Raw genomic sequence first — 72,089 nt, 5'->3', positions numbered from 1 at the left:
TTAACAGTACAACACTGACCATGAACCGACTAGAAAAAGAAATAAAGATTTCTTTTTGCAATAATTGGGTATACACATCTACAAAGTAAAATACTTTCAGATACGTATTTATGTATGGATGGATGGATGAATACTTGTATGTGTGTATATATGTGTACATGTTGGAAATGATTATAATAAATATTCTTTTGTAGTCACACTCTGTCATTAGCTCTCTCATCTCTCGCTCCTTACTGGACTGTTGACACATTTGTTTGACTCTTTCTTGTTCTTTTCCCGTAAAGTTTCAAATATCATATTACTTTATAATGCTATGTACTTGTTTTAACAAGTATTCCCTGTCAGATGGAATACAGTAATACCTCGAACATTCGCGAGGTTAGGTTCCAGAACCAGTCGCGGATCAGGAGGAATCGCGAATGTTTGGTACGAGTCACTAAAAATGCTAATAAATGTTTATTTCTAGGGTTTAAACCCTAAATATGACCCAAATCATGCTCCCAAAGCACTTTAATTTCATTTAAAAATTAGCTTAATACATTACCCTTAAAAAGAGAAATAAATGGTTGACGTAAAAATAGAGTACAGTATCGCCTAATGGGTATTTGCCACACTAGCGCATTTACAGTACGGTACATGTATACTAATATTACCCCTATACTAATTCATTGGCTGCCGTTTTCTTTTGCACTCACAGTAAGGTAAAACCAAGTAACGAATGGGACTGTAAACTTAATGACTGACGTTTTCTTTGTCATTGTCAGGAAGGTAAACTAGTTAAACTTCATATGTCACAGAAGTCATATAACGAAGGTACAATTCAATAAAATAAAGAAAACATATACGTAGAGGGTACCAAAGAAAACTTCGCGAATCCATGAATTCGCGAATCCAGAAACGCGAATGCACGAGGTATTACTGTATAATAATACGGGAAAATAAAATGTAATGGGGCTAATGCTATACCTGATTAAGATAATGCATAATCGGCACTCATACGGTGGGACGTTATTTAAGATGAAAAAAGATAGCATTGATATATATATGGATAAAATATAATTTAGATTTGTAAGAAGTAACTCCAAAAAACAACAAATACAATTTTAGAAGGCCACCACTGGCCTTCAATCAAACTGAGGAGGAATTAAAATCACATAGAACTTGATATATTCATCAGATGAATTTAAGTATTTAGAATTCGTTCAAGTTTCGTTAACACAAGCCATTGCAGAAATCCACAAAAATGACCCATGAATGTATTCTGATTATTATCATGAACAATGATAATTCTTGCATAAGTCCTCAGTCACAAAGAATGACCAAAAATAATTAGAATTAGCCGATATTTTGCACACGTATTCGCTAAAGTGAAAAAAAAAACAAACGATACATTCTTTCTAGACACATTGATACAGGAAATGGAAAAGCAACATATCAAAGTAGTGAATATATCGGGGTTCCTGAGCCAAACCCCTAGATTTTACGTGTGCGTAGCATGAGTTTTCCTCCACCCCCACCTCGATCCCTTCATGATTAAGTCTAAACAAATACGAAAACGACTTTGTTAGGTGACAGTGTCCAGTTTCGTAAATTGGCCCCTGGCAATTTTCTTAACTTAAGGCTATGGTGTGACTTTTTCAGGTATGATTGTTTACTATTTAAATATATGGAGATATTTGTGAACTAGGTGTTTCGGGCTTGTGTTGTTCTTGAAATTGATGTCAGGCATATACACCTTCTATAGTTACTCTGCAGTATGTTGATAGTGAAATACCAATAGGAAGAAGAGCTAGCCTCCCATAGCAGTAAACACATGGATTTGGGGCAAGAAGAATATCTCAAAAACGGCTTGGATAACAACTATTCTTAATTGCATCAGCCTGTTTAGTACACACTGTTTTGCAGAACTGTCAGCGAAGAAAAGGGCTTGTGTTTGCACTGTGAGCATCACATGGTGTCAAAAATGACCTTCGGACATGAAAGTGCATGTAGAAATTTGGGATTGGGCTGCAAAAACTTCTTCTGCTATGAACTGACATTTACTTCTCTGGTCAAGTGGATAAGATTCTTATGCTTCTTTTTAATATATGTATCTAAAAATATGGACCTTTTTGACCTCACCTGTGTATTTGATTGTTTATGATTTTTTATACTAGGTGGCTGATTGCGGCATTAAATTTGTACATAAAAACTGGCCCCTGCCCCCTTAAGGCAACAGCGTCGATTTGGTTATCGATTACCTGACTCGAGGACATATCGTGGAGATCATCATGGCGTCAAGAAATATGGCTGGCTCAGAAACCATCCCCTGTATATTCACTACTGCGGCTTTTATTTTATATTCCACACAGTAGTTTACTATTCCTGTAATGGACATTCATACAGAATTTACTATAATAACCAAACTAAAAAAATCTACCTTGCTAAAGTCAACATCGTACATTTAATATCCTAACGCGAATGTATTGATCCCATCAGAGCAATATCACTTATCATCAGAATTACGCAGAGCGGATTCTATGACTACATCAGTCTCAATGTTATGACGATTTTATTTTATTGCCATCATCTCAACATTACCAGAAAATCCGTCTAGCGCAGCCTTATAATTATCGAATCATTCCATCGTACCTACCACATTACTTTTGATTCTTTTGGCTCCTTTTTTTTTAAACTTTATAATCCGATAGTTTTAAACAGTACATCCGATGAACTCGACGATAGGAAAAACATTTGTTTCGTCTTTAAACGTTCCTTTAACATTTTTGTTATTGTCACGGTGAAATCCGCTGGTTTTTTTTTAGGATAATCTGAATGATCAAATAATTCTAGGCTTTTTTAAAACTCATGATAAATATCATTAGATTTTATCTTGTACATTTGAGAGTCAGTGTCTGTAATAACAGCTTTGTATCAGGCCAATTAACCTTAATAAAATCACAGTGGAACCATTACATTAACTTCTTTGATATTTCAGGTACTGCCATACCAATATAAAATGGTTTGTTCAACTTGAAGTTTGTCTTTCTTTGTTTAACGGCTGAGATTTTCATTAATATTTTCATACTAACAAATTCATCAGATACATCAAGTTTATTATGACGTTCCACGTTATTAACGATCTCAGTATTGACTCGCTTTCTGATATTTGTCATGGTCTTGCAAAAAACGCTGTTATCCATCAGCTTGAAAAGAATTTTTTCGTATTCCTTTGTTGTAACTGCTCTTCGGCTAGCATTAACATCGATATAATCTTGCATCCAACGTGACTGACTAAATTTTAGCACACGATGATTTTTTCGTAATATCAGACAATGATCAAGTGCCTTTATCAGATTTTTGTAATCTAAGACTGTGAGGTTCTATGTGACCCACTGTTATGCGTTGGGGTGGGATGCTCCCAATATTTATTTGAATTACTGTGGAATTCCCACCCTGGCTCGTTTTGTAGGAAGTGAAATTAGTAATAGAGAGAGGTAAAGCTCCGAGCTCCCAGTCAGCAATACCGACAATTAAATTATTAAGAACACAAAGGTGAAATTGAAAAGAATAACAATTTAATACAAATTAAACGATATTAAGTTCTCAACCAATCTTCTTCCTCTCGACCATGTAACAACCTATTTCATCACGTGATTATAGTGTGAGATGGCTTTCCCCTGTACTTGGTTTCTACTCATCTGTGTGACTCCACCAATTCCTTTCCTCCTTCCGGCTTTTTCCGTACTCTGATTCTTCCTATCCTCTTCCCCTTTTGTCTCCTTTTCTTCTCCTCCTTCTCTCTCTCTTTCTCCAGCAACAAGGAGTGTTCTGCGCCTACTTCTATCCTGTCTCTCTGAGACTCGGGAGTTGACTATCCGGTAGTTCTGTCCCCAAAAGCTTCCTACGAAAAACACAAGGACGTTAGCATTTGTGTTAGCCATCTCGCCTCGCACTACATCAACAATCAATCATCAGATAAAGGTTATCTACATTTCCGGAAAACCACACACGTTCTTATAGAAAACAATGTTGCAATAAAGAGCGGTAACCTACTTAACATACAGACATCACTAAATTGTGTCACATCGATATTCTTAATCTAATTATTCTCAACAATATCACAACAATCCGACGCATTTTTGTACATTACACTCCCACAAGTGTGCACAAATATTCAAATATCCATATTATTTAAATATACACACTGCAACCGTCTCCAAAGTTACAATTTAATTCAACAATTGCAAAATCTAGAATATTACATAAATAAATACACTAGTTTACCACGAAGTAATCAGATAGCGAATTACAATATTAATTCTGACTACGAGCTAGCAATCTACATAATCATAGCTTATTTCTCAAGTACGCATGTAAATTAAACAATACAAAGGTAATTCTACGTACTAACGATTTCAGTAAGTGAAATATACATACTGCACGTAATTACAATTACAATGCCAAAACATTCTGCAACAATCGAGCAAATAACTCACTGATCTTTACGAAGCTTTCTGTCCTTGAATGTACCAAGGTTTTTCCCGCCAAATCACGAGTGGTTCCCGGAGTTATTGCTACAACTTGTCAGCACGATGCTTCACAATGGCTAACTCGTTCCCAGCCCAAATGACTGCTAAATTCTGGTTCGAATTGATGGCCCACCCTTCCTCAGTTCTGATTGGATATCAATTCTACCCCAGTCGGTCCATCTTAACAGACGGGCCTCAGGCCATCTGTCAAAGCGGGGAGATTTACAACAGCATCGAGGGTCCTTTGTTCAAGAACAAAGCTTCTAACGTCTACATGTTAGTTTTGACACCTAACAAACACGAATCGCCACGCAGTGCAGGGTCGACATACTCATGGCGCTAACCCATTCCTTTGTTCCTGACTTACGTAATCGCGGGGAGGCAAACGTGACAAAGACATATCTCCGTTTGTCAAGCAGATTAGAAACAAGTTCATGAACAACAGAATTCTTTGAGATAAGTTTACCCTGCGAATAATTTCTCTGTTGATCAGATAATAAATTATAATCTACCAACGTCGAATCAGGACAAAACGGAGAGATATTATACCTAGCGTGTACTTCCAACAGGATAGTGAAGATCAACATCAATAAAATAACTAATAACATCTGGTATAGTTTTAACAGTTTTATCAAGAAATGTTTTTGACTGATCTATCTGAAACCACCAACCGGTATAGAGTCGGATATGATATTCCCGTACAGTTTGTTGCTGTCCAGATAGGTTATAAAACTTCATGTATTATCATGAAAATACCTTATTATTAGTCTCGTCATTTTTTGGGTTATGACACTTATTCCGCCTATCATTCCCCCGCTCGATGAAACAGAACATATCTGGGTCTGTTAACAACTCCAATGTTATTTTCATTTGTTTCAGTAATGCATCATTGGTCAGTCCCGGTACATAATAGTACCAAGATGGGTCCAGTCTGTAGTTATCAGCGCTGACATTTCTGAAATTTTCAAATAGATCTGCAAATGACATGTTTGTAAGGGAGATGGTTCGATACGAATTTATGTTGTTGGGATCTTTACCCAGCTTGGGGATTGGTATTACTATGGCCTGTTTCCATTTGGTGGGTAGCTGGAAATTTATCTCGTATACTATTAAAAAATATGATTAAGGTTAATGTTATATTGATAGGTATATATTTTGTTATAGAGAATGTAACCTAACCGATCCTTACCAGGGGATGTTTCGTTTTTGGATCGTAGGGATATCTCCCATTCATGTACTGTGATGTCGCTATTTAAGTAAGATTTTTATAAAGTTATAAAACTTGATGGCGGTGTATTATCATGAAAATACCTTGTTATTAGTCTCGTCATTTTTTGGGGTTATGACATTTATTCCGCCTCTCATTCCCCCGCTCGATGAAACAGAAGATATCTGGGTCTGTTAACAAGAACACAAAAAACTAATGGAGGAAACGCAACCTCAAATGTTTCAAGACCAAGGGGTCTTGAAACATTTGAGGTTGGGTTTCCTCCATTAGTTTTTTGTGTTCTTGAAAGTTTCTGGTGTGGTTATTGTTCCTACTCATGTTCGAAAAATGCTTCTCTAGGAGGTCTGTCTTATCTTTATTTGTTATGGCATTTTTAATTTTTGGGGCTGAGGTAGTTGCTTTCCCTTTCATGGCTTTTATCTTGTCCCATATTTGTTTTGAGTTTGATTTTAGACTCAGTTTAGAGCAAAATGTTTGCCGTTGATTAATTTTAGCAGTTTTTATAGTTTGTTTTAGTGCTTTCTCTATATCTTTATATTGCTAGAAGTAGATAGAATTTTTGGTGCGTTTATATTTATTTAAGGTCTATTTTTTTGTCTTTATGTGCTATAGTGCTCTGTTTAGTCCACCTTGGTACGGGGTTTTTATTTTGGATATTAGTTGTCTTTGGGATGCATCGGTTAGCTGCCTCTATAATTGTGTCTGTTATGTTATCATAATACATGTCAATATTTGGGCTTTCTAAGTTATCTGGATTTACTCTAGCTGGTAATAACTGGAATTGGTCTGCCTGTTGGTACCTCCATTTAGGTGGGGTTTCTTTTGGAATGTGTTGAGGTTTTGTTTGAATATTGATTATGATGGGGAAATGGTCACTTCCTAACGTGTCTTCTTGATCCACCCACCAATTTGTGATTTGAGCCACTTTTGGGGTAGTGATGGTTAGATCTATGGCTGAGAGAGTGCCATCCTCAGGGTTTAATCTAGTGTTTGACCCGTCATTTAAGATGACCAGATTGTTCTCAGTTATCCATTTTTCAACCATTTTCCCTCTTTGATCTTTCTTTTTACCTCCCCATAATTCACTGTGTGCGATGAAGTCGCCACAGATAATTAGATTGTTGTTGTTGTTATTAGTGATTGCCCTTAGCGAGATTAGGTTGGTAGGGCAGAAGGTACCCCCTGGGTCGTATGCATTTATTATTTGAATGTTTGTGGTTCCTATATTTATCATTACTGACATTATTTCGATGCTATTATTGATGTTTAGGTTAGGGGGTACTTTCATTATTTCATAGTAGATTAGTGTATCTATCAAAACAATTGCTAGTCCACCTCCTTTCTGCTCCTTGGGTCTGTTTTTAAAGATTCCCTGTGATTAGCGTTGTAGTTTGGGCAGGCGTTTGTGTCCTTGTGTTATGAGGGTTTCCTGTAGGCAGATTACGTCTGGTTTTAAGGCGGTATTATTCAATTTGTTCTGCAGTTATGATAGGTTTTTAAAGATTCCTCTGCAGTTCCATTACCAGATGGTGATTTTATTAATTTTTTTTGTACTATCCATTTTTGACGTTGTCTTTGTCTGTTAGTCTTGTGGTCCAATCAGCTAGTATGGTGAAAATGGTTTTGAAGGTTCTCATTATGCTATTGAGATCTTGTATTAGGGGTCCTGTTGTTAGGTTCATTACGTCCTGTATTAATTCTGTGTTGGGGTGTGTGTTAGGTTTGTGGATGTTTGGGGTGACAGTTTTGTTTGTATCTGGAGTGTTATCAGGGTGGTCTTGGTTTGTTACAATGTGGGTTGTAGTTTTTGGTTCTTTTGTTTCCTGATTCGCGGGTATTTTTGTGGTGCAATGTTTTCCCTTCTGATTCTGTGTGGAGAGTTTTGGTGCTCATTGATTGTTTCAGAGGTAGATTTTGGTGTGTTGGGTTTGTTTTTACAGATAATGCTTTTGGCAGAATGATAGGTGAGGTGTTTTTCGTTCATTAAGTCCACTATTTGTTTCCCTTTTATTGCAAATCTGCATTCTGCCGATCTAGGATAATGGTTTTCTGTACAGTTAGCACATTTTTGTTTAGTTGTGTGGCATTCTCTTTTGTGTGGACCTCCGCAGTACTTACATTTTGGTTTGAATCTACATCTGAGGGCAGGCATTTGGTGCAAAATATTAGCCTATTTATGTAGATTTCCAGCTTATGGTACACTTCTGTCTGTCATATTTTTATTATTGAGGGTATTGGCTCGGTAGCCTCTATAACTGCTTTGTTTGTTTCTTGTCTCTTGTGATTTTTAAGACGATAGACGTTGGTGGTCTGTATTCCATTTGCTGTGAGTTTATGAAGTAGGAGTTTATTGCTTATGTCCTTGTTGTATCCGTTTAGTGCTATTACTTTTTTAAAGATAGTGGTTTTAGTGGGTTCAGCCAGATTAGTTGTGGTTTCACTGTGTTTGGAGTTCGAAGTGACTCGTTTTTTCCTTTGAGTGCTATGGTGTCTCTCTACTTTGATCTTTATTGGGCCTATAGTTTCAATTCGGATGAATTTTTGCACCTGTTGAAATGTGCTGCATTGGACAATCAGGTAGTTTCGCCTTGGTCTTATCAGTTTGAATTGTCCAGTGTGAATTTTGGTCAGTGCTGTCATAATACTATTGGTACTTAGACTATTAATTCTGTTGCACCTGCTGCTTATGTATATGGTGTGTTCGATGGAATGATAATTGTGAATTTTGTTTGGGGGATTCTGTTGTTGTTTTATTTCCTGTTTTGAGTTAACCTTACTTGTGGGGTGGTGGTGGTTGTTTTGGGGTTTTAGCGGACCCTTGCCTTTACCTAGTTATGTGTTTTGGTAGTTTTGGGTTGTTTTGGGTGTTTGGGTTGCCTTATTAATGATGCTGCTGGGTAGTTTGTAGTGTCTAATTCATTGGATTTCATCCCATAGGTTGGTGGTTCCCTTGGTGTTATTATCCCAGATGGTCCAGGAGTTTGGCTTGAGTGTATAGTTTCTTTCCTAATGTTTTGATGTATTTGTTTTTTGCTTGATTTCCTGTTGTTGGTTTGTTTGCATGTTTCTAGGATTGGTTATTTCATTTTTGGTGAATTTTGGGGTGCTGGTTATGGTTATGTGGTCTAATTGTGTGGAGTTTAAGGTAAGTAGGTTACTGTCAAATTCATTTGTTAGGTTTGGAATGGTGGTGTCTATATCTTCATTTGTGTGTGGTTTTTCTGCTTCCTTGAAGAGGATTGTTGATATTATTGGCATTGTATTTATATTGTTCCCTGGAGGGTAGTTTTGTATTTCTAGTAGTTTCTGTTGGTGGTGGTGGTGGGTGTTAATTATGGCTGCTGGTTTCTTTTTTTGTTTGGTCTGTGTTTGTGACCAGAATTTGGGGTCCCAGTGTGATGTTGGTTGAACTGGAGTTTGCTGTGGTTGGTACGACTTGCGTTAATCTTGCTTGTTTTACATGCTTTATTGTTTTTGTTGGGGCACCAGACAGATGCCCCCCCCCCTTGTCCTAAAAAAGGAAAGTGTTTATATGTATGTGTTTTCCCCAGGTGTGTTGTATGGGGTTTTTTTTAATAAAAGAATTCCGATCAAAAATGTATTTAAAAATAATTTTTGACGGGTATTTATTGGATTTCCTACTGTTTTCTACAGGGTGGTTCTTCTGAGTTGGTTTCTATCACGTTACTCGAAGTCCCATTCCTTATTTTCTAGTTGACCTTGGCTAGAGGTCACCTATATCCCGTGTGAATTAGGTCGAGAGTATATACGAGTAGTTATTTCTTTGTGTTGTACGCCTGAGTTTCCCATTTGGGTATATTTCCAAAACTCTTTCACGGGCCTGTTCACTTCGCGTAGCGCCATGTGACGTAGCCCCGTGACTTCATTATCTCGTACTTCCCCCATTAGGGGTCCCTGTCCCTCCATGTTTTTCTCATTTCCTATACCCACTAAGAATGAGAGAATGATGAAAAGAAAAAAAAATTCATTAGGTTTAGGAAGTTATATGACTGGAAGAATTGAGTCATAATAACAATTTATGCGTTGGATATTTCTACAAATATTTAGTTTTAGGAAGTTATATGACTGGGAGATTTTTATATTTACTTGTTAAATGTTTGAAATTTAAATTGCGATTGAAATTAAAAAATTGAATTTTTATTTTTTTAATATTTTTTTTAAAATTTATTATTTCCCTATCACTATAATCTGGCTACAGGCTTTCATTGTGTCTACACTATAGTCAGTTATTTTATATAGCGTTTCTTTGTCAAATCTCCCATCTAAGTATAGTAAGTTTTCTTTTCTATATCTGTCGTTCTTACTAATTTTCTCTATAACTCTTAGTCTTTCTACTTTTCTTTTCTCGCACTGAGTGATAACATGATGTCTGCTAAAAATAGTTTTTTTTGACACAGTGGACAATTTGGCGGTACTCGGACCATATGCCGTCGCACTGCAACCTCTCCCGTCAACCATGGATCATGCATGTATTTGAAGCAGAGGCTTTGTATTTTAAGGGAGCCTAGTTTAACCCAGTGCCCCCATGCTCTTTCCCAATTAATATATAGCTTATCTTCTGTTATTTTTATTTTTATCCTTTTTTGTAGTTATTTCTCTTATCCATTTGTATGTAAGTTTATCATCTAGTTCCCATAGGTCTTTATTATCTCTGTACATCTGTAGTAGTTCTTTAATATATCTAAATCTTCTGGATACTTCTAGTTTTTTTACAAGTTTATTATTTTGATAGATGTCTCTTCTGTTTCTCATAAAAAATAACAACCAATATACATATATCCCTTCCCACGGGTATTCTGGCTCTGTTTGTATTTTTTAAAATCTATTTAGAATATTAGCATGCTTAATTAACATTGGATTCGGTATTGCTAGTCCTTCTTTTTCCCTTGCTTTATATAAAGTTTCTTTTTTTTACATAATGTGTTTTAAAATCCCAAATATAGTTAATGATGGGTTTATCAATTTTGTGCAATATTGTACTATTAATGTCTTTTGATTTAGTAAATAATTAATATTTGTATATATGTATGTTTTGGCCACTTGGGCCCGTTCCATGAGGCAGAGTGGCGTAAGTGCCCAGATGTTCACATGTTTGTCTATTTTTACTCTCATTTCCTTACAGTTTGCTTGCTCTTCTCCTTTTCCGAAATATATACCTAGTGCTGCTTTGATTTTCTCCTTGATCTGATCGGGGGGGGGGGGGGGCGGGTAATCCAGAGTGATTTCCCCTCCAGTTTCCTATTTTTAGTATTTCTGTTTTTTCATGGTTGACTTTTGACCCCGAGGCTTTTCCAAATTTTTCAAATTCCTGTATCAAGTATTTATAGGAATTAGGGTCTTTTATGAAGTTTGTACAATCATCGGCGTGTTGTAACATCTGTATTTCTTCTTTTATGTTTGGAACTTTTTTGCCTTCAATCCTTGTATTTAGTCTTATTTTTATACTTAGTATTTCTATTGCTATTACATATAATAGCATAGATAGTGGGCATCCTTGCCGCACTGATCTTGGATTTCTCAGTACTAGCTCCGTTGACCTGCACTTTTGAAGTTATTTTGTTGTGCAGGATTTTGGTCCATTTTTGGAAATTGTTTCCAAAACCAAATTTTTCTAGCGCTTTTGTATGTAGTTATGCTCTAATCTGTCGAAAGCTTTATCCTGGTCAAAAAGTACCATGGCACCTTTTTAACCACATTCATTTAAATAATCTATAGATGTTCTTATACTTAAGATATTGTTTTGAATATCTCTACCTTTCGGTCCACAAGACTGATTTTTATTAATTATTTTGTTCATCCCCTTCTTAAGTCTTTCTGCTAGTAGTTTACTTAGTATTTTATAGTCAGTGTTTAGGAGAGAGATGGGTCTCCAATTTTTTAGGTCTTCTCTATCTCCCTTCCCTTTATATATTAATTTGATTACTCCTTCCCTCATACGTTTTGTCATGGTTTCATTTCTTAGTAAAATATTGTTGAAGAACCATTCTAGAATGGGCGACAACTCACAGCTGAATTTTTGATAGAATTCTGCGGCGAGTCCATCTTCACCTGGGGATTTCCTTTTGGTTAGCGTCTTGATTGTATTTAAAATTTCTTCCGTCGAGGTGAGTTCGGCACACAAGTCTTTGTGTTCTGACGATATCACCTCGCATTCAATTTCTTGCAAATAATCATCAATTGATTTATCTTCTATTTCTTCTGTTTTGTATAAGCTAGTGTAGTAGTTTTTAATGTGGTTAAAGATTTTACCTTTGTCTGTTGCTATCTCATTATTATTTATTTTCAAACTTTCACTACACTTTTCTCCCCCTCTTTTTAATTTTTCTCTTCAATAGAGTCCGTCTGCTTTTTTGCATACACTTGTATGCTCTTATCTCTCTACCTTTTCCTTCTTCTTCCAGTATCTCATTTAATCTTTTTTGTAGTTTTTGTAGCACTTCTGCTGTGTTTCTTTTTCGTAGTTGTATATTTATTTCTTCTGTTTCCATTTTAATTTTCTGTTTTCTTATTTTTCCAAATTGTATTGCTTTGTTTTTAAATATGTTTTTAAGTTGGTCCCATTCATTTAAAATATCATAATTTCCCCTGTCTATAAACTTTTTAATTTCTTCTCTTATCTCTTTAATAAAATCTACTTCTTCCAGTATTTTATTATTAAATTTCCAAATTCCTTTCCCCCGTTGATTTCTGGATTTTACTTCTATATCTACGTATATTAATTTATGGTCAGATAATTTAAAGTTCATGATGCTTAATATCTTTACAGATAAGATGATATGTAGAATGTGCTTTATCGCAGAATGTAATCCAAAACGTCAGCCTTGAAATAATTGCTTTGTTAAATTGATTCGCAGTTCTCAAATCATTGTATATGCTAACCCTTCATAATGCTAACTTTAGGATGGAAATCCAAAGCAGCATACACCACATATAGCTGAGGCTAAATAGAAAAGTGTTCTCTTCAAACTGTACAGAAATACTCCAAACCGCAAAATTGTTATCTTCCGTAATGAAATAATGTCTGTTTTCTCTACATATGATTAAAATAGGAAGTAATGATTATCAACCCGGTTATAACATTTAAAGGAACTTTACATTCATTTAGGACGTTCATAGACCTTGATAAGGACTAGTTTGGATTCGCTTCATAATGCTGTAAGTTCTTCTCAAATGTAATGTATAACTTTGGTAATTAAATTGTTTGTAAAGTTTTACTAAACTTTTTGATTTGTTTTTTTTTTCTTTCTTTCTGTTACTTAGTTTGTGACCATAGAGTGGTAACAATTAAAAGAGAATTTCTCATCGATTTGATGGAATCTATATGTTTGAAAAGAAAAATAATTTCTCTTATAGAGTTGATATAACCCATATTTGTGAAAAGAGAGATGCTCTTATAGAATTGATGGAATCATTATGTTTGAATAGATGAGAGTTTCTCTCATAGAGTTGACGGAACCCGTAGTTTTAAATATAAAGTTGCTCTTACAGAATCAATGGAACCATTGTTTGAACAGAAAAAGAGTTTCTCTCATCGAGATAATCTAACCATTATATTTTAGTAGAAAAATTGTTATCGTATATAATTGATGGCACCATTATTTGTAAACAGAAAGAGAGTTGAGTTGTTTGAATGGAAAGAGTGTGTTTCTCATAGAGTTTATGGAATGATTATTTTTTTAACAGAAAAATCTTCTCATTGTCGATGGAAGCATTATGTTTGAATGGAAAAAGGTTTCTTTCAAAAAGTTGATGGAACCGTTATGTTTGAACGGATGGAGAGTTTCTCTCATAGAGTTGATGATGAATAGAAAGAGTGTTTCTCTCACAGAGTGGACGGAAACATTATTTTGAACAGAAAGAAGAGTTTTCTCATTGAGTTGATAGAACCGTTCTGTCTGAATCCATCTTTCTCACTTTTATTACAACTATTGTTTCTTATTTTGTGACCCTTCATGCTGAAATAAGTCTGTAATCTTTACAACAAACTTGAAGGTGTTACGTTTTAATTAAATATTTGACTTCGGGAAATATTTTCGTCTCGTTTAACTGTTCTAGAACATTTGACCCCATCATTGTAACTTATCTGAGAATAAATACAGACGACATTCAAAATTGAAATCACAGCTAGCCAGAGTAGGGGTAAAAAACCCAACATATTTCTATGTTTCTTTCTTTTACACTTGTCAATATATAATTGTGTCAAGGATAGCCAACCAACCACTTCTGAGATCTTGAACACATGTCCTGATACCACGATTGCCCCCATTCTTTGTTATTTATGTATGTCACGTTGCTTGCCCGCGATTACGTAAGTCAAAAACAAAGGAATTGGTTAGAAGCCATGTATATATGTTAGACCCCGCGGCTATAGTGGTCCTGTTCGTAATTGTTGCGAGAGCCAGCTTTGTCGGGTGTCAAAAATCACATGTGGACGTTAAAAGCATTGTTCAAGAACAAAGGACCCTTACTGGTGTCGTAAATCTCATCACATTAACAGACGGCCTGAGCGTTGTCTGCTAAGTTGAATAGAGCAGGGTAGAACCGATATCCATTCGGAATTGAGAGAGGGTGTGGTCACCATTTCAATCCGAATTTAATTGAGTAATTTAGACTAGAAACTTCAGTAATTGTGAAACATCGTGCTGGAAAGTTAAAGCAATAACTCCGGGAAAACTGAGGAAATTCTAAGGAAAGACATAATGGTCAGTGAGTTATTTGCTCGACTGTTGCAGAAAAATTACGGCATTGTAATTGTAATTGTGTGCAGTATGTGTACTTCTTTACTAGAATCGTTATTACGTAGAATTACCTTTGTAGTGTTCAATTTACATGCTAAGCAACTTGCTCTGAAGAAGTAACACAAAAGTATTTGACCAATATTCAGTAAGATGACCTTTTAGAAGTCATTGTGATCATTGCAAAAACGAAACTAAAAAACAATCTTACCCTTTTTTATCAATATTGATTGCAGCATTTAATAACAAGTCGCCTGTGAAATACATAGTTGAACTTGGTTCTAGTTTTGCTGAATATCTTCCTGATTTTGATCACGCTCAAGAAGAGTTATTTGTGGTCTGCGGCCATTTTTGAAATTCCTAAATCACAATCAACATCTTGAAGTTCCTATAGAATATTATAATCTATTTATTGTGCTTTGATCTGAGTTGAAGCACAGTCGAAACAATTTTGAACAGTATAAATAAAGGCAGGAATTTCTACTGTGATAGATTCAACAGTTCTCAGAGATGTGACATAAACATTTTATAAGTTTAATAAGCAATGCAAGAATCTTATTGTTTGGTCACAACCTTGGATGGCATAAACAATTTGACCAAAGCTAGTTGTGCAAAAGAAACCCCATTATAACTGAATACATAGAAGGTATTTTCTTTCCCTACGTTAATACCGGATATATTTCACCCCGTGGTACCAACGTTATATTTTAATGAGTAGTGATGCCACTAATTGAATAAATCGTTTTTGGTACAACACGATGAAATATATCCCGTATAATTTAGGAAAAGAAAATATTCTTTTTATTATATGCAAACATGCTCAAGAAACCAAGTTTAGAAGATTAAACTCAATCTTCGGCAGAACACACTCACATCCACCCCCTTTTCATAAATGCACCTCACTTTCACATAAATATACGTGACATAAGAAGGCGGAAGGATTACATTTTTGTCGTTTTGTAAACTATCTGAAAAAAAGTCCAATTCATCAATGCACCAAATGGGGTTTATCGTTGTCATCAATAAAGTAAGGTGAAATAACTTCAGAGCGATTACTTTTTTGTGTGAAGTGCAAGGCAGTTCCTATATAATTGCTCTTGCTCATAAAGTACTCGATTTTGCTTCTGAAGGTACAACGTTTGTAGGCACACACAATAAAGCGTCGCATGCCATGACGATAAATCTATTTTTTTTTTTACATGTGAAAATATAAGGATATATATTTCACATGTGAAAATATAGGAATAAAAAAATAGGGAAAAACATTTCACCAATAAGTCTTTTTTAATATTTCACACTAAAGTATATAATAAAAATGCTGATTTGTCAGTTACAAATATCGCAAATGATATATTGTGGTGACGTTATGGAATACGAAGATTTGCAAATTACATTTAGTAATTATAACATTCAGAGAAGCATCATCAATCCCGATATAAAAATTGGTAAAGGTATACATTATGTATTTAGTAAGGATGACAATTCATATTTATTTTCGATTAAATTAACAGTACTTATGACATATTTATTCAATCCACAATACACAAATGCTTACCTAAATACTAGACAGAACAGTGCCTAGCAGGAAAAAAGAGAAGATATGCTGAACTTAACAAATGGTGAAACGAAACGGCTACACACATTTTAGTCAGACAAGCTAGAAAATATTTCCCAAAAGGAGGGTTCATATTAGTTTCGTGGATAACATTTGACAGATCATATTCTTGACATGCAACCGTATGACAAATACCACGATATATATATATATATATATATATATATATATATATATATATATATATATATATATATATATATATATATATATATATATATATATATATATATAAAGAGAGAGAGAGAGAGAGAGAGAGAGAGAGAGAGAGAGAGAGAGATTGATTGTGATGCACGTTGGCTCTAAACACGCCGGGGCTAGGACAGCAAAAACAAAAATGGCATACATGAAGCTTTAGTGAAATAGTCAAAGACCGAAAACGTAAGTAACATGTACTTTGATGAATGAAATAGTTTTACAAAAATAAACTGTTAAGAATATGTTCGAAAAGTAAAACATTGCCAACCTTTAAACTTACTCAGAAAAATGTATATGTAGTGGACATTTTGACACACACACACACACACACACTTTTCTGATAGTATCTTATACCCTATCGATACTAAATTCCACGAGCTTTACAAATATTACACGTTCTAGTTGATCGCTCTAAAACGGTATATATAAATACATAAAGGAATATGTTGAAAAAGAAGTATTTAAGGGTACTAGTGTGGTAAAAGCTACTAGTAATGAAAAAAACAGGTAATTTTTTAAAAAATTATTCTTTTAATGGAACAAGGGGTTACTACACCACTTCGATACAGAACAGTTGCAAAATGTCATCGAATTTGGTTAAAAGTATTGTAAATATATTTTGGCGGTTTAGATGCAGGAACATAACGTGCAATAAAATAAGCATGACACAAACATTTGCCTTATTGTTTAGGATCGAGAGATGGCCAAGTCTGTTACCTTTCTTGCTGTGCTGTTTAATCTGTGCGACCAGCGTTATGTGCACATACCCCATAGGTAATTTGTCATCACCATTAGTATCATCATCATAATCATCATCATCATGCACGATTATATATCGATTTGACAAAACTCTTCTTGGCATCCGTCCGTCTACAGGAGACGATGGCGTAGCTCCAAAGTAAGCTTTTGTTTATCCCACTTTCTAGCTCTCTTTTCAGCTTGTTTTATTTTTCTCTCTTCCTCTGTGTTTTGAACTTTCTGCCTGACAGCTAGACGCCAGCTGGAACGGTTGTATGCACAGCTCTCCCAGTCGTTGACATTGATATTTGCCGTCTTCATATCCTTCTTGCAAACATCTTTGTAGCGCAGATGTGGTCGTCCAGTTGGTCGTGCACCTTCTGCTAACTCAACATATAACAGGTCCTTGGGAATGCGCCCTGGGTCCATTCTCTTTACATGGCCAAGCCAGCGAAGGCGCCTCTCGCTGAGAATGGAGAATATGCTGTTCATGTTGGCGCGTTCTAGAACCTCTGTGTTGGGTACTTTGTCCTGCCACTGGATGTGCAGAATGGGCCGCAGACATCTCAGGTGGAAGCTGTTGAGTTTCCTCTCGTGTCTTGCATAGGTGGTCCATGTTTCGCTGCTGTAGAGAAGTGAGCTGAGCACGCAGGCTTGGTAGACACGCAGTTTGGTCTACTCGGTGAGGTTGGGGTTGTTCCAGACTCTCTGGTTAAGTCTGGCCATCACTGCTGCTGCCTTGGCAATCCTGCCGTTCACCTCAGAATCCATGGAGAGTGATCTGGAGATGTTAGACCCGAGGTATGTGAAATTCTCGACAACTTCCAAGTTGTACCCATCGATGGTGACAGAGGGAGGGGAGTCTGCGTCCTGCGCCATGACGTTCGTTTCCTTTAAATTGATGGTCAGTCCAAATTCCTTACAAGCATGGGAGAGGCGGCATACCAGCTTCTGAAGTCTATCTTCTGTGTGTGATGTCAAGGCCTGCATCGTCGGCGAAGAGCAATTCACGGATGAGTACCTCTGTGACTTTAGTCTTAGCACGGAGACAGGCGATGGTGAACAGCTTGCCGACAGCCCTGGTATGGATGTACACTCCATCGCTGCAGTCCTTGAATGCGTACTGGAGAAGCATGGGGAAGAAGATGGCAAAGAGCGTCGGCGCAAGGACACATCCTTGTTTGACTCCGCTGATGACTGGGAATGCTTCAGATGTTGCGCCATTGAAGCACACTGTACTGTGCATGTTCTCGTGGAAAGACATGATGACAGCAAGCAGACGTGGGGGGGGGGCAGCCAATCTTCTTCGAGATAGTGCTCAACCCATCGCTGCAGTTGTTTCCCCTGGTCTGTGATGACTTCGCCCGTCTTGGAATTGAGGGGGGCTGTCTTGTACCTGGGGGGGGGGGGCTGTCGCCTTTTTTATACCCTCGTACATTCCTCTTGCGTCCCCGGTGTCGGCAGCTGTCTGTATACTGTTGCAAAGGTTCAGCCAGTAGGTGTTGGCACAGCGGCTGGCGGTCTTCTGGGCGTTGTTCCTTGCAATCCTGAGGGCTTGTAGTGTTCTGGGGCTAGGTGCAGCCTTGTATGCCAGGAGGGCTTTCCTCTTTGCTTCAGTCATGGGCTCCATCTCCTCCCAGTTTGCGTTATACCAGTCGACATTCTTTCGCTCCCTCTTCCCGTAAGCTGTGATGACTGAATTGTACACAGAGTCACGGATATGGGACCACTTGGAATCAATGGTGTCATCACGTGTCACTTTGGTGAGGGCTTCCTTCAGTTTGCTGATGAACTGCTGTGTTTTCTCTGGGTTGTTTGCACAGCAGGTGTTGATGCGTGGGTGACCATTCTTCTTGGCGTGGTGCAGCTTCTTGGGTAATATTCGCACCTTCTGGGCACAAGGGAATGGTCCGTGTCGCAATCGGCACTGTGGTAGCTCCGGGTGAGGAGGACACTGGCCTGTTCTGCACGCCTGGTGATGACGAGGTCTAGCTGGTGCCAGTGGCGTGAACGTAGGTGTCTCCACGACACCTGGTGGATCTCCTTGCATTTGAAGAAAGTGTTGGTCACACATAGGCTGTGGGAGCAGCACATCTCCAGCTGGCCATTCTCGTTGATCTTGCCCCTTCCGTGAAAGCCGAGACAGGTGGACCAGGCCTCATGGTCAGCTTCCACTCTAGCATTGAAGTCTCCGAGTAAGTAAAGGCTTTCATTGTTGGGGATACTGGATATTGCCTGATCCAGAGCCTCATAAAACTTGTCTTTCTCCTCGTGGGTGGAGCAGAGGGTTGGGGCGTACACGCTACAGATGTTGACCGGGCCTAAGGATGTTGACAGCCGGAGGGCAAGGATTCTTTCAGTACCTGATGATGGAGGTTCAATGAAGGCGATTAGCGTGTTCTTTACAGCAAAGCATACACCATGCTGCCTAGGTTCATCTGAGGGTTTCCCATGCCAAAAAAAAATACGTGTAATTGGCTTCCCTGATGGTGCCGCTGTCTGCTAGTCGGGTCTCCTGGAGGCAGGCAATATCGATGTTCAGTCGGGAGAGTTCTCTGTCAATGACGGAAGTCTTTCGTGCATCGTCGATCTGCTGTAGGTCAGCGGTCAATCCAGGACACATGGTCCTGATGTTCCAGGTTGCAAAACGAAGAGTTGGAGTCTTCTTATTTCTTTTTTAGTCTTTCCTGGTGCGGAGTTTTGTGGCCCACTTGTCGAGATGGTTCTCTAAGCTCCACGCACCAAGTGAAGCAGGCAGGCCATGGCGGGCAGCTCCTTACTGATTGGGGGCTGCCCAGCTTGAGGCGGGTGGTAGCTGTCCAGTGAGACCTGGTGATCTCTCCCACCGTCAGAAGTAACCCCTAGCGCCAAGCTCTACACCAATCGAGCTTTGACTTAGAACCGGTAAACTACTACTTTTCGTGTTGTGCCGACGCCGTACGACGACACTGGAGTGTCCTCTCCAGTGGAGCTATGAAGCCTGGGCAGGGTGGTATGGAGAATCAGTTGTTGTCCATGCAGCAGATCCCCCCTCTCCACGCAGCTGGTGGGCCCAAGGGAACGATGAATGCCGATACAGCTTGGCACCAACGGCGTCGCAGGAGTTGCCGGAATGACGTTAAAGTCAATGTCAGACCGCCTTAGGGACTCCGTCTCCGGATTTTCTGTCGGGGTTTACTCACTTAGCCTTTCCCATCAGTGGGTATAGCCACAAGGCAGCAGAGGTTTGGAATCGGAGTTTTCCTTCTCCTAGATGAGCTACCATCCAAGGTTTACGAGTCCCATCTACCCGAAGCAACTGGTTTTAAGGCGCCAGTGGCCCTCCTTCATCCCTTCTCCTGTTAGTGGAAAACGTGGTCTGCCGGACTTCAAATCTAAGCCACTCGCGAAGGCCAGGAGCTGGATTTTAGTTGACAGAGGCAATCAGAGACGCAAGCCGTATGTGGCATTTTTGGAGGATTGGGGCACTTGTCTCCCACTCCCACCCCGGGCAATGTCAACCTTAGACCACTTTGACAAAACGCGTATGTCTAAAACCTATTAACTAACTAATGAGTCAACAAAACCAGCAAATGCCGTATTCTTTGACATATGTCAGTTACTAAACATAAATTCTAAACTGGATGTTTTGTTGGGGTTTTTTTTGTTCAATAGCAACATGTTGCTTTAGAATGAAACACAGGTCATGGTTTGAAATATTTATTATTTTAAGAATGGTTCTGCATATTCATCCAAAGCCGGGAAAATAAAGTTATTGTCAGCATACGTATGACAAATATTATCGCTACATAACTGTTGACAGGTAAAATCACAAGTGTTATTAAGCCATTTAAAACAAAAAATAAGCAAAACTCCAAGACGAAACATCCACATACATGGAAATTTGAAGAGTAATGTACGTTCACCCATCCTGTTCTCTAGTCGAAAAATAAGATTTTAAGTACCGAACTGGGGACAATCCATCATGCGTAAACTATGAAGTAAGATTAAGACGGTTTATTCGCGTTAATTATGCATCGTTACGAAATTATGGAATGGTTTGATGGGCCTTTAAGACAATTAAAGTTCTATGGAGTGCAAGGTATAAATTATTTGTATCCTGCATATAAATCTACAACTGGTTTATTTTTCGAAAGATTTGTTGCAATAAAGAACCGTAATCGAAGCAAAAACAAAACTTTCTTCAAGGTCTGGTCGTTTAACGTGACCAATATTAAACAAGTATGTAATGGAACAGTTCCCACCATTATTATTACGCATTCAATAAATCAAAATTGTAAATCGCATTTAGCTATGAATTTTCACAGGTTAAAAGTATCTATGGATTGTACTTGTTCATACGTTTGTTAAAACAACGAATTCAATTTTGTGTGTTACTTATATCGCAAACGAATGTACCTACAGCTACATTAATTTTTGTGCATGCAAACATTTCTTGAGAATGAATCTTTGCTTCAGTAATAAACATATCCATAAATTTCTCTGTGGATGTGAAGCGTCCTTATTCTCGCCCATTTAGCGTGTTATTGATTTCTAAGTTCACGATTGTCTCATGTTTCACACAAACTTACACGAGAATTGTATTGTGATAAAGTAACCATGAGAAGCATATCATCGTTCTATCCCCAGAGAAAGGAATATTTGGTTCAATGGATGTCTAATATATCTTTTTGTTTTAATAGCTGACTCTTCTTGGAAATCGTGATCTGTGCCTAAATTGTATTTGCATGTTGTGAAATCTGTTCATATTTTCCTTGCCTTATTTATGGCATCAAGTTAAATTATGGTAAACGTTTCCCCTTTGTAATGGTTTGAAAGCCTGTACGATTAAACGATATCTGAAGTAGATAACAGTCGGACAGGGAGTACTGATAACAAAAATCTGAGATGATTATTGTTCCTTGCGAGACAATTACTGAACAAATTCTTTGCCTCTTACATTTATTTGCGAAAAGAATAACTTTACCTCCTTTTTATAAGTTCGGCTTATGGAGGTTATGGTGGGTATGGTTACGGGTTGGACTTTTATCCTGGCTACAATCCATAATACCTAATCTACGGAGGTTATAAGAGCTACATCAAACCATACTATCGTTTCGGATGGGGCCCTTAAGGTCTGCCGTACTTGGGAATATGAAAAGGAATTTACTACTAAACAGTAGGTTTCATATTTTAACATTCAAATATTTTATTGTCTCTTTTACAACATACATGTATGGCAATGAAATTTATAATAAACTATTTCAACATCAACGACATCATCGAGAGCTCTTTAAATCACGATTATCATACTGTTAGAAATCATATGCAACATGCATATATAGCAACAAAATATTACTTAATACATACAATTCAGTGAATAGAATATTGGTAATTAGGACAGTAGGATATGAGTAGGAGATATAGCATTATATAATTGTATGTTCGTGCCAAAATATATTCGTGATAATTTGGAGATATATCAATCTTCCCTGTCTAGGAATATAATTTTGTTTACTTTGCTAGTATCAAAGGGATCGCTCGGATATCTTGCACACTCCGCTACAAAGGCAGTTTCTTTTCAAAACCATTTTCTCCAAATACCATTCAAATCTCTATAGGTTAGCTTGATAAAGATCATAGTCGAAAGGACTACATCGATACATACCTTTTGTTCAGAGAATATTGTTTTCTCTGCCCTCAGCTTCCATTGTTTGTGTGTGTGTGTGTGTGTGTGTGTGTGTGTCCGCATGTTTGCTTATGACTGCATTAAAAATAATAAAAATAACGAATATTTATGAAATCATAAACAAGCACTTAATAATTTATCTTAGTTGCTAAAACCCTATTATGCCAACCACTATAATTTGAGAAATGTTTCCAACTTTGTTCATTATCATGTATGTACATCCAACACTGAAATTTCAAAAATGTCATCTACACTCAAACATTAGACCAGCCTCACACCAGTAATTAGAAATAGTTTAAAATAAAGACGTAAAAGACATCTAATTTAGGCTTCATCTAATTATCTGATGTGTATGTATCTTCGTCATAAATGAAATGTTTTGAAATACGATATTTTTCTTCGAATTTGAAGATCCCTTTCTTATATGCAGATCTCACTTTGAAAATGATTTCCATGTCTTCTTCGAGTTTTAGTTTTACCACTATCAAAGATTTGAACTATTTCAAAGGCTTAAATTGCTAGACACAACAAGACCGTGTTATTATATGCTCAATTTTGTATCCGTTAACTTGACATTGTCAGAATCATGCAGTATTTTATGATAATGAACACCTCATATTGCACGCACGTGTATTATGTACACTCGTGTAGTAGACGCTTTAGGGTTTGGTTGTTTAAATTTGTTTCTGAATGAACTAAATCAGCTGTTTCGCTAATTTGAAAGTATAGATGATAACGTTAACGATGTGGGCAAACTTTCAAAGAAGCAAACGCATGAATTGTGATATTCAGAATGTCTACAGCAAATGTAAGAGAAGTAGTAATTGAAGATACCGTTTTGATCAGTGAAACAGATATTTAGGAGAATATTCATATCTTTTTGAAAACAGAATGGTTCAAGATATAACAAGTGTTCTTTTCCGTCTAACAAATATAGCATATAAAAGCATATTGAAGCCAAGGGTTATCTCATCTCTATTAGAGACGTAAGTAGTAAATGGGGGCACCCTAGCGTCAAGGGGAATTAGCATTACAAGACCCCTTGGGCAACTCTAGCGTCAAGGGAAAATTAACATGGAGAAAAATCGTGGGTCAGATTAGCGTCAAGGGAAATTAACATGGAGAAAAATCGTGGGTCACTCTAGCGACAAGGGGAATTTAACATGGAACTATAGTGTGGGTCTGTCTAGCGACAAGGGGAAATTAACATGGGAATAGAGTTTGGGTTTGTCTAGGGACAAAGGGAATTGAATATTAATTTAAATTTAAATTTAAATTTAAAAAAAGGGGTAGGCAATGGAAAGGCTATCTCTTTTCGAGAAATATGGCTGGCCCTGAAAAGGGCCTTTGGGTTTGTGTTAATATTAATATTAACATAGATGGCATCTGTCACATCTTCTTCTTCTTCTTCTTAAACTCCTTCTAACTGTCGGTCCATACACAAGTACCCTCTTGAGACATCCTTGTCTTTCTATGTAAACTCTCCTCATCCATTGACTAGTATCTGTCCTATCAACAACAGTCCACTTGGACCTGACATACATGAGCATGTCCGTCCTAAACATCATGGAAGACACAAGGGTGGATGACTCAACTGTGGTCCACATCTTGAAGCGACGAGAATAGGTGAATCAATGCAGTGAACTGCGCTTATTTATAGGTACAGGAAGGATTCAAACGGATTGAATTCATTCACCAATCCGAACACGCGTTACAAAATTCAGTCAGCTCGCATCCAATCCGAAGAGAGCAGTCTGTGACGTCACGTGGTCTATATAGATTCGTTAGCGCTTGTGTGCAGTCAATCTATGCGACAGTGATTCAACATGACGGAAACTCAGAAAACGATCCATTGGGGTGCACCAGCAGGGGAGACTGCCCAAGGGAACCCGGACTTACTTTCAGAAGAGGTACATTGGGATTTTGTGGATTTTCTTACCTCGCAAGAATTTGTTCCGGAACCTTCGTTACCTTCTTCATTACCGCAAGTGGAGAATTTTAGACAGAGACAGAAAGAAGAATTGGAGAAATTTATGCAACGACAAAAGGAAGCGGAACAAGCTTTTCTCCTACAGCAACAACAACAGCAACAAGAAGAGGTAAGAAAAAAACAACAGCAACAACAGCAAGAAGAAGTAGCAGCAAAGAAACAAGAGGGTGAAAATCAAACGGTTACGGTACTGTTGGATATTTTAGCGGAGTTAAGAAGTCTGAAACAAATGTATCAGACTTCTTTATCACGACAGAAGAGAATACGACCTTCCCGAGCTAAACACGCTAACCCTGTGACTAAGCCTATCGTACCACCCTTAGTGATTTCAACCCAATCATCAGAAGTTGGCCTTGGCCGTGGCAAAGGCGTAAGGCAGTTAAAGTTGATTGGTTAAACTCACCCCTACACCAAAATAAAAAGGTCCTTTTCAGGGCCACCCACATTTCTCGAAAAGAAATACAATTTCAATTTGCCAATAACTCAAAAATAAACCCCACCCATTTTACCCTTATAGTACGTGTCTGTGTATGAGTGCGTGAGTGTAGCTTCTTATTTTAAAATCAAAACTCAAAGACACTTACCTTACATCATTCATGTATTCTTTTATCCATTTTTTACAATCCAATTCACAGCACAACACTTTAATTAAAAGTTCATTGACTTCTTCTTTCTCCTTGTTTAGTCTCTCTGTTTTTTGAATTTCTTCACCGTTTTTTCCTCATTTTCTTCCCTTCTTCTTTTTTTCTTCTCCTGTTTCTTTGCTTCTTTTAAATAGAATTGTCTTCTTTCTTCCTCTGAAGAATCCCTCTCTTCTTTCGAAGAATCCCTCTCTTCTTCCGAAGAATCCCTCCCTTCTTTCGAAGAATCCCTCTCTTCTTCTGAAGAATCCTTCTTTTCTTCTGACTCCTCTTGTTTCTTTTTTGGGCAATCTGGAGACCAATGTCCTTTTTCTTTACAATAATAACAGGTATCTTTTGTCTTTTTTAGCCCCTGTTTTTTTTTTCTTTTTTGACGGTCTGGACACTCTGAAGACCAATGCCCTTTCTTCTGACAGATATAGCAAGTATCCTGACTCTTATCTCGAAAGGAAGGAGAGTAGTCTGTCGGCTGGTCTGAAGAGAATTTTCTAATGACCCCTCGCAAAGCTCTGACGAAACGTTCGATTTGGCTAGTCTCTTCCATTGTTCTCCTCGGTTTGAGAGTGAAATGAATAGTGAAAGGACAAGACACACCCTTTTTATATACGCTGGTTTGCCATGACTATAAATTAGTCTATGGTGTTTGAACTTGAGTCATTTGACGTTTTGCACTCAAGATGAAACGATCCAATTCATTCGAGAAGAAAGAAGAAGAAGAAAGTAAGAGGCAGAAACGTGATCTATCGCCTCGTACCAGGGCTGAAATCTTGGCACAAATTCATGCCAGTGATTTTGAAGAGGACATGAGTGAACCAGAATCCGAACCCTCTAAACCAAGTTCACCACCCTTAGTCAACCCTGAAAAGTACTATTCCATTCGAGAGACGGAAAAGCGCTCCTCTAGAAAATTTAGAACCACGGCTTACACCTACACGGTGAAGTTTAAAGATTTCAAGGCCGACGTACCCTTGGAGAAAGCAGAAGGGTTTATCACCGAGATGTGGGATTCTTTGCTCACCGCACTCAAGCGACAATGTCAACCCAAAGAAGACGATCGCTTGACACTATCCATAGATCACGACGGTTTGAAATCCCCTGTTTGGATCGAGTTTAGCAGACCCGCAGAACTAACCCCTTCCAAAATCATGGACAAGATTCAACACGTGCAGCAATCTAATGACCAGTTTGACATCACCGATGGTAAAGCCACACTGAAAATGGCCCACGTCTCTCTTCCTCAAGGGACAGGACGCAAAAAGATGTTATTGGTGGACAACCTTCGCAACACCAAAACAAGTCTCGTCCGAATTCACAACCCTCAAGACCAGATGTGTTTAGCCCGTGCCATCGTGGTGGGACGAACCTATGCCAACAAGAACGACACGGTAGAATGGAAAAGAATCTGGAAAACTATTCAACAATCCGATCGAGCCAAACAACGAAATGAAGCAGAACTCCTGTTATAACAAGCCGGACTGTCCAAAGACACACCCTGTGGCATTCCTGAGATGCAAAAATTGCAAGATGCCCTAGCTCCACGCTACACCTTGAAAGTGCACCCTCAAGAAATGCGTGGAACTCTGTTGTTTCGAGGCCCAGATTTTAAGGACGGAAAATACATTCATGTCTATTATCACGACGAACATTTCGATACCATTACCAGTATCACTGGATTCCTGGGATACAGTTATTATTGTGAGAAATGTGATTATGGTTATAACAATCGAGAGCAACACAAGTCTTGTGGATGGAAATGCCCAGGATGTTTGGACTCTCCACCCTGTCTGAGCGAAGAACCAGTGCCTTGTTCAACTTGTCTGCGCACGTTTGTCAGCCCTACCTGTTACCAGCAACATTTGAAAACACAAGGTTCACAGAAGAAATGTGCTTGTCAACTCCTGAGATTGTGCCCTACGTGTGGACAAGGCATACGTACCAATAGTACCAAGGCACACGTATGTCGAGGAAAGAAAAAATGTCACATTTGTCACCACATCGTGGACTTGGAACACGAATGTTACGTGCAAAAATACCAACCCCCACCAGAGAAAGAGGACGGTCACAAGAAGAAAGGCAGTTTCATCTTTTTCGATTTCGAATGCATGCAAGAGACCGGCATTCACATCCCTAATTTCTGCGTGGCTCATCGAGCGTGCGAGAAGTGCATTCAAGAACCTATCTTCAGTCATTGCCCTCACTGCAGCAAGATTCCTGGAGGACGTGAAAAAATCTTTCGAGGACCAAACACGTTAGCCGATTTTGCCCAATGGGTCTTAGACCCCATCGACAAGACATGGAGCAAAGAGGACATCGAACGTTACGGAGATTGTCATCGTCATGCCACGGTGATGGCTCACAATTTCTCCGGATACGATGGACAGTTTCTTCTCAGATACTATACGGAACAAGGCACCGAACGTCCTAAAGTCACTTTGAACGGAGCCAAAATCATTTTCATGCAAGTGGGACAAGTACAGTTTAAAGATTCGATGAGTTACTTGGCCATGCCTTTGAGTCGAATGCCTAAAACGTTTGGAATGACAGAAATGGCTAAAGGGTACTTTCCACACTTTTTCAATACGGAAGCCAATCAACATGCCGTTCTACCCCATTTACCTGAGGCTCACTATTACGACCCCGACAACATGCGTACCGAACAACGAGAAGCTTTCTACGCTTGGTACCAGGCTCATGCCTCTGACCCCTTCGACTTTCAGGAAGAAATGTTAAAGTATTGTCGTTCCGACGTGGACATTTTACGACGTTGCTGTGGAAAATTTCGAGAACTGTTCATGGAACACGGAGGGGTCGATCCTTTGAAAGAAGCTTGCACCATTGCCAAAGCGTGTTCCTTAGTGTACCGCCAACGATTCATGCCTGAAAACACCGTGGCTGTCATCAGTCCTCAAACGACCCACTATGTCAAGCGTCAATACTCGGTCAAAGCCCTACGTTGGTTACATTACTTGTGCGACAAGGAAGACAAATGGATTCAGCATGCTCGCAACGGAGGAGGCGAAAAGACCATCGGAACGTATTCGGTAGATGGCTGGGACTTAGAAAACCCCAAGATCGTGTACGAGTTTAACGGTTGCTTATTTCACGGATATCCCGTCTGTTACCCTGACCGTGACACTAAAAATCAGTTTTTGCAACGAGCCATGGAAGACTTGTACCAGGACACTTGTCAGCGGCGCCGAAAGTTAGAACAGCAAGGATACCAAGTGGTGGAAATGTGGGAACACGAGTACGATCACCGTTTGAAAACCGATCCCGAGTTTAAACGCCTCGTGGAAAGTTACCAGTTCATGGACCCGCTGAACCCGAGGGATAGTTTGTACGGAGGAAGGACCAATGCCACCTGTTTGCTGTACCAAGCCGACGAAGAGAAAGGAGAAGAAATCAAATACTTGGACGTGTGTTCGCTGTATCCCTACGTGTGCAAATATTGTCGCTTTCCTGTAGGGCACCCGCAATTGTTCACGGAACACATCGACCTGAAAAACATTCAACAATACGAAGGCTTGATCAAGTGTGAAGTTTTGCCTCCCACGAACCTATACCTTCCCGTCTTACCTCACCATTGTCAAGGCAAACTGATGTTTCCCTTGTGCCGTACTTGTGCCGAAATGTGCAACCAGGACCAACCTTGCCATCACAGCCAGGAAGAAGGTGCCTTGACGGGAACCTGGGTCAGCGTGGAATTGTTCAAAGCTCTGGACATGGGATACCAACTGTTAGAAGTGTACGAAATTTGCCACTTTCCCAAGACACAACAGTACCACAAGGGTGACCCTACTCAGAAAGGCATTTTCGCCGACTACGTGGATGCCTTTTTGAAACTGAAACAAGAAGCCAGCTGCTATCCTTCCTGGTGTCACACTCCCGAAGACCAAATACAATTCAAAGAGAAATACTACGCACAAGAAGGCATCTCTTTAGACCACATCGAAAAAAACGAAGGCAGGCGATCGTTTGCCAAAGTGATGTTAAATTGCTTGTGGGGTAAAATGGCACAACGACCGTGTTTACCCAAGACGGAATATTTGACAGAACCTTACCGCTACTTCCAGATGATTCACGACAAAACCAAATACATGAAACACGTGGACGTCGTTCGAGAGGATTTGATCTTGGTCAATTACGAAGAAGATCTGGACTTTGTACAAGACGACCCTTTTGGAAATGTCATCATTGCGGCTTACGTGACAGCTCATGCTCGCTTAAAATTGTACGAAGCTTTAGAACTGTTAGAAGAACGCGTCCTGTACTTTGACACGGACAGTTGCATTTACATCCATCACCCGATTCAACAGCACCCTGACATCGAAGGAGACCGTTTAGGAGCCTGAACAGACGAGCATCCCGACGACAAGATTCTAAGTTTCGTCAGTGGTGGTCCCAAAAATTACGGCTACGAATACCGGGACAAACAAGGAGAAGTGCACACGACGTGCAAAGTGAAAGGACTGACTCTGAATCATCGTACCAGTCGAGTGGTCAACTTTGGGGTATTGAAAGAAGCCTTGCAATCGGGAGAGGATGGAAACTTTAAAGTGACCACTTATCAACCGAACAAGATTGTACGTTTACCCACTCACCACATCGTCAGTCGGCCCCTGGAAAAAATCTATCAAATCGTGTACCAGAAGCGAGTGAGACTTCCCAATCACTTTACGTTGCCGTACGGTCACATCGAGATTGGTCAGCATATAAAAAGGGACAACGTCCAAGACCAATAGTTCATTGTTCATTGAAGTAACTTACCATGTCGTTGACAAAGAAGAAACCAGATTGGTTAGGAGTCAAATGTTCGACATCACCGAGACCAGGGTTTTGAGGCTTGGACACAAGAGGTGGCCCAGTATGCACGAGAGTTATTCAAGGAAAAAAGTTACTTTTCAACCTGTGTTAGTGACGGTGCCAGAAGAACCCGTCACCCAGGACAGGACTGTCCTGGACAGGCCTGAAAGACCCTTTCGGGAGGACTCTTGTGTGACCTTACCCCCTACTATAGAACTGGTTAGAACTTTACCCAAAACATGTGGTTTTTGTACATACACTTGTTTTTTATTCCACGTTCATGTGCCTTTTATTCTTGTACTTAAGCCTTTGGCTTTTATGTATTTTTGTCTTTCGTATTCATGTTTGAAAAAAAAAACATTCAATAAACGTGTTCTGAAAAAGTATATAAACTCTTGTCTTGTTTGTTTTTTCGTGTCACAAGTGACATTCCTCACACCATGGCTACCTCTACTGTCTCTGCTCCCTCTTCCTCTACTGTCAAAGTCATCGACGAACACTTAGATCGTGCCAGTTGGGAGGCTTTGTATCTTCGCCATCCCTTTAACATGCTCATTGCTGGACCTAGCGGTTCTGGCAAAACTGAATTCGTCAAACGTTTGATCGAACATAAATATCATTTGATCAATCGACCCCCTCAACGGATCGTGTGGTGTTACAAAGAGTGGCAATCGGCGTACAGCCTCTTGCGAGAAAGTCAAGGCGATTCCATCGTGTTTGTGGAAGGCATTCCTAAAGAAGACGACGGCATCGTCTCTGACTCCCGTCTAACCCATTTGGTCATTTTCGACGACATGTTAGGAGAAGACGAAGAAGAAATTAAACTGTGGTTCACGCGCAAAGGGCATCACCGTAATGCCAGTGTCGTTTACATCACCCAAAATTTGTTTCAACAAAGTAAAGCCCATCGCACCATCAGTCTCAATGCGCATTACGTGGTCTTGTTTAAAAGCCCTCGAGATAAATCACAAGTGCAAATCTTAGCCAAACAGTTAGGAACGCCTTGGCTGACTCAGGCGTACGACGATGCCACTCAAACGCCACACGCCTATTTACTCGTCGATTTGAAACCTACGACTCCTGAGGATTTGCGATTTCCTACCCACTTGTTTCACCACTGGTGCCAAGACGGAGGGCCTGTCCTGTACACGTCTCCGTCCTCGACTTCATTTCACTCCCCATAAAAAAATCTATGAAAACCTCAGACCCTTTTTCGTCTGTCTCACACAGTGCGAACATGACGTCCCTTCAGTCGCATCTTCCCGTCAAATTGATTCGTGCCTTGTATGGCATCAGTCGAGAAAAAAATCCACAAACACGAGCTCGTGTGTTAGAAGCTAGCCTCAAAGAAGTCTTACGATGGTTCACGGTGACGGCACGTCAATTACTCCAAGGAATCATTCAGATTCCTCATCAAACCAAACGCTTTTTTGATCGAAACAAAGTCGCTTTGGTCCAACTGGCCGATCCCCGCATCGACACTCAAACCAAAAAACAAATCATTTTGAAACCTGGAGGGAGCGGTACTCTAGGAGGGGTCATCATTCGCTCACTCTTAAGATGGGATCCTAATGCCCCCAAAGTTATACCCAAGACAAAAGTCCAACGAAGCCCCAAGAAGAAAAAGACCAGGTCCCCAAGGAGAACTTCTCCAGTGGCAGGACCCTCCTCTGACCAGACACCACCACCACCCCGGAAAAAGAAAAGAAGCCCCCAGAAAAAGAAAAGTCCACAGAAAACTAGTCGCAAGAGAGGCACTTCGGCCAGGACGCAACCTTACACTCGCAAACCACGACCTGCCACGGCGGTGACTGCGTCTCCGGCAGCTTCACGTTTGTCCACTTCTCCGTTAATGACACCCAGAACTGAAGAGTACTTGGAGACGTTGATCACACCAAGAACTTCTCCGTTGATGACCCCCAAAAGAACTTCCCCAGTGGCAGGACCTTCCAATTTAGTGGCAGTGGCTGCTGCTCACAAAGTACCTTCTCCCAAAATCAAAGTTCAAGAAAGATCGGGCATGTTACAAAGTTTACTGGATTTGTCCAAGCAAGAACTGGCTCGATTTAGTCTGTTACGTACCCTTGCACGACGTGTCATGCCTGTCCTCAAACTAATACGACGTAAAGACAATCAGTGGCGACGCGTTCCAGTATAAAAAAGGCCTGTGACCAAGTCGGGTATCAGTGTTTTTTGGTGCTCCTGAAGACTCAAAGATGTCACCCTCCAGAAAACCCCAAGGAAAGAAAAGGAAAGGACTGCCACCACGTTTAGCCAAACATGGGGACATGTTATCTGTCCTGTCCAAAGCTTCTCCACCCCTACGAAAAAAACTCATTCAAACAGCCTCCAAAGAGGTCATCGATACCGTGTGCGAATGTTGTTTGAACGTCTTGAAAGGCACGATCCCTTTGTCCAAACACCAGAAACAATGCTTAGGCAAACATCGTCACGTTCTTCGCCAAATGGTTCAAAAGAAAATTCCCATTCGTCAAAAAAAGAAGATGTTAGTGCAACGTGGAGGTATTTTACCTCTCTTGTTAGGCCCCATACTGAAAGGAGTCTTGGTAACCATGTTGGGAGGACTGGTGGGAGCAAGATAAAAAGGCCCTCGGAAGTTCCAAGATCTCAGAATCGACCCCTGACAACCCCATGGAAGGACGAAAACTAGCTTTAGTGCCTTACAAACGATGGATGGAATACCATCGGTGGCAAGAACAACACACCCCGCATTTACCTCCCAATCCCCATTTGAGCGAGATGTCCCAGTTACAACACGAATTGCAGTCCTTGATGGATCGCCAAGATTTGTCCGAAACAGAAAAATCGCAAAAGTACGGTCAACTCTTGCAACGACTGCAACTCTTTCACCAGAAAGCTTTAGACGAAACAGCTCTACCCACTCTGAAAGATTTTAAGACCTTGATGAAAAGTCCAGCACCATCACCAGTACCAGTACCAGTACCATCAGTACCCGTGACCAAGACAGAAAAAGGAGAAGAAGAGGAAGGGTTTCAAACTCCACCAGAAAAAGTACGCAAGTTAACAACACCACCTACCTCCAGAATTGGATGGATTAAAAAGATGATGGCCACCCCTTCTTCATCACAAGAGAAAAAGAAAGTGAAGACAGAAGTGAAGACAGAATTGAAACAAGAACCGATATCCCCCGCTCAGACATCCTTCTCCTCTTCGACACCTATTGCTGGCCGCACACGCAAAGCATTGCAATCCAAGAAAATACCCCAAGAGAAAAAGAGTAGCATCCTCCAAGAGTGGGTCTCTTATTAACACACAAACAAACACAAAAATTGGAAAAAGTCTTAGCCAGCATTTACTACGATCCCTCCCATCCTGCAGGTTACGCAGGAGTTCAAAAATTGTATCGTGCTGCCAAAACTCGACTGAAAAGTCTCCGTTTACCTCAAGTGCAACGATGGTTACAAGAACAAGCTACCTACACTTTACACAAACCCATTTGACGCAAGTTTGCCAGAAGTCGCACCCGAGTGGAAGGCATCGATCATCAATGGCAAGCCGATTTAGCCGATGTCTCTCATTTGGCCAGCTACAATCGTGGCTACAAATATTTGTTTTGTGTCATCGACGTCTTTTCCAAATTTGCCTGGGTCGTGCCCTTGACTTCCAAATCGAGCAGCGAGTTAGTGCGAGCCCTGCAACGGGTGTTGAAACAAAGCGGTCGTCACCCTCTTCGATGGCAAACGGACAAAGGCACCGAATTTCTGAACCAAGCTTTCCAAAAAGAATTAAAGAAACGTGACATTCATTTTTTTACCACCGAGAATCCCGAAACCAAAGCCAGCATCGTGGAACGTTTTCAACGCACTTTGAAAGAACGCATGTGGAAATATTTTACGCATCACCACACTCTGAAGTACATCGACATCTTACCGCACCTGGTGCAAGCGTACAACCAATCTTACCATCGAAGCATCGGACGTGCCCCGCAAGACGTGACTCCCGACAACGAAGTGTTGGTGTTTGAGCCCCTGTTTGGTACGTCCCCGACGAGGGCTGTCCCCAAGAAAAGTGGAGAGTTGGCCGTAGGAGATTGGGTGCGCATTGGCAAAACCAAACGCACTTTCGACAAAGGTTACTTACCTAACTGGACGACCGAATTGTTTCGCGTCACTGGACGAGTGCATGGCCGTCATCCTGCCGTCTATAAATTGGAAGACATGAACGGAGAAGTGCTCAAAGGAACGTTTTATTTGCCCGAGTTACAACGTGTCACCAAAAAAGAAGACGACGTGTACGACATCGAAAGCATTCTCGAACGCAGAACCCGTAAAGTGGGCAAACGACGTGTCAAAGAAGTCAAAGTACGTTGGAAAGGATATCCACCCAGTTTTGATTCTTGGATCGACGCTTCGCAAGTCATCGACTATAAAAAGAAGTGACCATCATGCCCTTTCACACAGCAGACGCAGCTACGTCGACCACTCCTCCTTCACTTAGTTCTTCTGTGCAAGATTTACAAAAACAACCCTTGTGGGTGTGGTGTGGAGAACGTGTGCCTAAAACGCAAATCGTCTTTTTCTGCCAAATCTTCGTGGTGTATTGTGTCATCGGGGCAGCCATCGCCAATTTGAGTTTGCAACAAGGAGACAAACAATTGTGGACCATTTTATTGAGCAGTTGCATCGGTTACCTGCTTCCTAATCCCTCCCTGAAATTCACCTCGAACGGGAACCCCGGGAACCTTGTGTCCAGTGCCAGTGCCAGTCACCACTTCAATCACAACCAGAACCCCATTTTAGACGGAGACACGCCTCTGACGTCCAGTAACCCCTCGGACAGCCACAGAACTCTGGAATTATGAGTCACCAAAACCAATTTTACTTAACTTTACCCAGTGACAGTTCCATGGAGGTGTTTCCCAAGAACACGTTGTGCTGTTACACGGCCAAATTACCTCAGGCCATCCAGTTAGATCACGAAGCCCATTGGGAAGTGGCTTTAGTAGAAATGATTCACCCGACCCAAGTCCTCAATGTCCTTCCCAATCAAAATTTTTTTGATGTGGAAGTTCATGACCAGCAAATGCAACAGTGGATGGATAGCAATGTCAAATATGACAAGAAAACCCGTACACAAAAGTACACCACCTATCATTTGTTCATTCCCCCAGGCTATTATTTTAGTGGTCAACATTTGGTCAGCACCATAACCTCCAGGTTTAATGTCGTGTTTCTGAAAGCTTTGGAGCATGTCAACAAAAATGTCACCATGGAGTACCACAAAACAGCTCGTCGCTTCTTGATGAAATTTGAACGGAGTAAAATCCTGTCCATTTTATTTTGTCCTGAATTGTATGACATGTTGGGCGGAGACATGGACATGAGAAAGACCATGATGAAGAAAAACGAATTACCCATCGTTTACGACAACGAGTCTTTTAGCAAGTTATTTCGTGCCCCGGTAGAACTGAACCAAGGACTGAATTTGATGTTCGTGTATTCCGATGTGGTGGAGTACAACGTGGTGGGACACACCTCCGTACCGTTACTGCGTGTCATTCCTTTCAAAGTGGATTCTGCCACGAACACTGACGAGGAAGGTGCAAACACTTACCACGTCCACCCCGAATTTGTCCATCCTCACTATTTGCCTGTCAGTAAGTCGTATTTGGACACGGTCAACATTGCTATAAAAGGAGATCTGGGACAAAATATTCCATTCACCAAAGGAAAAGTCACGGTGAAACTCCATTTTCGAAAACGGTTCTCTCACGACTCTTAAGTCATGTATCCAGTGTACCGAGGGGTTACTCGACAGCGAGGACACGGCTTAGGAGATATGTTAAAATCGGCCTTTCGTTCGGTGGCCCCGGTGTTGAAACCGATGGTGACACGCGGATTGCACGCCTTGAAAGATGCGGCACTGACACAAGGCAAAGAATTTCTCCAAAATGTCATCATCGACAAACAAAATCCTAAAGAAGCCTTCATGAGGGCAGGCAAAAATGTCTTGCTGCAAACGGGCAAAGACATTTTAGGCCAACGAGAAACACCTATAAATGCCCTGCACGCTACCGAGTCAGGCATTCAGCAAGGACAAGGCAGAAAGAGACGACGAAGAAAACACCCTTTCACCAGACTTCAAGCGAGAAAGGCCAAGAAAAGAAGAACCGTTTGAGACTTAGACGTTTTCGATTATTGAGAAACAGCAACAAAAAAATGATGCACCGAGAATCTTGCGCTTTTTCCAAGACGGAACTGGATCTGTTTGCCATGCCCCCCACGATGATGACGATGCAAGAATCCCAGTGGGTGGAATTTCACCCCGTCTCCTCACTGACCGATTCCGCTCCCATCGAGTTTGAAATCAAAGGACAGCCCGAAAATTACATCGATCTGAATAGCAGTTACTTGTACCTGAAAGTCAAAATTCTAGATAAGACTGGAGGTGCTATAGACGATGAAGCAGTAGCTCCCGTCAACAATTTCATGCATTCCTTGTTCAGTGGAGTGGACTTGTATTTGAATAACAAACTGGTCAGTAGCAGCATGGATACTTACCCTTATCGTGCCTACCTGGAAAATCTCTTGACGTACGGAATAGATGCCAAGAACACTCATCTCAATGCCTGTGTGGTATGGGAAGCTGACGAACCTACCAAGTTTGAAATATTGGAAACTGATGAAAAGAAAGACAACAATGATGGATTTGTAGAACGAAGAAAGAGAATCACGGGAGCCGACACAAGTTTAGAACTGATGGATCGTTTGCATTTGGACATGTGGTTGCAAGAAAAGTATTTGCTGAACGGGGTGGATGTCCGCCTGAGACTGAATCGTAGCAGTGCCGCTTTCCATTTGATGGCTGATAGTGACGGTTACAAAACCAAAATCCTAGAAGCGAGACTCTACGTACGCCGTGTGGAAGTGTTACCTAAAGTGGGAAACGACATCAGTCAGACGTTGAGCAGAACGACCGCCAAGTATCCCATACGACGCGTGGAAGTGAAAGCCTTCACCATTCCCAAGGGACAGCGATGCATGATCGAAGATCATCTGTTCCAAGGACAGTTACCCAAACGTTTGATCGTTGGTATCGTCGAGAATACAGCCTTCAACGGAGCTGCCGAAAAAAATCCTTTCTACTTTCAACACTTTGGCGTGTCCAAAATCGAAGTCAGTCGCGATGGCAAGACCTTGTGTACCCGACCTTTCGAACCTGACTTTAAAAAGAAGAATTACTTGAGATCGTACTTGTCCTTGTACGAAGCCACCGGACAGTTAGGAACCAATACCAGTCAGGGTATTACGTACGAGGATTATGCAGGAGGCTACGCTTTGTGGGCTTTCGACTTCACTCCAGACCAAGGCAGCGACGAGGGACATTTCCACCCTATAAAATCCGGCCAGATTCGTGTGAAAATTCAGTTTAAAGACCGAGACCCTGATGAAACGGTGAACGTCATCCTGTATGCAGAATTCGATAATACCATAGAAATCAACAGTTTGAGAGAAGTCATCCTAGATTACTAGAAACCATGGAAGACTGTTATCCCTCTTTACCTAGTGGAGAAACTTTTAGTGTTGCATTGTTGTTAAAAAAATGTTAGAGTTGTTGTTGTTTAGTGTTAAGTGATTTTTGAATAAAAAATGTTGTGTTTTGAAAAAATTGTTTGATGTTATATTGTTGGATTATTGTTAAAAATGTTAGAGTTGTTGTTTAGTGTTAAGTGATTTTTGAATAAAAAATGTTGTGTTTTGAAAAAAATGCCTTTGTCTTTTGTTTAGCTATAAGAATGTTGGATTGATGCTCTTTCATTTCTTACTATCCCTCTCATGACACTCACTGAACGTTGCGACTCAAAAACCGTGTGGGGGATGTTTTCCTTCACGTCCGCGCTTTGACTTTAAGAACCGGGTTGTTTCCAGTCTAACCATCCATTGTCGACTCATCCTCCTAAGAAGATGTGCTCCAAACTAGCTAAACTCAACGAAGCCTACGTGAATTTGCATAGGGTCAGACACAGTCTGATACCGAAGCCAGAAGAAATAGAGAATGTGAGAATGTTAAAAATCACTGAAGACCTGATAGAAGAGCTCTTCAGAGAAGAAATGTGTGGATAGTAGATTATGGATTTTGTTTATTGTTTCTTAGCGTATGTGGAGAGTATAGTTTGGGTTTTTATTATATGAAATGAGAAAGTATAGTTTGGGTTTTATTATATGAAATGAAAAAGTAGGGGGATGTTTTCCTTCACGTTCGCGCGTTGTTTGGTCATGATCTAGGTAAGATCAATTTTACGTTTTAGGGGGATGTTTTCCTTCACGTACGCGCTTTAAGTATAAGAACCCATAGTATTCGTCGTTCAAACCATTCTGCAAAGAATAAAAAAAGAAGATGGCTTCTAACCAAATGGACAAAATACAAACATTACAAGACGTTTTAGACAACTTAGGAATGATGGAGCAGATGTTAATAAGACTGGTTGAAGACCATTATTCCTATAGTCCCCATCGTGTAAAGATGGAAATTAATAACTTAAAAAAGGTAAAGGACAAGATTAGTGGTGTCATGAAAGAGATAAAGGAGGAGAAGGAGGATGAAGAGGAAAGAATAAGAATAAGCAAATGGAACGAAAAGATTGAAAAAGAAGAAGAAAATGAGAAGAGGAAGAAAGAAGAGGAGGAAGAGAAGAAGAAAGAAGAGCAGGAGAAAAAGAAAGAGAAGAAGAGAAAGAGTGTTGGAGATAAAATAAGAACTTGGTGGAGAAAAAGAAGAAATTAGAAGCAGAAGAAGAAGAAAACCCAAAGGCCCTTTTCAGGGCCAGCCATATTTCTCGAAAAGAGATAGCCTTTTCATTGCCTACCCCTTTTTTTAAATTTAAATTTAAATTTAAATTTAAAAAAAATCCCATATTCAATTCCCCTTGTCCCAAGACAAACCCAAACTCTATTCCCATGTTAATTTCCCCTTGTCGCTAGACAGACCCACACTATAGTTCCATGTTAAATTCCCCTTGTCGCTAGAGTGACCCACGATTTTTCTCCATGTTAATTTCCCTTGACGCTAATCTGACCCACGATTTTTCTCCATGTTAATTTTCCCTTGACGCTAGAGTTGCCCAAGGGGTCTTGTAATGCTAATTCCCCTTGACGCTAGGGTGCCCCCATTTACTACTGACGTACATTTTACAAGTCAATCATCATACTAGATTCGAGAAAAAATGCAACGGAAAGTTTTGTTTGGAAACTAAGAGCCTCAGAGATACTAAACAAAACGACGGAAAAGCATAATTGGGTAAATGGAGTGTCACACAACAGCTGTTTTTCAATTTTCACCGTGTAACTATTTTGATACAATGTTAGGCTAGCGATAGAAGACACGCTGAACGATACAAGCCTTTGCTGGGTCCATCCAACAGCAAGATGCAAGTGACAGGGTATATGCATGCTTTCTTTAGCTTGTAATAAGAATGGTAATATATATACTTACATTTATGCATCTTGCATTTCCTCAAAATGTAGTTTCTTTGTTAGTTCTTCAAATACGACCGACATGTCCTGTAAAATCTGATACATACCCAAAATGGATTTTGAGTAGCCTACATTTCCAGCTGAAATTCATTTTCCTTGCTACATTGAATTGACCAAATAATCCAGTCCATTATAATCAGAAAAGCAAAATTGACTTGGATAAACATATAAACAAAATCCTTGGGTATTAATTCACAATATGACTATATTTCAATTTAAAGTAGACCAAAACGACAAATCTTTGTTTAACTAATGTACAGCGCGAGACTAAGTTCCAAGTTCACTGGGCTAAGCTATGTGCGCATTAATATTGATATTGTGTATTGATGAATCTACGGATGTAGATTAAATTTTGGAATACAGCATAAATTAAATTACTTTGTTTCTTGTAGAGCATTTTTATATATAATTAATCCTTAGGTAAAATAAGAAAATGAGTATATAATAAAAGGTCGACTGCATTTGTATAGAAGACTATGAACTCGTTTTCTCGGATGGATACTTCACTCCCACGGGTAGTGCAGTATCTATCCGGAAAAAAAACAAACTCGTTTATATCTTCCCATACAAATGCAGCAAATTATAATTATGCGTCTATGCAACACAAATAATTAAAGACAATTAATCAATACTATTCGAAACACAAAGATATATTCAAAATATCAGTCGCTTCTCATATTGACGTAACACTTATGTACATCTCTCTCTCTCTCTCTCTCTCTCATCCCCAGTTCTGTTGCATGTTCATATTTATTCTTAAGATTTAGTTCATGTACAGTATATATATATATATATGTGTGTGTGTGTGTGTGTGTGTGCATGCATTCTCATGAAGCCTCACAGATTGGAAGCATTCTCGATAACCAAGGTTCGTCATTACATTTGATTCTATGTGCAAAAATAAGAGGACAGACAACCATTGGATAACGAGGATGAGAATGACGAATCCATTTAATACGTGCGTACACTGCATGGAACAGAACTGGAAATGCTCGGCATAAATTGTTACAGAACTATCAAATCATTGTACTGTATTCTTTAAGCATCGTTTCTTGCTTTCTTTTTTTTTCTTTCATTTTGCTTCATATAAGATTCTTTCTTCTAGTTTCAAGCATATAAGTTTCTTTATATATGCTCAATTTTTTCCCCGTTAACTTTACATTGACAGAATCGTTCAATATTCCCCGATACTGAACGCGCGCTATAATACACATATAGCATTCACGTGAATAAACGAACTACTTTATTTTGTAAATAAACAATGGACTCAGACGCCAGCACTTTTGATTTGTAAACAAATCATGTACACTCGCGTAAGAGGCTCTTTACGTTGTGGTTGTTTATTTGTTTCTGAATGAACTAAAACATGTTTCGTGGACTGCAAAAAAAACCCAGATGTCTTGACATTTTGCGTTGATACAATGTTACGGATTTAGGCTAGCTACCTTGTATAAATGACGGATTTGGTCCTTACAAATAACAAGGCATATACTGTTTTCTTTAGCTGGTGATAAGAATGGCAAAATAAAATATACTTACAGTTTTACATCCTGAATTTCCTCAAACTGTTTTTTCTTAATTCTGCAAATCCGAATTACATGAGCCATGTCGTAGGTTTTCAATCTGGATCACACATTTCGAAAGTGTGCAGTAATTTCGATGATAAGTGCAATTGCACCCTCCTCACTGCACTCAAAATGAAATACACGTTAAATTCCATAGCGTCTTTTTTAAAATTGCAATTGAAAGACTTCATATTTTTCCCCAAGTTATGTTTTCAAACATTCAGTGACAGAAACAAAAACACATTTGCAGACGTAAACACGCTTCTCCCGCGCCACTTCAATCCGATGTATTTCATGTATAATTTGCACAGATGAATCCAGTCCAAAATCACAAACTTTAGTCGAATCGAAACAAAATACCAAAATATATTCACTCCAGATCAAATGGAAAAGTCGCTGCAATGTGCATTCATTCACAATATGACTGCAAATTTCAATTTTAACTAGACACGCCATTTTCTTTCGAAAGTTTTGTCGACCGCGCGACTAAGTTCAAATTTATCTGGGCGGAGCTATGCGCGCAATAATAATGATGTCATTTTGTAATGTCAAATATGCGCTTGTGTATTTAGTTTGGAATACGGCATTCATTCATTTATATTGTTTCTTGTAGTGTATTTTGTGTATATAATTAAACCTTAGGTTGAATAAAAAAATGAGCATATAATAAAAAGGTTACTGCATTTGTATGGGAAAATAGGAACTCGTTTTGTCGGAAGGATATACTGCACTCACAAGTTCGTGCAGTATTCATTCCGAAAAACTCGTTCCTATTTTCCCATACAAATGCAGTAACCTATAAATATACTAGATTAAAAACTGAAATACTGTATTGTTTAAAACTTTGTTTTATTTATATTTTGATCAGAGCATAGGCTGGCTTTTCGTGATTTCTTTATCCAACATCACTAGTTCTCTGCGACAGCATGCATGTACAAACTTGACAGGAAGCTGCCTTAGAATCTTTCACTAACGTCTGAACATGAACTTACATCCATGTATTTATTTCATGACATCGAACCTATATATGTATAGTGGTTCTTTGTGTAAGAGCGTCGCTATTCAAACGTTAAAATGTAATTAGGGCTGTATTTGATGCGATTATCAAGAAACATGCAAATAATACTCATTATTAGAAAGTTCTCGTTATTCGACAAATTTTCAATAGACATAAAGCATTTATTATAACATATGACAACTGCTTCATCCATGTCTATAAATAAATATCGACAATGGTCGATCATATAAATTGTAACTTAATAGTTACATGATTGATTAGGATCTCACACCGGTGTGAATAGCGACGCTCGGATTGACAACCATGTTTTTAAGGTGATGAAGAAAAAAGAACAGTTTCTAGAGAGTGATTAAGCAAAATAGAGAATAAGCCTTAAGAAAACGCTCAAAAACTTCAAAGAGAATGCATGTGCAATGATGTAAATTGTTCTATCCCAATAACGTACGGATCGTATATATTATCAGTGTTATTTCCGTAAATTTACATAAATCATAGGTGGTATTTAATCGTCTGTGTTTCTAATGTTATCTGCTTCTTTTGCCCATCATATCTACCTTCTCTCTAAATAAATAAATATCTTAATTTAGCAGAAAAGAGCGAAACCCAACAAGTTTTGTAAAATTCGCCAAATAATTTATTTCCATGGAATACAAAGTGAATACAATGGACGTACGGTATTGTGAATTAAATCCCAAATAGTTCATAACATTGTATCACAAGTCCAATTGTATAACGTTAAATCGAAATTCCAGTGGTATTCCAATTAAATTCCAACATTGGATGTCTTGAAATGTCTGTAGTCTCTAATGTGATAATGTACCGGGGGCATGGATTGTGATGATCTGTTAACAGAATTGTGATCTACCTCAATAATATAGTCCAAAACTATCCTTGTTTCATTAACTATAATTTCAGATTAATGCTCCAATCCAAGAATATTATTGATGAGCATTTGAATATTCAGTGAATAATAATTTCATTCAATAAAGTCACCCAAATGAAAAACTGAACACAATAATAAGACTGATTCTGCTTCAAGATCATAACGCAAGTATGAATAATTTCTCAAGTAAGCAACATTATATACAAAGCTAAGACCCGGTAATAGAGCTTGTATGTAGGTCAGCCTTCGCTCTAAAACATTCCAAGTTGTCACAAAGTTTAGGAATTTCCAAGTGAAAAACTCAGACCCAAATAAACATGTTTACCTCTGTTGATAATGATCTGAATAGTTAATCAACACTCAACATGAGCTTGATTTTGGACAAAGTCATGCACAAAATACAGATGTACATAATAGATCATCATTAAGAAAAGCAAACAAATAATACAAATTAAATATATACAACGCTCTCTATTTATCTAAAATTTTGCATAACATAATGTGCCCTTCAAATGACTGTCTGTCTGTCTGTCTATCGATCTATCATCTATTTATCTATCTATATATCATATGTCTAATATGATAACTGCCGATTATCGATTGTTTATAGGAAGATAGCACTTTCATTCTAATAGTATGCGCATATTTCACACGAACTTTCAACTTTATTCATGGGCTCCAGAAAACGCATTTCAAAGCCGTATTATTCAGAGCAAATTCAAATATCCCACTTTGTGTTCCACCTACAAAGGATCCACCCTTGATTGTCTTGCTCCCAATTGTTCCTACTTATTTCTCTGGCACAGAATACAAATGATTACAAAACAAAGTTTTCCGTAAATATGTATTCGATCTTCTAGAAGTTAAAGGATGGGAAATGCTTAGTCCTAAATAAAATGGGGATTGCCGTACGTACACATACATATATACACTTTTGGGCTCTTACATCTCGTAACGTGGAGAAATGCCATGTCTATACATTTAAGTTCGCTCACAGATTGCAACGGTAATGAATGCAATGAAAACTGGTGATCACGTTGTTTCTTTCGAGGCAGAGCTAACGTCCCCACCCATACCATCCATGTTATTCTTCCCTGATTAAGATAAAGAGAAGACAAATTAGTACATAATATTTTGAAAATAAATTGCCCATTTTAATTTAGATGACAGAGTGTAAATAAATGCCCTATGCGTTCATTCGTTCAGTCGTCAAATACATTTACTGTCTGTGATAATGTGTCGTATTCGTGCTGAATTGAAAACGTTTATCACCGCCGACTATGGCTGCCGTATTTGTCTAGCAAACGTTTATATAAAACAACTTGTCTTTACTAGGATACACACTAAAATAAACGTATATATAATGTCATTGCGGAAATGTTTTCAGTTTTCTTGACCGAAGAAACAAAATATGTTTTTCGACATATTAACTGAACGAGGAAATAATTCTATTAAGCGGCCTATCAACTGAACGAGGAAATATTTTCTACGTAGCGACAAATAAACTTTACGAGGAAATAATTTATGTTAGCTAGAAATCAACCAATGCAAACGTAAATAGGTTTAGACTCTGACCTGGACGAGGAAGTACTTACCGTTTAATATCAGCGATCAGCCAATAAAAATTGCTATGGTATATGATTTGAACCAGCCCTGTGACTTATAAACAACCGTATGCGCATACACATCACAAATACTGGTATTTCTCACTGAATGACAATTTGCAGGTAAGAGTCATTTTCAAACGTTTTCAAAGATTGTTTGTAAAATTATATCATGAAAGAATAACTGCATTATACACATTGTTCTTTTACTTTGACTTCTGAAATTTCTGAAAAACGTTATATTAAGACTATTTTCCTTTGCAAAATTGTTTCTTTAAAAGAAACTTGACCATGACAGCAAAAGCTCAAGAATATTTTACTACTGATGTGATGATGACTGGACTTCTGATGAGAAATACGACTCGATCGACTCCATGCACACATTTCGAAAATGTCCTTAAACTCGACTACCTAATCACCTTCATAATTTTATATAAAACAAGAAAACAAAGAACTTATAAAATATTGATAAAAGATTGTATTATTGATCAAATATTGTATCTTTACTTTTTCAGTATTACAGAATGAGCAAATTCATAATAATTTCCATCGTCTTGGCGCTAATCTGCGTGATCAACGTGCTATGCACTCCTGTTTGGAACGGTAACCATTTTGCTTTGTTTTGCTTTGGGTTTTGGGGACGAGGGCATTATAGTTTTGTTTTGTTTTGATTGTTTGCGGCGTCAAGATATTTTAGGTAGAATGCATATTCAAGTTATATTTCTTTAATCAACGATATTCATAAGAAATATATGACACCAAATTTTTCAGATCCATTGATTAAAAATAGAGTTTTTATGTAAATAAAGTTCAAACTAGTGTTAACAATCCAACAAGAATTTAAATTTTAAAATTCAGGAATATGTTTATTTGTGCACATGCATTGTCACAGTGGTTGTTAACCAGCTAAAGTCATTTTTTCGAACTCTCAGAATCATTTCCATATTTCTTGGCATTTATGGTGCACGGGCGTCATTATTTCCTCCACTGAATACAATTTTAAACATTTCAAGCTTGGTTACTCAATTAACTTAAGCTGCACATTAACCCGGCTTTAAAGAAGTAGAACCTTCATATACAAACGAAAAAAAAGTACCACAGACTTGTTCTAGTCCTAACAACTTTTTGTGAAGAAACAATCAAATACATACTATTTAAGAGACATAAGTATACCACATAAATGGTTGACAATATTTGGAGACTGCAGCAAAGTTTTAATAATGAAATAAACAACATTTTGGAGTCACATACCATTAAATAATAATTTTCTTATACTTGCAAGTGTCAGTAATTGTTGAATTTTTCAAGAATATTGATTCATGTATGATTTCCCTTCTTTCTGTCAAGGTTTTAAATTACAAGACTCCAGATATTAACGGAAACAGTTGCGTAAATGTGCTCCCTGGCTAGCGTCACAGGGAGTCTGATGTTTTATCAATAACGTACGGCGAAATCTCTGACAATATGAAATCCCCTTATCGGTAATATAAATAAACACGAGGAGTACAAGCGTGACCACAATCCTTCGCTCGATTCGACTTTTTCTCACGCGTCTTTTATCGCTTCAGAATCGCAAGAAGACTGAAAAACTACACATATAGATTCAAAAGACAGTAACGTACCAACGCATATCTCTTAAATGACCATGGCCTGAATCCAATCCGGCGAATTAACCTTTATTTTCACCACTACGATCAAAATTCCTTTCTAGCAAAATTGGCTAGACGGAAGTAGCACATTCTACCAGTTTCTACCCTGCAGTAAATATGTGTTAGGGTCTAATAATTGTACCGAACACGGCGCAGAATCTGTGTTATCTTTGAATATTAGGGAAATTTATGACGGTTGATGACGTTATCAACCGTTATTTCTACTATCAAAACTTTGACTACATATTTCTGTTCTGGAAATTTAAATAAAATTATAAAATGATACAATCTGAAATGCAAAGCAAGATAAACATTTTATCTTGTGAAATTACTTTCATCATGTTATTCAGCATATTTACTGCAGGGTAGAAACTGGTAGAAAGTGCTACTTCCGTCTAGCCGATTTTGCTAGAAAGGGATTTTGATCGTAGTGGTGAAAATAAAGGTTAATTCGCCAGATTGGATTCAGGCCATGGTCATTTAAGAGATATGCGTTGGTACGTTACTGTCTTTTGAAAGTATATGTGTAGTTTTTCAGTCTTCTTGCGATTCTGAAGCGATAAAAGACGCGTGAGAAAAAGTCGAATCGAGGGAAGGGTTGTGGTCACGCTTGCACTCCTTGTGTTTATTTATATTACCGATAAGGGGATTTCATATTGTCAGAGATTTCGCCGTACTTTATTGATAAAACGTCAGACTCCTGTGCTAGCGTCAACCATTTTAAGCACTTTTAATATTTGTTTAAATATTGTTTTAATTTCTTGGTTATCTACATTTTAATAAAATGCTGTCACTAACCCGTCTCTGATTGATCGTATCTACTACCAAATGTTTGTAGGTAACAATAAAAGTAAATTATTTATATAGTTTCATGAATATTAAAATATTATATTTCGGACTAATTAAAAACATTCGGCACAAGACCTCTAAATGTGAAGTTTTGTTCATTTACACATAAAAATGTATGCACTAAAAATAGAAAATCTTTATGTGTCGAAGGAGTGAGTAACTAAAACAATCATTAATGTTGGGTTATTAATAGATCCCTAACATAAAGCCACCTTATATAAGGCATAAATCGTATGTCACAAACATGATTTATATACATACGCATGCTTGCACAACTCAGCCAAATTTGAGTTACAGCAATCAAGTGAATGGCATCCAAAATGGTAATAAAGAAACGTTGAATGTGATAAAACACAACTACATGTATTTCTAATTTGAAATATTTTCCTCCCGAAGAGGTATTGAATCCGATTGTTAATATAACGACCACAGACGTATTTTAATATTTGTTTAGCTGCAGACAAATACATCAGATAAATAAGCATTCAGATTGCTTAGTTCTGGTTTCAGTATTAACGGGAGAACGGAAGGGGCACCCCGTGGGCCAGACGTTTCTAAGCGAATTAACAACGGGTGCCAGAGGTCTTGGGCGCCAAAACCCCTTTTGGCCATCATCGTCGCCATTTATCCTTAGTACGCCACTATTTGGCTTCGACAGCTTTCATGCAGGAGGGAATATTAAACATGACAAAACATTATTTCAAAGCATGTTATCAGAGTAAGTGTAACAAAAAGATCATATTAACTATTTGAAAGACTTTGTTCTCTTGTATCTGTTAAAAATAATAATTTTCATTCCCCGTTTCACCAGCTCGGGCTAACTCTGGTCGGCCTTTCGGTTATGGCTTTGGCTTCCAACCAGGATTCCAAGGAGTATTCCAACCAGGATTTCAACAAGGATTCCAGTCCTATCTAGGTCCTTATGGTTACAGTTTTGGAAATGCTGGTACCAGCGGTTGGCCCAGTAACTATAGAAGTTACTCCACTGGTGGACAACCTTATTTGAACGGCAGAATTTAATCACACCTCAGACGGTTTTTACTGATCTAATTCAAGTCATCTATTCTTGAAAGACATTTATATTTTTAACTGACGACCTCTTTATTGCGCAGTTTTTTAAAGGATATCGTTTCCTGAAAAATGTCAATAACTTTTGTTGAAATCTGTTGTCTATAAAATAATACCTATAAAAATATGTGCATGAATTGTAGCAATTGTACATGCGATGCTATTCAATTAAAAACGTTTGAAATCAGTGTTTTAAATAATAGTCTAATAGCTTCCAGCAGTAAGAATGGCTATATTCTAAACGACAGAGTGTAAAATTAGCAATGATACATTCTCTTTTTCTTGGGGATGGGGGGCACCGTATAGGTGCCTTCCCCCTTAATTACTGGAGAAAAGAAAAAATACATTTTCGAGTTTTGTTATTAGAAAGGATTGTTAGTACTAATGCCTATACAAATATGTGCATGAATTGTAGCAAGCAGAATAATAAATTATATTATGTGTACCTAGAGTCAATTCTAAACTTAATGTAATTTAAATATCAGTTGTGGAGAACATTTTCAATCAATAAGTCAAAATATCCTGCTTTTGTAGAACAATATTCGTATTTTAAAATATCTAGATCGGTAAAGTTTACTAAAATCAAATCCCTGAAATGTAACACTGAAATTAAAGAAGAGTTATATTATTTTAAAATTATCGACAGCCTTGCCTCCCTTTACAGAAGTTAGTTGTTGTTGTTGTTGTAGGGTTTAACGCCATTTTTCAGCACACGATAGGCTATACATGGTGGCCAGTATTAATGGTGGAGGAAGAACCCATGAAAACCCTGGAAAGAACAACCGACCCACCAGAGGCTACTGGCAAGCTTTCTCATATTCCCACATTGGCCGAATCCTAAACTCGAACCCATGCAGACAGAGGTGAGATGGCAGTGATCCGTAACGGAGAGCGCTTTAGACCACTCGGCTGCTCGGGGGCCCCTGAGAGAAGTTAGCTTTGAACTTTTGTGCGATGTTATTCCAGAACGAACCGACCATTTATTGCTTAAAATGTGTATTGATTCATCGGTACATCCAAATATAAAGAGGAAGGTGTTGTTGTGCAGCATAAAGTCACAACTTGTGATCAGAAACAGGAAAACGGGCAAGTGTGTCCCTATTTTGATTCCAAAAGGACAAATGGCGAACTGTGATCAGAAACAGGAAGAAGGGCAAGTGTGTTCCTTTTCCTTAACTCAAACGAAAATATGGCGAGAAAATACGGATCTACCAGTTTTACTGCGTCCAACCGAGAAGAATGTTAAAGAGTTACACAACTCATTCTAAAGTTTCTTCCAAGCATGTTACAAGCATAAATGTTATCACCGATCCTTCTAGACATAGTTGATAACTACAATCAAGGCTGGAAAGAAATGACAGTCAAAGTAAAGTAGCTGATGAAGAATATTGATAAATAAGCCGGCTACTTCATGGGATGCATAAACTTAAATTAGTATATCTATCTTTCAACATTTGCTTTATTAATGAATTAAAGTGAAACAAAACTGCAAATAGCAAGTGAAATACGACGAAAGGATTATGATAGGATACAATGGATAAACTGAACGGGAACCGAGCATTGGCCATATGAAAGAAAAGCAATTTACTTTTGAAGTTTTATTCTCTATAATTCTTTTATATAAAGTGACATTTTTTATGTATTTATTTTCTGTTTTTGGCTTAAGTAATGCAACGTTTAAAACATGCCCCCACACGGCCTGCCTTCCCTTCCACTGCCCTCGGCCCCCCTCCCCTTTGCCCGCCCTTTATAAAACGCAGAGATTTCTCCACTGCATTGAACTGCACGGTATTTTTGTAATTCATATCCCTGAACTGTAAACATCTGAATTTTCTTTCTTTCTGTCTCTCGATGACCATACAGACTGTAGGTGTGTAGGTTTATTAATGTATTCAATTTCCACCATATCACCACTGTTTATTCTTTCTTTATTTCATCCATGATGAGATTTTCAGATACATACATGACAAACAAGACAAAAGAACAGAGAAAACACATGTAAATAATTGTACACGTTTCTCCTATAAATCTAACCCAAACCTGCACTGCTGCATTTGTCCGGACACATCTGTGTACATTTTAGACACCGCTATTTCTCGAGGCTCTTAAATTACGGTCAGCAGGATCTCTTTCGGTAATACATACATAATAATTCCGGATCAAATCCTATCTTTGACAACTTGTAAATGCATATGGAATAGCACAACCCTACCTATTGTGGTCATTTCGTGTTTATATTGGACAACAATTTGGAATACACCTTGTCTTGGAATGACGAACTGTTGCGCTTTCTCGAGGCCGGGCTAGTTCCTGAGTACGTTGACGACATAGAAAGTTAGAAGTTGAATTTTTTATAGGAAGAGATTGGATAACATTAACAGTATTTATAAATATGAATAAATAATATTATCATGCAGGTTAGATAAATTTTAATTCGTACTCAACAGAGATTCGAACCTATGTACGCTGGTTACGGTACGATATTCTCCTGTAGGATCCAGGGATTGTACTTTACTATATGTTTGGTGTATATTTGTAATTCTATAGTAACCTCTGTATAACTTGATTTATTTCGTAGGAACCCGGAAGAAATGTATATTTATATGAGAATTAATTACTGGGTCAGCATGCGAGCGTGTCTACTTCGTAGTATCATTCTTGGGGTTAAGTGAGCATGGTCGAAATAATATAAGGGTTGATGCATGAAGGCAATACGATTGGTACAGTAACCAGCTTACCCGGGTTCGAATCTCCGTAAAGTACGAATTAATAATTCTCTAACCTGTATGATAATGGTGTGTGTGTGTGTGTGTGTGTGTGTGTGTGTGTGTACATTTTGCAGTGACAAATACATTGACACTTAAACCACAACTAAATATGTTACTCTGAAATATTTTGTGAACAGTGTATTTAACATATTTTTTCTTCTCATTTCATTATTTTTAGGTGAGTTTTTAATAAAAATTATGTTGGGAAAATCGATCTCCATAATGTTTTTATAAGATATAGATTTTATATTTTTATACACTACAAACGTCATGAAATTTACATAATTATTACTTTAAGTATATACAATATAATAAATGAATAATTTAGCGTAATGAATAGCACAAATAAATGAATCAACCGCTCCGGTGGCCTAAGTGGTTAGAGCGTCCGCTTCGGATGCGAGAGGTCGCGAGTTCGAACCTCTGCCGGATCATATCAAAGACTTATACAAATGGAACTAACAGCTGCCTCGTTTGGCGCTCAGGATTAAGAGGTTTGTATTAGGACTGGTTAGAATAATGGCACTGGGTGGTACATGATGCCACACGTCGGCCTCGATGACCCAGTGCTAGACATTACTATAAACTGCCACATTGCAGACATCGTAGCGATGACTGAAATTTTTTAAAGCTACTTTAAAAATTCAAATCACGCACTCACCCAATCAATAAATATGGTAATGTCTTTATTCTTATCCGTTATGAATGCTGATACTTGCATCTCAAACCCCTATCAATACTTTGTTAAATAAATCGATAATGATCAAAACTTCTAAAACTTTTCTATTAGTTAAATTTGGAAATAAATTTATTTCAATTTCATTTTGATTTTTATAAATGAGCTCTGCGTATGATCTGTATATCATTTGGATTTCGAGTAGAAACATGTAAATGATTGTGGGGGATGATATAGGATTGACGGCGCGCTATAATGATCTTTGCGAATTAAAGTATATGGGAATCTTTGGGAATTTAACATTCCTCATGATCCTATGGGGATCAATGAGATTTTAACATCAGGCATGATGATATGCGAATCTATAGGTACATTAAATATGCTCATATGCCCTATGAGTTCAGTGGAAGATGTAGCATTAAAAGCGTATTTAAGTAAAATAAATAACAAGCTCTTATTTGGATGTAAAATAAGGCAATTTCTACCATGACTGACCAAGACTTATAATAACGAGAGAGAGAAAGAGAGAGAGAGAGAGAGAGAGAGAGAGAGAGAGAGATTATTTTGGGATGATTTATTTTACACTATACGCTGTCATATTAATTATTTTCCATTCTGACGTGAATGTAAAGGCCAGTCCTTAACGATACTATTGATTGTTTTAAACATATTGTATTGTCGTTTTATTAAACAATATGGGATTGAACACGGATTGACTAACATCAAGGTTTTTCCCAAAAAAATAAAAACATGAAAAGACGGCATTCATTGTAATAATTGAAGTACGTCCAAAAATTAAGGTAAACAATTGTGTATATTAAGGACACGAAACGTTTCAAAAGAAAAGAGAACATATGTATGAAATTAAGTAAATAAGCAATTAATGGGGGGGGGGCATTTTCGTCCATTTCGTTGTGTACAAGTTTGTTATTTAGAATATTATTGCAAGTATTGAAAACGTTCGGTTTTTTATATATGTTTTTTTTACATGTGGGAGTATGAAAGAATTTATTTCTTTTATTAGTTAGACTACACGTTTCAGTATGAAACCTAGAGTTACATAACGTGTGTGTTAAAATAGCGAGCGAACGCTCTTTGGATATTAAATAAGGGCCCTAGAACAAAGTCTTGCCATATTCATTGTCATTTACTTCATGCATGCATGGGAGAGTAAACTAAATTGACTCTATCAAGATGTTAACTAAATTGACTCTATAAAGATGTTAACTAAGTTGACTCTATAGAGATAGTAACTATATTGACTCTATAAAGATATTAACTAACTTAACTCTATAAAGATATTAACTAAATTGACTCTGTAAAGATATTATCTAAACTGACTCAAAAGAGATATTTACTCAATTAAATCTATAAAGATATTAACTAAATTGACTGTATATAGATTATAACTAAATTGTCTCCATAAATATATTAACTAAATTAAATATATAAAGATATTAAATAAATTGACTCAATAAAGATAATAGCTAAATTGACTCTATAAAGATATTAACTAAACTAAACCTATAAAGATATATACTAAATTGACTCCGTAAAGATATTAACTAAATTGACTCTATAGAGATATTAACTAAATTAAATCTATAAAGATATTAACTAAATTCACTCTACAATAATATTAACTAAATTCACTCTACAAAGATATTAACTAAATTCATTCTATACTGATATTAACTAAATTCACACTGCAGAGATGTTAAATAAATTCACTATACGAAGATATTAACAAAATTCAATTATAAAGATATCAACAAAATTCAAGTGATGAAGATATTAACTAAATTCACTCTGTAAAGATATTAACTAAATTCACTCTGTAAAGATATTTACTAAATTCACTCTCCAGACTATGAACATGCGAAATTGTTGGAACCAATCGCGTAATTTCTTCAAAAAAGTGTGTCACGTGGTCATGACATCACACACAAAACCAAACTCAGCAGCTGTAAATATGGCGTCAAAAGATGAAAAGTGACCGTTATGAATGAACACTGGCGTGCCCAGTACTTCTGGAAGTACACATGATCAGAAGTTACGCAGTGATAGCAGTGAACAGATTTGTATTTCAATTTCTTGAAAAGATTACACCAATTTGTGTATTGTAGACGTACTAAAGAGTTGTCAATTATAAATTATCATCGCATCCGTACCCACTTTCCGACCCAATATGGATGGTCTATTAAAGAAAACAAAATGAGATTTTATTCATAGCCATTTGGAAGAGGAAATGTTTTAGAATTCTAGTAAGTTACTCTTTGTCCATGGATTCTGTTGTTCTAGTCTGAAACGTTTATAACAAAAAACGTATATTAACACTTTGAATCATCGTTTAAAACACCGCATGGCTGCCGTTTACGGCATATATAAGCACTGCCGCCGTGTGTATAATTTACGTAAAGGTACTCGTAGGCTGCCGCATACATCGTAACATGATATACGTAGTATACTCATTCTGCCACTGATTACCCTTATTTCGATATTTGCAAGTCACTGTTGTTAAAACTTTTACAAGGCTACACTATTCCACCTCTGCTAAAAATAAGAATGTTTGAATGAATATTGAGTGAATCTCATTGGTGGAAAGTTCAGTATTGTCGCCCAATAATTGCACTTTTTTAATAATTAACTCAGTTGTATGACATATCAAATTAAATTAATGAATTAAACAAGACTCCAGCTTCATAGTTTATTTTATAAGCTGTATTTAGTATAAGCAGTATATAATACAGTATATGGTATAAAGGTAAATTCTACATAAATCTAAGAAAAAGAATAACATACTCAGACCAGTATACGAAAATGTTACTATATAGCCCTGATCTTTTCCAATGATAGTAATCACATTAGTTCTCAATAAAATAAGGTAAACTAATTTTTGCACCAAGATCAATGAGTTGCTTTGATAACATTCCTTTTTTAAAATTGGCAGTCCAAGATAAATAGTCATACATTATTTCATTTGATTTGTATACAGAACTCTGCTAACCACTCAACATACCTAGGAAATAATGTCATATTTATATAAAAGACAAGATTTAATGTTTTTCCATCTTCTTCATCTTGTTTGAGTTGAATTTAGCATCAGCTTCCATAGCACAAGTGGGGATATGAAATTGGTTAATTTTTAAAATTATTTTTGACCAAATTAGGTTGGCTTATTAAGGCATGTACTGGTGTTATGTTGACTTCTCTCTCTCTCTCTCTCTCTCTCTCTCTCTACATACATACATACATACATACATACATACATACATACATACATACATACATATATATGCTCAAAGACTGTATACAGTGTCAATAGCCTAGTGGTTAGAGCATATGCCTTGGATGCGGGAAGTCGCGGGTTAGAACCCCAGCCGAGTCATACAAAAGACTTATAAAAATGGTACTAACAGCTGCCTCGCTTGGTGTTCAGCATTAAAAGGTTAGTATTTGGACCGGTCGGCCTGGTGTCAGACATCGTAGCGATATGACTGAAAACTTGTAAAAGGTATTGTTAAAAAAATAACAAACACCCATATACAGTGTCATATACATGTGGTCATATTGTATTTGTTTTTAATTGGTTAGGTTAAATCACTACACGTAAACTTCCATCTCCACCCTGCATTTTATGAAAGATATTATTTTCTTGCAGGTGCTTGTCATGGGTGTTCCATCAGACCGTCCAGAACTTGGTATATACACAACAATGCAGCAAAACAAATGTAGATCTCTAAACGTGCATCCATTTCCATATGACTAACAGAAAAGTTTTAAATTACTAAGCAACTATATTTGCAGATTGTCCTCCATAACAGTTCTGATACATATAGTGCTTTCGTGAGGTTTTGGTTTCTTGCCTGGTAAAGGCTGAAATAGTTTTGTTTCTTTTGTTGTATCTTCACAAAAGACACTTCAAATATTGTTCAAAGTGGAGAGGTAAATGAATTGTTACAATGATGAAATGCCCATCAATACATACAGTGTCCAAAAAAAGTTTCTAAAATTAATATAAATGCTAGATTCTTGTATGTTTATATAAACTAACTTAAAATTGGTATCCAGTGATATATCCTTCCAATCTCCAGGTGTTTTAAACAATTTGAAAGTTAAGAATGGATAAGAAACATTCACTGAATGGTGAAACACTGGAAACTCAAAGTAAAAACTAAAACATGAGAGGATATGACATCTTATTGTGACAATAAATATAATCATTTAAGGAGCTGTGACTGATTTAAAAAATGATGCCAAAGCAGTGTTTTGTAGTCAAAACTTTCCAAATCGTTGGAATCTTAGTTGTTTAATACCAGTAGTTTAACCCTGAGCAGGTCTGTTATGGATTGATTATTTCACAATAGTACTTTGGTGACATTTTGTTTTCACGCCCAACATAACAAAAGATGTATAAATGGATTTCATCTTGCCGTCTGTGCATTAGTCTGTCAAACACATTTTCAGTTTAAGAGCATCATTCCCAAACAATTCAAAATATTTTTATAAAACTTGTTAGCCTTATTAAGCTGTTGGTTCTGATGTGCCTTTTGCTATTCACAATTCTTCTTTTTGAATATTTGTAAAATAATTTTTCCATGTGCTTGTGCATCCATCCATTATCCTCACATTTTTTGTCTCACCACAAATCATAATGTGTTTTAATACAAACTGTCAGTGTTGTTAACCTGTATGGCCTGCATTAATTAGATAAGATTTAAGCAATAGAAATAACCTTTATTAGCCATAACAGAATACTATTTTTGAGCTAGTTCACCATCACACACACTCGACCAAATTTGTCTGCTATGTAAGCATTATACATTTTCATGGACTTAAGCCTGTTAACTAACATTAAATTTTATTTTGCTTAAATCACAAGAAAAGCAGAAACTACTATTTCAGGTTAATATTCCAAACTAAATGTTAATGTAAGAAAATATATTTTTTACAATAAAAAAAGTTGAAAGGAAATACGTGATAAATGGATAATGATAACAAATATGCAGCAGCACATCCAGAATGGAACTATTAGGACAGAACTTTAAGTAAAAGTATTACGATTGAAATTTATTCTAAATTGTATTAAAAGTAATTTTTCATTAATTTATATTGAAAATAATTTTCCACTAAAATATATGGAGATAAAATTTATATATCTGTGATATATAACTGTACGAAATTTTATAAAGATAGCACTTTACAAGCAGGTGCAGAAACCCATACAATAATACAATACATTTCGCTCGTAACTAAATATCAACAAATTGTCAGCACAAAACATACAATACATTTCGCTCGTAACTAAATGTCAACATTTATCAGAACAAAGTACATTTTGCTCGTAACTAAAAATCAACAATTGTCAGCACAAAATACATTTCGCTCGTATCTAAATGTCATCATTTAGATTTGGAGGGAAGCTGCAAAACATGCAAATTATTAATATATCAATATTGGATGCGTTGCGCAGATGGTAGACACGATCGCCATGGAAAAGTTCAAAGTGTATGTTCTCACTAACACTGAGCAAACGAAAAACTGTATAAATAGCAAATCAGGCTTACGAAGAATTAATTCGTTGCTCCAGTCAGAACAGTTCTGTCTTTTCCTTACAGGTAAGAATCGTCTGCGTTCGCAAACTTCTTTAAAGAATGTGTACTTTTTAATATTTGAGACTTTAACGGTAAAGTTCATAATTTCCAACATTTTTGTGAGTTCTTATCTGTTATATTATAATATAATGGAATGTTTAATTGTATTTGTGGCATGTATTATTGGAAAAGAAGAATTCGCTACCAACTTCATGTTTAGATTTAATTTGCAGCTAATAGATTCTTTAAGTAATATTGAGTAATGTTTAGTAACCTATTCAAAATTAGTATCCTATTTTAGCACGATACATTTCTCCAAAATGATCGTTGCATTATTCGCAACTATTGAATTTTATACTCGTTGGATATCATAAAGTTAATTGAGATTTAGCTATCTATATTGCATTCTGAAAGTTACCAATCAATATATACAATGAAGTTGGTAAGCACGATGGGAACGTGTAAGTTTATATGTATTTCTTGTATTTTAAATATAAAGGCTTTATAAATGTATCTTTAGAATTTAGCATTATATATATATATATATATATATATATATATATATATATATATATATATATATATATATATATATATATATATATATATATATATATATATATATATATATATATATATATATATATAAGAATTCGTTGCTCCAGTCAGAATAGCTGTCTTTTCCTTACAGCCATTCCGTACCTCATTCCCAAAGATGTAGTCGTATCTTCATGGTTATTGGTGACACCCTTGTTAGAGAGTCTGAATTCCCTTTCTCTCTCTCTCTCTGTCTGTCTGTCTGTCTCTGTCTCTCTCTCTCTCTCTCTCTCTCTGAACATGGGCAAGACATGTCTTAACTTATGAGTAATCTCTTCTCATAGCAAGATATGAGAAGAAGGTTATGATACAAAGCAATGTCATAACTGAACCTACAAAATAATCTCACACATTAGTTCATGAAATACATATATCAATATATATTTTAGTATTTATGACAAGTAATATTGTCTTTTTCATGCTTTTATAATTCCCTGGCCCTGTTAAAACAATCCGGTTCTCCAAAAAACATTAGAAGCCCTTATATACAGTGGTTCCCCTCTTGAACGGCTCATTGACCACCTACTTTTTTATGGCACTGACGAGTTTCTGTTTTAAAGTATCCCTCAAGAAAGTCCACCCCTCAAATGCGACCAGCAGCAATTATAATTGTGCAAAAATGAAGATTTTCTTGTCACAAGTGGCCACATTTTATTTTAATATGTGTCGGAAACCAATATTTAATTGGTACAGTAAGTAATATGATTATCTCTACTGATGTCTATTTCCTAATGTCAGGTTTTCATTACTTAAAGAAGTGTTTGCTGAAGTACATGTACTACTAAGGTTAATATATCATTATCTATAAATGCGGACATTTGCAGGAAATGGGCTTAAAATTTATGTGAGTATTGGGCTTCACACAGCTGTCGAGTTCTTCTCTTTGATGATTACAATTGGACATAAATTGTCAAGATCACAAAATGGTATTCATGTGATAAAAATAGATTTTGTGGATTAGCACACAGGAAGAAATTAACCTTGAACAGCACCGAGTACCAGACAAAGACCAGAAAATCATGAGACAACTGACTTAAAGTTGAACTCATGCATCACTTCCTTTAGAAACAAGGCATTTCGTCCACAAAAGTTTCATCTTCATAATTAATTGCAGTACTTTACCATTAGCAACAAAGGAAAAAATCTTTAGAAAACTTTAACATGTCATCACGAAAATGGAGACTTATTACTTTAAAAGAAAAGTTAAAGTCATTGGACTCAACAGCCTTGGTGGTGGTGTGGGGGATCAAATCGCTTTATGTTGGAAAGACTCCAGTGCAATTTTTGTAACAGATAAGGAGAATATTCATCAGCGTTGGAGAATGGAGTAAATGGAAAGAGAATTGTATACGTACCAAGATATAAATGACATTTTTGAAAGTTTCTGCAATTTGCATGACAAATATACCTCACTTGCATTTCATGCTTAAGTCGAGAATAAGAATTATTACTGTAGAGTTTGTTCAATTGAAATAAGTCTGTTCTTAAGACAAGAACATTTTAGTAATTAATGCTGCTTTTAAATGAAGATATTAAATGCTTTGAAGTTATGTGTAACTTTCTTACTACCTTACTATACACATTACATACACTTATGCACAAACAATTTAGTCCTTCAATTGAAAAGACCACTCATCTTATATAGCCACTTTCCATTGCAGAAGGGGTGGCTATATAAGAACGCGACCAGTGTGTGTGTGTGTGTGTGTGTATATATATATATATATATATATATATATATATATATATATATATATATATATATATATTTATTTATTTATTTCAAACATTTGAAAGATCTTTTAATCTTAAAGACCTAATAATGTTTCCTACTTTAAATATTCTCAGCATGTTTTTATATTTTCCAATTTCAAGGTGCTTGTTTTTGTAATCATATCATTATATATGTTTTTTTAATCTTATATGTGTTGTCTAATGTTGTAAAGCGCTTAGAGCTTCTAAAGATTAGGCGCTATACAAAGTTCTCATTATTATTATTATTATTATTATTATTATTATCTTCAGTCAGTTTTGTCAGGGTGGTGGATAAGCTGTAGATATATAGAACTAATAATATATTGGTGGTGTGAATATTTCTATAGATAGTGATGAAGTAAACATTTGTGTCCAGTGTCTGTAAACTGCCACAAACTGGTTTTAATTATATATGATCTTTTTATTTTGTGTGTTTACAGAGTGGACATCCAAACTCAGATGTAACATGGAGTTATATCATGCAGCAGTGACTCAGCAATCAGCTTTTTGCCATCTTCTCCAAAGGACAACTTTACCAGGAACATCTTACATGTTCCTTTTGGAGAAGAGTATGATGGACATGGCAGTTGTTTAAGTGTTAATCAGGATTGTGATATATCTTATTTTATATTTAGATTTGGTATCGCTGTTGTTTAAGTGGTACTCGGGATTGTGACATAGGTCCAGGAGAGAGAGAGGCCATCCACTTTCTTACCCGGGATACTGGAGCTGGCGATGAAATTGGCTGGGACTTTGTGGACCATGTTCTGAGCTCATATATTTCTTTTGGCTGGTATTGTACAATCATGAATAACTTCTGCAAACGTGTCAGTCATAATTCTGCTTCTTTTATGTCAAATAATACTTTTATTGCATGTTTTTTTTCCTGGATAAGTAAGTTCAATTTAGATTATAGACAGCCATGTTCCATTTTCAAATTTACTCCAAAACTGTCAGCTGCTGATGGGACTAAGATAGGCATCAACATTCGACATTCAACAGTTGTACCAATAGAGACTCCAACGAATGACTTTACAATAGATCCTTGTCATCGAAGGAATAAGAAGGCTTTCATTAGCTTTGCCAAGGGTGACCATGATTCAAAAGATAAAGCTCAGAGTAGAAATCACTTACTCTACCTTTCTAAGAGAGTGCTTGGTACCTTGGGCAGTGCTGATGAAATACCTTTAGAAGAGGTAAAAAACAGAAATGATATTCTATTACATGTTGATAGACATTTTCACTCAATGTTGAATATTTTTCTTCGGAATGGTTGTAACAACAGAGTATTGAGAAAGTTAGCAGTTCTTTTTACGATATTATCTTCAAATCATTCCATTTCAAGCATTTCCATCAGACTCACTATTCATAAGCAAATCTATGAAGCCGCTAAGAAGAATGTCACAAATATAGTCCATGCAGCGAAATCAGCCCACTACACTACTAAGATCATGGAAAGTTCCAGCTGCAAAGAGCTCTTCGAGATTACTAACAAGCTAATATCAAGGAACAAATCTACACCACTTCCAACTACCTTTTCTCCAGTCGACCTTCCGTAAATGTTTGCAAATTTCTTCCGTGACAAAGTACAAACCATTAGAGATAAGCTTGACACCAGAATTTCAATTGACTCGTCGTCACCATACAGTTGGGATACAGAATTTGAGCGGCAACCATTAGCAGCATTTGAACCTGTCTCTATGGATTTCGTACGTACAATCCTGATGAAGAGTGCACCAAAGTCATGTGAACTTGATCCAATTCCAACATCACTGCTGCTTGAGTGCTTAGATCCAGTATTGCCTTCACTAACTGATGTTATTAATACCTCTCTCTCATCCGGGGAATTCTCATCATTTTTCAAAACTGCCATTGTAAAGCCTCTGCTGAAGAAACCAACACTTGACCATAACGATTTAAAGAACTACCGCCCAGTTTCTAATCTCCCATTCATATAAAAAATCTTAGAAAGGTTGTTCTATCCCAGCCTGTATCTCATCTAAATTCAAACAGTATTTTTAGCAATGTACAATCTGCATATCGCCCTTGCCACGGTAGTGAAACTACTCTTCTAAAAGTAGTCAATGACATTCTCTCTGCGTTGGATAGCGGAAAGATTACAGTCCTCACCCTCCTTGATTTGTCTGCAGCATTTGACACAATAGACCATGATATATTACTTCACCGTCTCCAGCATGTATTTGGAATTCATGATACAGCCTTACTGTGGTTCAAGTCTTACTGGGACAAAAGGACACAAATTTTATCTGCAAATGGAATACACTCCAGCCCAGTTGATCTATATTGTGGTGTTCCACAAGGGTCTGTTCTTGGACCTGTTCTCTTCATTCCGTACACTCAGTCGCTCTCAAGTGTCCTAGATCATCATCCAGTGTCTCACCAATTGTACGCTGATGACACCCAAATATACAAATCTAGCCACCCAACTGAAGTTGATGCTACCATCCAAGGTGGAGAGAGATGCATTTCTGATGTGAAATTATGGATGACATGTAACAAGCTGCATATGAATGATGATAAAACTGAGACCATTCTGATCACAACACAAAGACTTTCTCATTCACATCCTTTACGTCAAACAATAAATATCAGCTACACCAACATTAAATTCACACAATCAGTACGAAACCTAGGTGTTACTCTGGACAGTATTCTCACATTGCACCAACATGTCATGAACATATGCAAGGCTGCATAGCTTGAGCTGAGACGCATCAGCTCAATTCTCAAATATCTTTCAGTTCATGCCACTAAAACACTTGTGTGTTCATTAGTACTTTCAAGACTGGACTATTGTAACTCAATTCTGTCTGGTTCATCTCAATATCTACTCCAGAAACTTCAAAAAGTTCAAAACACAGCTGCTCGGATCATACTTAGAGTACCACGATCAGAGCACACCTCCCCACTGCTCTGTACCCTACACTGGCTATCCATTCGATCAAGAATCAAACACAAAATTTGTTCTCTGTGCTACGTTTCACTGTAGACTCTAGTCCAACATACCTATCCGACCTCACCTATGTGTAAACACCAGCAAGATACCTACGCTCCACTTCTGACAATCGTATACTCATTATTCCCACTATGAAAACAAAGTCATATGGACAGTGTTCTTTTGCATACCAGGGCCCAGCAACGTGGAATGAATTGCCCATTGAACCTAGACACAAAGACACAGTGATCACATTCAAGAGGGCTCTCAAAACTCACTTATTTCGACTGCAAGAACAAACTTAAAGACCTAATAATGTTTCTTACCTTAAATATTCTCAGCATCTTTTTTTTAATGTTTTCTAATTTAATGGCGTTTGTTTTGTAATCATATCATTATATGATTTTTATCTTATATGGTTTGTGTAATGTTGTAAAGCGCTTAGAGCTTCTAAAGATTATGCGCTATATAAAGTCCTCATTATTATTATTATTATTATTATTCCCTATCGATTTGTTGATGACTTCCAATCTATTTTAAACTTAGTTAGGAAAAATTCAAATTTAGACACAAATGTTATAAACAGAGTTGCCAAGTTTTCTCTTGAAATTAGAGATGTATTATTTGCAGTCAAGAATACTGATATATGTTTAGCAACTTTAGATTTTTTTGACCAGCTGGTGTCTTGAGTGAAACAGCTTTTTTCAAACTGTAAAGAACCAGATCAAATTAATCCTAAACCAGGTAGTTATAATCCTGCTAAATTTGGGAGAGCATATTACTTCACCACCCCACCCCACCCACCCCAGCAGTTAAGAGAAATTCTAAAATACACAATTGATAAAATGTCTCATAATAGTACTTACGATGATGAACCTGTAAGAGCTGAAGCAAAATGCAATAAAAAATACCCTGAAGTGGGAAGGAAGGGTACAACATACTTGTTTCTCTGGTTTGACGCACAGCATTATGGGCATTGCTATGGATATCATATGATACCAGGACATGAAGGGAGAAAAGAAAGCGATGTATGAGCAATCTCCTAGCAAGATATTTACTATATTCAAGTTATAAAGATATCAACAAAATTCAAGTGATAAAGATATTAACTAAATTCAATCTACAAAGATATTAACGAAATTCAAGTTTTAAAGATATTAACTAAATTCACTCTATAATGATATTAACTAAATTCACACTATAAAGATATTAAATAAATTCACTATACGAAGATATTAACAAATTTCAAGTTATAAAGATATTGACTTAATTCAATTTTTAAATATATTAACTAAATTCACAATAAAAATATTAACTAAATTCACTATAAAAGATATTAACTAAATTCACTCTAAACAGATATTGACTAAATTCAAGTTATAAAGATATGAACTAAATTCACTCTACACAGATGTTAACTAAATCCACTCAATAAAGATATTAACTAAATCCACTCTACACAGATATTAACTAAATTCACTATAAAAGGTATTAACTAAATTCACTCTACACATATATTAACTAAATTCACTCTATGAAGACATTAACTAAATTCACTCTACAAAGATATTAACTAAATTCAAGTTCTTAAGATATCAACTAAATTCATTCTATAATGGTATTAACTAAATTCACTATATGAAGATATTAACTAAATTCACTCTAATGGTATTAACTGAACTCACTCTATAAAAATACTAACTAAATTGACTCTTTAAAGATACTGACTAAATTCACTCTACAAAGATATTAACTAAATTTACTCTACAAAGATGTTAACTAAATTCACTCTATAAAGATATTAACTAAATTCACTCTATAAAGATATATACTAAATTCTCTAGTATATATAAGAATTTCAATCCTTTGTTGGTACATGCCACCACTTAGCGATTCAAAAGTTGACTAAATGTTATATATATATATATATATATATATATATATATATATATATATATATATATTCAAAACAGCTGTTGTTTGTTGAGTAAAATGTATGAGTGCCGCCATAAGTATGGTGTTTGTGACAATTTCCTTTAGTGCCATCATGGTACACGTGACTTAGCAAAACTAAATTGTCACTCTGATGATATATTCAACGTCAAGCCATTAAGAGTTGGCGGAATGCACAAAAGCGTGAACGGGTACGATCAAAACAACTACAAATGACATAAATTTCGACAATGGATCAACTAAAACAATCTGAGTATTTTATTTTCCGCACACAAAAATAATAACCAGCTGTATACTAAGAAAACACGTGTTCACCGCTGGTCCGTCTTTCTCTTAGGTGAGTATTGTACTCATCAGAGTTCATCCAGACACAGTGCTGCATCACCCTTTAGTCAACAGTAAATGGGAAATTAACTCAAGTGCACAACTTATACTTCAGTTATGGAAAGAATCGTGAATAAGCACAGTTTTTATAACGTTGGTAGAACAATATGTACACATATAAAACCGCTTCTCTAGTAACATTGAATCCCCTAAATGTAACGTTAAAAAAATGAATAGTTAAATTTGTTAAAATTATAGGTTGCATTAAGACTTGGACTTGTTTTTGTTGTTTTTTTTATGCATGATGTCATTGCAGAGGCATATCAACAGAACGGTCGTTTCAAATTAAAATAACGCATTGGTGTGCAGCAGACAGTCACGAAGTATGTTCAGAAATAGAAAAACATTTCAATTGCTACATGAAGAAAAGCTATAAAATATGGATCATCGAATTCACTGTGTCCAGCTAGGATGTGTCATAAAACAATGGAAAATGTTTAGACAAACAACTGAGGCAATCACAGTTGGAATAATTAGAGGGAGAAGAAGATGAGAACGAATAATATTTTTTTAAATACAACGTCGCCTTTAATGGGGTGTAAAAATTATTGTTATTGTTATTCTCATTCTCATTCTTCTTCTTCTTCTTCTTCTTATTATTATTATTATTATTATTATTATTATTATTATTATTATTATTATCATTGTTATTATTATTATTATTTGTCGCTTTTAATAGGTGTATAAATTATTATTATTATTATTATTATTATTGTTGTTGTTGTTGTTGTTGTTGTTGCTGCTGTCATTGTTGTTGTTTTTATAAGATCTTCTTTTCAAATATTTCTCAATTTGCAAGTAATGCAATAAAAATTTATAAAAACTAAGAAGATGGTGTTTTCTTATATAGAAGAATATGTTTAACCTGAAACCTACATATTTGATTTTTCTTCCAAACCATCGAAATAGGAAATAAAGCTCATACAGGCTTACCTTTGGTTCAGTGGTGTTGTTCATACGATCTATTCATGTACAAAATGGCTTCATTTCGCAAACCAGTGATTCATGAGCAACTGCCGTGGACGCAAATGAAATCATTAAAGCGTGAAATATCGGTAACGCTAACATTCAAAACTGTTCCCGGAGTGGCCGAGTGGTCTAAAGCGCTCAAAGTTACGGATCACTCTCATCTCACCTCTGTCTGCGTGGGTTCGAGTCTCGGATTCGGCCAATGTTGGTATGTGAGAAAGCTTGCCAGTGGCTTCTTTTCCGGGGTTTCGTCGTTCTTCCTCCACCATTTATACTGGCCGCCATGTATAGCATATATTGTGCTGAGAAATGGCGCGAAACCATACAACAACAACAACAACAACAGCCAAGAGATAGCCCGATCTAACTATGGATGATCATGGGGTTCAATGAATAGTGCCTGTAAAGCAGACATAAGCTTGAAATATAACCAGTGTGTCAGGGACGAATGAACAAAAGGAAAGACGAGCAAGGATAACAAAATAGTATACTCCCAGCTTCTTAGCGGGGCATACCAATTTTGATTTTATAGTTTTTGGGGCGCTTACAGACAATCCCGAATCATTTGGATAAACAGCGGAAAGTGCTGCGTGATAGTAATATGTATGCTTAAATAAATCTTTTGTGACTTTTCAATAAATTTCTGTGAATCGTTCTCTCTATACTACACTGAGCAGTTCTTTCAAATCTAAAATCTTTCTTTCGCCCTAGGATGACCATATATACCGTCTCGCCTATGAGTCGAACCCACTGCAAACTGCATTGATCCAGATCTGCAGTCGCATATATGGATCTATGCAGTTTACTAGGCCTAATCAGAGGAACAAACAAATTAGACTCTGATCGGCTGAGGCATTATGCTACGGCATATTATGGTCGATGATTATTTTTCGGTTGAATCTGACTTATAAACGAGTATAAACGGTAATTGACATCTGCGATATTTTCTGTGTGTCTGTTTAGAATACATTAAAAGTTATGTATCTGTGCGGAAATAACTTGAATTAAGTTCACTAGATCAATGCTGTAGTATTTGTTCTTATCCGGCCTTTTGGACTTAATGTGGCATCACTCAATGTTTGATTAATCCCAGCAGAATCACATGTGTGTCCAATTCGTTTAAACTATTTCTTTTTATAAAAAAAGCAGATTATTCATTAGGTCTTACAACAACTTTAAGTTTCGAATCTATTCATAGATATGAATTTAGTATATATATATATGTTCACATTAAGGCCATAAACATGTGTCTTTAAAGTTGAACAAACATTATCTTATAATCTATTCTACTGTATGGTATGTTGGATATAGATTCAATATTTTCACCATAAGAATCGTTTTGATACGGAAACAAAAACAATTGTTGTTTTACTCGTTATCACATTACTTACCAGGAGTGTTGGAATTAAGTGCCTTTCCAAATAAGTCATGTATCATCACCTGACTAAGCACTTGATGATGAGTCTTGCAACCATAACGCAGGGCCGTCTTAATCATTGACGTTTCGTTGAAGAGTGAGGTGACCTGAGCAGGAAATGAACTGAAGTGCGTTTAAGAAGAACAAATAGTGCAAAACGGGATTTACATTCAATTTTTTACATTCGGATACATGGAGGGTTTGTTTGTGGTTTTTTAAAGCCATTTTTGAACACATGACATGCTATACTTGGCGGCCAGTATATGTGGTGGACGAAGAACCTAGAGAAGAATCTTCGGCCCACGGAAAGGTACTGGCAAGCCTACTTATATTCCCACATTGGCCAAGCAGAGACTCGAACCTACGCAGATAGATGTGAGATGTCTGTGGTATGCAGATGCTAGCGCCATAGACCACCTTCATTTACCGGAGGTCCCCGATGTAACAAGAGGAAATAATCAAACAAATATGCAAGAGTACTATTTTTGATTGAGGAGTACACGATACGAACTTTTAATAGACGTCAATGGTAACATCGTATAAGTGTGAAATTTAGACTTGCTGACTCCTTGTGTCACTGAACTGTGAAAAATATCATCCTTATTTAAACATCATTTATAACGTTGAGATAACCAGAATCAAAGTAATCCAAATTAACAAGTATTCCAAAACGTTAAGGATCTAATAATATCTCAAAGATATCTTGTTAAATTTATTGGCTGTCCAATAACGCTAACAATATATTTAGCATAATTGCTCTGAATGCAAAATATTGTATTCAGTTTACGAGATTGTAATAATAAACTGTATTCAAAACTTGCCAAGTTTTTTATATATCTTTCAATGTACGTAAACCATTTTATATTTTATTTTTGGATAATTTGCAAACGTCTGTGATATCTTATCAAATGAGCTTTGGAAATCTTCTATAAAAGAAATGAAATTTCATGTGTAACATAAATCACATAATGTTAGAATATCTTCTTAAAGTTGTACATGTAAGTCGAACAATTTTTAATATATTTACAAAAGTTCTGTTTAATGAATAATTTGTAAAAAATACATATTATTCTAGTTAAAACTTAAAATAGTATTTTAATTTAAACAATAATCAGTAACCTGCTAAAGCAATACTAGATATAATACAATGTTTTTGTGAAGCACATAATATGTAAAACTTATAATGGTTTTTTTTCCTATAGTATGCGCAGTATAAAATATATCTCTTGAATCCTGTAATATTAATATATTACGCAAAGTACCGCATAAACTGTTCATCATAAACGTTGAATAGATATGTGATATAGATTTTTAGATTCACAAAAGATGGATGTACATCCGAATTTACTGTGAAATGTTTAAATTTTATATATATATATAAAATTGCCATGATATTTTAAAGAGATCTATAACATACCACAGTATATCATTATTTTTATATTATATAATTCACTAATTTAACAGATATTTTAAGTAATATTATATGTTCTATGCAATTTATGAGATATCTTCGAATTTGATTCCATTATTTTCTCTTTAGGTCGACTAGATATTTCAAAACATTTGAATCTTATATTATACTTTTGAGAAAATATACTCGAAATGTACGTCTAATATAGTGGATTGACATTATCACATATCCATAGACTTATTAAGATAATATCGCTAGATCTGTGAGATATATTGTAGTAATTATCACATTTGACGTCCAAATTACGAATGGGGAAACTTTAAAAGATAAATCATTATTCTTCAAAATTTATAAGAAGAAAAAAGAAATATAGGTATTTGATATTGGGATCGTGATGTTTTTCAGAACAAAGGGAGCAGATATAATGAATTGGTTAAATACCTGTTTGAGAGTGAATTCATCCGATCTTTTGTGATAATTAAATTAAAAGATATAAAATGATCTCTTATATTCAGGCATTCCTGAATATAAAGACCAAACTCCTTTTTATAAATCTGCCTCTCTTGTCTCTCAACGCTGTCTAAAGGATGTCTAGTCAAGAAATGAGCAAGATTATGACCAATATTTCCACTAACGGGAACTGCAGTATTGTTCTATGCCACAAATGTTAGAGTATAATCTTATAAAATCATTTCTTGATCATTGTCTACTTACTCTCAGTTGTAGAAAATTAAACATTAAGAGTATGTATTCTAATACGTAGCCCTGGATGCGTAAAGAGCATACGTATTAACGACAAATGTTTGTTCTTTTTCGAAAATCACGAGAGTAATCAGTTATTTGCAGTGTGTGTGTGTGTGTGTGTGTGTGTGTGTTATTCCCTCCGCTGGGAACCGCCATAAGTATGGCTCACTGCTGAGCGTTATATCCGCCAATGTGTGTGTTTGAAAATAGAGGTACTTGCCACAATCAGCATTCGAACCTTGGAATTCTGGCGCCGGAGGATAATTTACTGGCCTCTTGATCACCAACTCAGTCTTCAATCATCTTGTCTCATCATCCGAATTAATTCGGCACCGTTCAGTACAGAAGCGTCAACCTTTTCTTGCAGTGTGTAATCGATGCTCAAGCTTCATGACTTTGCGATTACCGTTCATACATAGTGTGCAATTTATATTCAGGCTTCATGACTTGCAATTACCGTTCATGTATAAGTGTGCACTTTATATTCAAGCTTCATGACTTTGCGATTACCGTTCATGCATAGTGTGCAATTTATATTCAAGCTTCATGATTTCATGAATCGTGTAAAGATGAAGCTTACCTCTTAACAAAGATATCACATTCTGAGAAATGCTGGAAAAATATCGTTGAAGATAATTTATCACTAGATGGTGTAGCGTTTCACGCTCATACTGTTCATTTTGACTATGAAATAACAGTTAGATTTATACTAATTATGGCTGCGGGGGGTATGGGTGGGTGGGTGAATATTTAATAAATAAACTATTCTTCAGAAAGCGTTGTTTCTTACCTTAATCATTAACTTATCAAACAATAAAATCTCAATTAACAACGACGTCAAAATGTTCCATAGTCAGCTACTGTGGTAATTAAAATGTGACCTTTTAAGACAGATGGCTGCTTTAAAGATGTTCGGTTGTACAACATATTTATGTAAAGGACCTCGACAAAGCATTTGTTTCAAGTCACACTGAAGTCTGGAGGTAAACATGATGTAAACAAGGAGTACATTTTACATAAACAGCAGTGAAGGCATTTTGTATTCAAATTATGTCACAAAGTTCAACGTAAATAGCCTTAAAATATTTTTACAGATGGTACATTATCACAATTGTATTACATTTTCCTTGATTCGACGACATGACAAATGCGAATAGTTTTTACCGGTGTGCATTGGAGACGAAAAACATATCTGGTTTGGTTGGGATGAGCCCGTTTTAAGGTGGGTTTTCCTAGTATCTTGAGCCGGTCTTTATTTTTGTGGAGAATGAGAGAAAAACTGCTGGTTTTTTTAATTCTATTGTATTTTTTAAAATTGTAACTGAGAAAGAACGTGGAGAAAATATGTATCGAATTTTTCAGGTGTATCGGACAGAAAAGCATTGTTCGGTTATTGCTTTAACCTCTAATTACCATCTAAAAGATTTTTCGTCCATCATATTAATCATATCTATCCGATATACTTAGTTTTTTGACTGCAGGTTTAGTATTATGCATTATAATTTCTTAAATTTGTTCAAGACTACTGGTTATTTTATAGTCTATAACAAATTCCTTACGCTATAGTTCTATATTTATTAGCGAAGTTTTATTCTGGTTCCTTGCTTAGTATGATCCACGCGTTGCACTCCGCAATAGGAAATCAGGTGAACGCTGACTCCATATTGTCATGTGATAAAAACAAAATGAAACAAGAATGGTCGCATATGGAGAAAGCTTGACAATCAAATCATGTCAAATTTATTTTTATTTTATTTATCTGTTTATTAGTGACTTAACGCATATTACTAATACTCTAGATTTCATCTATAGCAGCCATTATCTTGAGTTCTTGCCTCACTATCAATTCGGTTATAAAAACTATTTTTCCAAATATGTTTACTAGTAGGCGAGTGTCACTAACAAACAGAAAAATAAAGGAATAAATTTGTCACGTTTTGATGTCAGCTTTTGTTTCCACATTTGAGACCATTTTGCATTGATCACATTTTTTTTTCAGAGTAAATTCTATGAATTCAGAGTGTCACATTATGTCAATGCGTTCCTGCACACAGGCGGTGTGAAGAATGAAAACTAATTTGGAAATGCCTTTGCAACACAGTGTGACACCATCTTGAACCATTTAATGGATAAAGCCTCCGTTTTTAGTAGAAAATTATAGCCGTATATTCCCCTAATGCCCCCTACCAACCCCCAAAAAATTAAATCTGAAAATCCTTTCGGATTCTCTTTCCCGACTGAAAGCCTTGCAAAACGTAAAATTTGAGAACCAATTAATATCCTTAAAAAACTATTTGCTACAAAATCTGGAAAAGGTATTCTGAAATGTTGGTTTCCTAGTCACATTGTACCACGGACAATGAAAGGACAGACAGGAAAAATCTCAAAACAACAAAGTCTTTGATGTAGTCACCAGTTTCTGAATATACGATCATATATACTGACATCAAATATTATATTAAACAGCATGTTCTACATACCTGGCAAAATATGAGGTATGAAAGCTCCACAAACAAGCCTTATAATATCAATGTCATGACTGAAAAGTCACGGCCGTCATATAGAA

General features: G+C 37.0%; 2 long non-coding RNA genes across 2 annotated transcripts; both read left to right on the top strand.

The window, feature by feature from the left end:
- The first annotated feature begins 44,775 nt into the window (after positions 1 to 44,775).
- Positions 44,776 to 48,487, top strand: LOC149807366 (uncharacterized). Its single transcript, XR_016415054.1, has 3 exons — positions 44,776 to 44,856; positions 45,249 to 45,336; positions 48,043 to 48,487. It is a non-coding gene; the product is annotated as an uncharacterized LOC149807366 (long non-coding RNA).
- An 8,755-nt stretch (positions 48,488 to 57,242) lies between these two features.
- LOC149807365 (uncharacterized) lies at positions 57,243 to 63,134 on the top strand. The gene is made up of 2 exons (XR_016415042.1): positions 57,243 to 57,361; positions 60,130 to 63,134. It is a non-coding gene; the product is annotated as an uncharacterized LOC149807365 (long non-coding RNA).
- Positions 63,135 to 72,089: the final 8,955 nt, after the last annotated feature.

Source organism: Sinohyriopsis cumingii, chromosome 1 (genome assembly GCF_028554795.1).
Source record: "Sinohyriopsis cumingii isolate HCF-2022 chromosome 1, ASM2855479v2, whole genome shotgun sequence".
NCBI classification, from domain to species: Eukaryota; Metazoa; Mollusca; class Bivalvia; order Unionida; family Unionidae; genus Sinohyriopsis; species Sinohyriopsis cumingii.
Note: the sequence above shows the minus strand (reverse complement) of the source record. Positions and strands in the feature narration are given on the sequence as shown.